The 72,089-nt window shown below is 36.7% G+C and overlaps 1 protein-coding gene across 3 annotated transcripts; it reads right to left on the bottom strand.

Moving 5' to 3' along the window:
- Positions 1–28,817: 28,817 nt before the first annotated feature.
- Positions 28,818–53,989, bottom strand: LOC149568640 (uncharacterized). Of its 3 annotated transcripts, none has more exons than XM_089821510.1 (6): positions 53,702–53,989; positions 51,726–53,661; positions 47,595–48,297; positions 30,511–32,221; positions 30,235–30,318; positions 28,818–30,006 (listed from the first exon to the last, which is right to left on the bottom strand). In XM_089821510.1, the coding sequence occupies exons 2-6, from the start codon at positions 52,657–52,659 to the stop codon at positions 28,849–28,851; spliced, it is 4,590 nt and encodes a 1,529-aa protein (XP_089677636.1). In that variant the 5' UTR covers positions 52,660–53,661; positions 53,702–53,989; the 3' UTR covers positions 28,818–28,848. The 3 variants fall into 3 exon arrangements, with proteins under 3 accessions (XP_089677636.1, XP_089677634.1, XP_089677637.1); XM_089821508.1 differs by having other exon boundaries at positions 51,726–53,455; XM_089821511.1 differs by having other exon boundaries at positions 51,726–53,445.
- Positions 53,990–72,089: the final 18,100 nt, after the last annotated feature.

Genomic DNA, 72,089 nt, shown 5'->3' with positions numbered 1-72,089 from the left:
CACAATTTTATATTTTTGAATAGAAGTTAAGGAAATTGCTAAGTAGATAGCAAAATTGTAAAACAAGGGAAGCAGCAGGGGTATCAAAGACTTAGTGAATTGAGTAGCAATTTCATATTCAATTTATCAGAACAAAACAAGGGTGACAATAAGATATTAGATCAAACAAGGATCATATCAGAATGAGCAAATCAAGTGCCTGAAATCAGCAATTGAAGATTGTAAGCAATCAGGTCAAAGATTTCTAATACTCTCTAGCAATTGTATTAGATTGTGAAAATCCTATGATGATAGGTTATCTTAACAACTATTTTGTAGATCCTTTGAAGAGGTGACTAAATCATTTAACAGGGTGACACTTTATGTAAAGTTTTTTTAAATCCTCTAACTAGGTCACTATTGACATAGTGTAAAGCCTTTAACAAGGCAGGCCTTTCATAGGGAAGACCATCATAAGTGGTCAAACAATTATTGTTGCAGTGATTTTGTGGGTATCATCCCCACCCTAGTTTTACCTTCTTATTCCTGAGGGTTTCTGGGTTACCAAATTCTAGTGTCATGTGTTTACTTGCATGTGTTTACTTTATGTTTATTTAATATGTTTTCATGTATGCAGTTTACTTTAAGTTATTTGTTTTAAAAGATTTGAAAAGGTTAAAGTGTGTTACTTTTGATTCACACCCCCCCCCCCTCTCAAAAGTACTCTTCCCATTTGAATATTCCAACATTAGATTGCCATATTCAAAGAAAGATTATACTCTGCTTCAACTTTGGAGCCATTGATTTAGTTAGCATTCATCCATCATATGAAAAATAGGAAGATAACTACAACTAATTGAACAACAAACTCTTATACAACTCTTGAGATTGACTCAATTGTCTTTGCAACAAGGAGAGAATTCACACCAAAGTTTGTCAATCCTTTTTCATTGATTTTCAAAACATTTCATATAGGCCCTTTAACTTCCATCCATTACATACATACAATCTTTGAGGAGAAAGAGGGGAAATCAAAAGGGATGATGACACTTGTTATCTTGTGAAATTGAATATTTTGTTTTGTTTTCTTTATAGACTCATGCACCTTCCTGGACTGTTTCTCATCTTTGACCCTATTTTTTTTCTTAAACTCAAGGGATTACATCCAATGCAATAGAGTTTCTTGGCCAGTCTTTAGAATCCCCAAGCTAATGGCATTTTTGACTTTGAATCTCATGACTTCATGAAGCAATGACATAGACTCTATATTTATTGACATTTGTTTTAAAAGATTCCAAATTAGTGAACATAACTTCATTCAATTTCAATCTCCTTGCAAAGGTCACACCCAATCTAGTTGAAATTCTTCTCTTCTTCCACTCTGGCAATCAAAGCTTTGTTCTCCTCTACAAATAGGTCGAAGGGCTTGATAGTAGAGAATTTTTCTGGGAGGATTACAAGTGGGGTGAGTAACTACCTCATGTATTCTAAGAGCCCTCTATTGGAAGCTTTCAAGTGAGTTGTGAATGTCTTCAATTGTTCAAGCTCCTCTTCTATATGCTCATGGGCGAACTTCCACATTCTCACTATGGTGTTATGTCAGATAGGGCCCATATCATGTGTCTAGACATTAAAATTTATGGGGGAGAGAGATGCTAAGTCTCCTTCTCCTTGAGCCTGAGCTATCTCCACAACAACATGACTAGAAATGGGACCCTTTCCTAGGATTGTCAATGTGTGAGGCTTCATGGACTTCTGGACAAAGGGAAGTGAATTAGATGCTTGAGTAACCAAATCCTTTGAGGGGATAGTGTCTTTACCCTGTTTCTTTTCTGATCTAGTGTGCCCTCCATCCATGATTGTGTGGCTAAGACGTTGAGTGAAGACTGGAGAGAGTCTACATTGAAAAGTGTCCTTGCTATGGGAGGAGTATGATTTTGCATGGAAGAGAAGGGGAACACAAAAGGGATAGTAGAAGTACTAATAGTAGGATTTTTACCTTGATCTCCTAGGGCTTGTGGGGTCTCTAGTGGTTGTGAGCATCCATCAAATCCATCATTTGGGCTCCCATCTGAGCCATCCAAGGTAATCACTTCCACATTAGCATTGTTTTCTATCTCGGTTCCATGTTCTTCATTCTTTTATTTCTCATTATCCTTTTGTGCTTCTTCCATTGATCCCATTTTTTGGGGCAGGACCACCTTTGCAAGTTTGTTGGATGGCAATGTGCTTATCTTGGGGTTGATCTCCTCTGCCAGTGGTTTCAAAAGGACCCAATGTGAGAGATGTAGCAATCATAGAGCTAGTGTCGCCCCACCATGTGACCCAAAAGAAGTTAACCTAAAGATTTACTAAGTTTGACAAACATTTTTTTTAAAGATAAAGATACAACAATAGTTATAGAATAGCAGAAGCAATTAACATACACTTATACATCAACAACACATAAATAGGTTACAAATCTTAAGGGTCCCATGACAATGAATCACATTTAATTTTAATTAACACTAAATCTAATATATAATAAATCCACATCAAATAATAATATACAAGTATAAATATATTTAAATAATGTACAATTACATAAGATACCACTTGGTAAAAAATAGAATGCACATTCATCCACTATACAAGTCACAGGGTATGAAAGGCTGAAATAATATACATCATAAAAATAGATTACATCATCTCATAAGATCTATGAAATTAATACGATACAATACAATAGGTATAATCATCCATAATAGAAATACAAGATGAGATAGAAAGGAACATCTGCACAAACACATCCAACAGCAACATTCGACGGTCTTATCTCAATGGTATAAGAAAAAACACTCCCACCCAACCTCGTGGAACCCAAAAAGAATCACTCCCATTGTGCTAAAGAGATAGTCTCAAGTCTCAAATAGGATAGCAAACTCAAAAGTCAAAAACCAACATCTAGTTCAAAGAAATACTTGAAAGCAAACTATCTCAAAGGGTACCAAGACACAAGTATCAACTAATCCTAGAGGCAACACAAACACATAGGAAATCTACTATGCATTTGGGCAAGTGTCATTGCAGGAACCAAATCTAGTTACCCGATGAGTCTTTTAATCCTCTGGCCCCCTAATGACTCTATACAACACTAGTATCCTTTCATATTGACAAGGCATACTAACGAGTCAGCTTTAAGGTTACCCAGCTAGTCTTTTAATCCTTCAGCCCCCTAGTGACTTTCTATAGTACCAATATCTTGTTAATTCATTTTAAACCCATTTAATAAAATTTTATCACTTATTAAATAACCTATAATGGGTTAGTCGTCAGCCTCTTTAGGGCCTCGGCCTCCATTGCAAGTCACTTCCCAACATGACATACAAATAACCTACCCTAAGCTCGATAAAATCAAAAGATCATAAAAGACCACATACCATACATTAGTTCTTAAACAAGCAACTAACAAGCATTGAAATATCACTAGTCAAAATACAAGCATCACTAAAATGATCATCCTAACAGGACTGATCCAAGAAAATACGCATAAACCACTCCACATCATAGCTTGACATCACCAAGAACAAATCATACAATCACCTCAATCCTATACAAGCAACTAGAAAGCAATCCAAATACAATTGATTGAAGACTCAAAGGTTATATCAAATAGGTCACACCACTCACCTCAATTTTACACAAGAACACTGGAACACAATAACAGTCAATAGATCAAAACACCTCATAGAGCGTACAAGATACATTACCATGGTTGAGTATAAAAGATCATATACAACACATCATTATGACATCACAAACAAAACTCCCAAGCCTCTAGTAAATATCCTGACTGGTCAAAGCTAAGTCAACCTGACACCCAACAGTAAAATCACACATCATAAAAAAAAGTGCATACAAAAGTGAATTTCATAATTCATTAGGTTTTGAAAACCCTAAAGTTCAATATTTACTAAAGGTTTTTAGATTAAATCACAAACAAGTCTATAATGGAAATCAATTTTCTCAAACAAGGGTTTCAAGCAAGAGAAATTCTGAAAATAGAAACACAACAGACATGGAGAAGATAGGAATTTGAAGAACAAGCAACTACTGCACAAACCCACAAGATCATACCTGGATCTGATGCTAACATAATGAATGCACAAACACACAAGAATCTTCCTTTTCCTTTGAAAACCCTCTTTTCAAAAATTGGCTCCTCCAAACTTGTGTGTCTAGAAATGAGCTATGATTTCTTTAATAGAGACTTTTTTCCCCAATTCAAAGCTTTGATCATGCAATCATGCGAAAAATCTTTGTCTTTAATTATTATATTTTAATTTTCATACACACACTTTATGTAATTTAATTAAAATAAACTTTATTAAATTAAAGCTTTCTCTCCCATATTAATTTTCAAAGTGTTTTTTAATAATATATTTATTATTTTAATTGATAATTTTATTTAGAGTTTATTATTAAAATAAAACTCCTAAATAATTATGTAGTGCATTTTTTAATTTTAAAATTTGAGAAAATGGTGAACTTCGACAGTAATGCAAAAGAGGCAGAGCAGTGACTCGAGCACACAAACAAAAACCCTTGGATATCACAGGGCGCAAGCCGAAATCCAAAGGTCAACTTCAAGAATCTCATCAAATCATGGCCTCCGCCCAATCCAAATTTGAGGAATTCCAACTATACAGTCAAAACGATGAATAGATTTTCTATACTAACGAATTTGGAAGGCAAAGATAGACAGAATTGGCATGACCAGCATGAGGCAAATTCCTAGCAGAAAGCATCAAATGGATGGTTAAAATTGCCAAAGATCACTCAGGTTGAATCTTCTTGCAAATTCTCATGAATGATAGGTAACCAACGACCTTACCCAACTTTCACCGTTGACAGTTTAGATAATCAGTTTAGGGTTTTCAAATAAACTAAGTAAGCTCATTCCAACTTGTATAAGCCTCCCCCATTTTCAATAGGGCATGATAGGTCAGCCCGATTTTCTCCCGTGCACTCCACTAGGTTAAGATACAATGCACCCCCTACTATTTCATATATGTGCGCATATATTTCTCCACACCAAAAATCCGTGACTGAGGTTCCTATGGAATCACCAAACTCCAAAGGTCATCTAGGCTCTCAAGTATCTCTAAAACCTAAATATATTTCTATCTTCATCTCCAATGAGGAAATCGAAGACTTATGGTGTGACTGCCAAAGAGTTGGAACCTTTGCGGTATGGAGTTGCCCTAAAAAAGATTTATTTCACCTTGCAAATTGGCTAGAAGACAATTGTAAGGAACAGGTGAGTATCTCTCACTTTTTAGATAAAATCCTATATCTACATTGTTTGGATGAATCTATTAAAAAAGAGTTTATTTTTGTGTCTGAATATTTTTTCAATGGTTATGTTGTTAATTGTATAGAATGGTGTCTGAGCTTTAGAATAGAAGGGTTAGATATTATGTACCCAACTTGGTTTAGTATCTAATCTTTACCACTAGAGTACCCAAATAGAGATCCTTAGGTTGCTAGGGTCTGCTTTAGGAGATCTCATAGGTATTGATGCCTCGTTTCAATCCTAAAACAATGTAAAATTGCTAATCAGAACCAAGTTTAATCAACCATTTCAAATGCATAGGAAAATGATAACAACCAGAGCATCTTATGATTTAAATCTTTAGATATTTGAGGGGAAAATATCAAAAATCATAAAGTTAGATGATATCAAGAAAATTAGATTCAAAACCTTGCCGCTCACTTCAAATTTTCTCAGCAAATTCACATGGATAAGAATTTAGAAAAATAAATTGAGACAAAGGACTTTAGATCAAAATACTCCTATACCGATCCATCAAAAGAATGAGACACAAACAGATCTTCGGCATATTGAAATGAAAGACATTGAAAAGAATAAGAATATTTCAAATGATAAAGTAAGGCTCAAATCGATCATAGTGGTTGATCATAAGAAGGGACTAGAAATGAAACAAATAAATAAATCCAAGGGAAAGCAAAAAGCTTCAAAGAGCATTTTAGGGAAGAGTAAGTCATCAAAAGAAGGTAGAGACATAGTAGCCAATGTTTTCAATCCACAATGTGATCAAGATTAGTTGGCACCCTATGAAAAGGAAGTCTATTTATCAAGCTCCATTGATAACAAATAGCAAGAATCAAATATTCCTAGTAGCAGAGTTTCTACAGATGGAAATGTATCAGGTGAAGAAGCCCCAGTCAAAATGATATCAACATCTCAGCAAACCAAGGCATCTTGGGATATTGGAAAAGAGAATATAGAAGATGTAGAGGATTCATTATTATTTGAAAATTGAAATAGAGGAGAAAAACATCAAATCTTGGAGGAAGTAATCAAAACGAAGCAATTTCTGTTGCAGGCTTCAAAGGACAGAAATATAACACCTATCAAAGAAGTTCCTAAAAAATTATCCAAGTTTTGGCAGACTTCGGTAGCTTCTAGTAGTTCACCATTTACTCCAATTGGTAATCAAAAAGATATGGACCGCAATGCAAAGAGAGAAGAAAGTTCCTTGGTTAAAGAGTTTCAAAACTTTGTAAATAGGGATATTGTTATGGATTCAAAATTGGTAAGTCAAAAATCAGAAGATGAGCGTCTTGATCAATTATATGATGAATTAATTCATGTATTCTACCCTAAAAATATTGATAATAGCACAAAAACTCAGAAGGAACTTTTGATTCAGCGAATTCTCAAATTAGGTGGTAATGGCTACACATGTGAAGACTTGAGACAAGATCTATAAAACATTGAGGCTGAGGATAATAACAAGGGTCAGGTTCAGATAAGTGAACATGCAATGGGCACAAAGAAAAAAGATAAAGGGGTTGGCAAGGATAACACAAAAGGTTTAGATTCAGAATATGAAGATTAGCCAAGCATAATAAATCAGATCATAAGAGAACTTGAGATGGATGATATGGAAGGAAAGGTTTGCAATAAGATTATTGGTACTTAGAATTATGGAAAAGACATAGAGCTTCTACAGATTAAGATGAATCAAGAAGGTCTAAGCTCACCCAAATACGGCAAAGTGAAAGGCAAGCGAGGTAGAAGATCTTTGAAGGAAATCAAGGAAGCAGATGGACTTAGCAAACAACAGAAAAAGATAGACCATTTACTCAACATTGGGAAGGGGAAGTGCCTTCCCAAGGAGGTATGAAGATTACCACTTGGCGCTAGGGGCCTAAATGCCCCTAGCAAAAAAGGTTATTAAAACATAACCTTAAATCATTTGAGTCAAAAATCATTTTAGTATAGGAAACAAAGTTGAATAAGGTAGAAGGAACGAAATTAGATAAGATGTTAGGATTATGGGGTTCCATCTTGCAGGAGTCAATAGGTGCCTTAGGGGGTCTAGGAATTTTTTGGAACCCTAGGAAAGTTTTCATAGATTGTCTTAAATGTAGTAGTAATTGGATCAATGTTAGTGTCCAGAGTCTGAAATCAAATCTTCAGTTCATGTTACTCAATGTATATGGTCTGAGTAGTTATTTGGGGAAAAAAATCGTTCGGGAAGAAATTAGCACTTTTATGAATAATCTTAAGGATAGGCCTTTCTTAGTAGGTGGTGATTTAAATACTATTTTAAACCTATTTGAAAAAATAGGTGGCATTTGAAATCTCTTGCAATCATCTTTAGAGTTTAAAGTTTGGTGTGATAACCATAACATGATTGACATTCCAACCAATAATGGGAACTTTACATGGAATAATAGGAGGAAAGATTTTGCATAAATTGCATAAAAATTAGATAGTTTTTTATTAAAGGTGATTTGGATACAAATAATTTTAATATTAATTCTTCCATTCAGCCAATCGATGGGTTTGATCACTACCCAGTTCGATTAGAATTTGTTGAGCCAACAAAACCTTTTAGGAATCCATTTAAATGTGAAAAAAATGTGGTTCCTAGACGCTAAATTTATCAAAAATATAAAAGAATGGTGGATGCAAGATAATTTTATAGGCTCCAAGATGTTTATTTTTATTTTAAAAATGAAGATGTTGAAGGAACGGATTCTCAGATGGAATAAAGAATAATTTAACAATATTTTTAAAGAAAAATAGATATAGAAGAGAAACTAAGGGACCTAAATCTAGAAGTAATTAAGAGAGGTATTAACAACAACCATTATCTAATATAAAAAGAACTACTCCCTAAACAAGAGGATATATTATCCAAAGAGGAAAATTTTTGGAGACAAAAATCGAGAGAGAAGTGGTTAGATGAAGGGGATCGAAATACAAAATTCTTCCACAATTCCACCCTATAAAATAGATCAAAGAGAAAAATAACCAGTATCAAAAAGAAATTGGGTATCATGATTGAGAATCGAAGCAATATTGTAGACACCTTCGTAGCACACTTTCAGGAAGTACTAAATAATTCTGAAGGGTATAATAGAGAGGTGAAATCTAAATTATTCAAATTTATTCCTAAATTAATAACATCTGAGGATAACAAGGTTTTAAACAAACCTATTACTTTGGAAGAAGTTAGAGCGGTAGTTTTTAATATGAATTCTGATAAATCCCCAGGTCCTGATGGTTTTTAGGCCTTCTTTTTTAGAAATGTTGGGATATTATCAGTGAAGACCTTTGGAAATCCATAGAAGCCTAGAGGAATGGAGGAGCTCTGTTATTGAAAATCAATCACACCTTTCTTACCTCGATCCCCAAAAAGGCTAAACTAGAGACCGTTGGGGGCTTCCGTCCTATCGCTCTCAGCAACACGATCTACAAGGTTTTTTCCAAGATTATAGCAAATAGACTTAAGGGTTTCCTCCCGAAGTTAATCTCTAAGGAACAAATAGGTTTTGTCCCAAGAAAATCCATACTCAATGGCATCATTACCATTCAAGAAACTATTCACTCTACTTGTAAGAGCAAAGAGCCATGGCATGGTTGATTGGTGATTCCTATGTAAGGTTCTTGAAGTTTTTGGATTCTCTCATCAATGGATTAACCTCATTTTTAAATTCATTTCTACTCCCAAAAATTCAGTACTTATCAATGGATATCAAGGGGTATCAGACAAAGAGATTTTTTATCTCGTTCCCTCTACATTATTATGGTGGAGGCCTTTGGGAGAGTCATGTTGTATGCTTACAATAATTAGAAAATCTCTGGTATAACAGTTACTAGAAACATGCCCAACATCACGCATCAACAATTCACTGATGATACTATTCTGCTTGGAAAAAGTATTGTTACAAAGATGTTGGGCCTCAAAGCCATCATTAAATCTTATATGATTGCTTCAGGTCAAAAAGTAAATGAGCTAAAATCTGAAATTTATTTTTTAAATACCAAAAAAGAAGTGGAAAATCATATTTGTAAGATCATGGGTTATAAAAGAGGTCATTTTTCGTGTAAATATTTGGGCATTCCCTTAGAGAAGGGTTTGAAATCCAGCAAGGTTTGGTACAACAACCTCGAAAAATTGGATGCAAAGATTGGGAGTTGGAAAGACAAATGGCTCTCAAAAGCTAGAAAGAGTACAAAAATAAGATCTATTTTATCAGTCATTCCTACTTTTTTGCTCTCTTGTCTTCCTCTCTCAAAGAGTTCTCTCCTTAATTTTGAAGCCAAACTTAGAAATTTTCTATGGAAGGAATGTGAAGAAGACAAAAAATTGGCGCTTTCAAATGGGAAAATATTTGTAGACCTAAGGACATGGGTGGGCTTGGGATTAAAATCTTCAATGGAAAAATGAAGCCTTAGGTGCAAAACTAATTTGGCGTCTCTTTAAAGAAAGGTACCACAAGTGGGCTAAGATATTATACAATAACTATCTCAATGCGGACGATCCTCTGTCAATTTTTAGAATGAAGAACCTTCCTAGAGGATCAGAAAGTTGGAATTTCATGATAAAGTGTCATCATTTAATCTGTACATTATTAACCTAGGATTTTGGTGTGGGGGATGAGGCCTTATTCTGGGAAGACTCTTGGGATGGACACCCTCCAATTGATTCTGGGTCCTTCCCCAAGGATCTCAAAGATAAATTAGTCTCTCTTTGGGGTGTCAAAGTTAGAAACTATAAGATTAAAATTTCTTCAGAAGGAACTACTAGATGGGTCTGGAAATCTTTAGATGAGTCAGATTTAAACCCTTTAGCTAGAAAGGCTTATGAAGAAATTTTGCTAGATAGACAAATTAAGCAAATTGAGAGGAAAGATGAACTTATCTGGGTAGCTTCGAATGATGGAAAGTACAGCATAAGAAATGGATACAACCCTTTATTACATTCACAAAGATGGGAAAAAGTAGAAATCCCAATCAATCTCTATTAGGATGTTGTGTGTCTACCCAAGGCAAGATTCTTTTTATGGCTAGCTTTCCAAAATAGAATTATGACGGTAGATAGGTTATACAAACTGGGCTTTCAAGGTCCTTCTAGGTGTGTGTTATGTAAACATAACAGCGAGGACTCAGATCACCTTTTATATAACTTTCCATTTTCCCAAGCTTGTTGGGAATGGCTTAGAAACAAGTTAGGGTGGTCGGCTCCTCTACCGAAATCCTATCTTGATCTCCTTAAAGGGTGGCCCACAAACTTGGATAAAGGTATTTACAATAAACTATGGAACATGTGTCCGTCAATTGTGTCATAGGAAATCTGGAAGGCGAGAAAGAAACGTATTTTTCAAGATTCTGAATTGAAAGTGGAAGTGTTATTACTAAAAATTGAGGCTAGCATAGTGGAAGTAACTAATTCCCACCTCAAAAATTCCAGGAAAGAAGAAGGATCTTTCTCCATTTGGGATGGACTCATGAAGAAGAATTGGATTAACTTGATTAATCCTCCTCTAGTATAATTTAAGAAAAGCAAGGAGGCCAGGGAAAGTTATAAACTCAATTTTGATGGCACAGCTAGAGGCAATCCAGGTACGGCAGGAATTGGATGCATCATAAATGATGATTCAAGTAAATGGTTAGCTAAGAAAGCCATGTCGATTTGGCCTACCTCCAACAATTTGGCCAAATTAGAAGCTTTGGAAAAAGGTCTGCTTCTATGTCATGAGTTAGGGTTGTCAAAAGTTATCATAGAAGGGGACTCCCAGATTATCTTAAATGCAATCAAGAAACGTGTTACCCCAAATTGGGTTCTCAATTCTAAGCTAGGTGAAGTCCACGATCTTCTTGATCAGTTCATTGATAGTTGAATATGTCATATATTCTGAGAAGGCAATTAGAAGGTAGATTTACTAGAAAACAAAGGAACAAATGGTGTTAATTTCTAGGTCTTCAATGATTTATAGTTATACATGTTTCTCAGACTTTATCATATTCCTAGGTTCTCTTCAACAATATTCCTCCTTAATATTCTATTTATCTTTTTTGCCTTCGAAGGTTATCTCTATATGTGTAGTTAAGTGCTATTTGGATCGTTCACTTCTTGGAGAGTCATCTATATTTATGCTGTTTCCTGCCAACTATTATGGTATTAATCACATAGGTTTGTGCATATGGCATGTATTAAGGGTCCTCCACTTCCACTTATCATTATGATAGGTGGTGCCATTTCCATTATTGTCTGTCTTTGGCCTTGTTATCGTGATTTTGTTTTGTGCTTTCTCATTATAACCTTTATGACATATCTATGTTTCGGCATGCTTTCATCATTAAATGAGGTCATGCTAGATTGGGCTTCTAGACTCTTTGATTGGATTTTTTTTATTCCGTTATATCGTTTTCTTTGAACACTGCCTGGTTTGTCACTTTCGGAAATGGATTCCAACATTTATCTCTTCCATACAATGGAATCTCTTACTATGGAATTTTGCGACAATGTCAACCCGGAATGTTGGAACAGAATTCTGAGACCGGTGGACGATATGACTAGGATTGCAATGAGAAAAGCGATTGAAGGAGTCTTCGATTATAGATATACTCAGAGGACAAATAGTGACATAATAGGATCCTTTATTGGTTGTATGGCAAGGGCTAAGGTGGAGTCTTGGGCCATCATCCAACTTTGCTGCAACATATTTGATCCAACTTGGAGAAAGGGTCTCGAGCAAGCAATCAAGAGTATCGATGACAAGCTACGTATCCCTTTGCTAGAGAAATACATGGATCTTCTGCCGAGATCCTTGGATCTGGAGGTTGCCTTTCGCCATCCCTCTTTAATCATTTGTGAAAACTTTGCATTCTATAGGGAATGGCCCAAGATGGAGATCAGCATCCATTTCCTTCTCAGATGGAGAGGTATCGTGGAGGAGGAGAATAAAACATGGCTAACAAATTATCTCAATGCTTTTAATGCATATGTTCAACCTGGGGTTACCTTTGACAATTTGGATGCCCTAAATTTTTGCACTCCAAATTCAGAGAAGACAAGTAGGGCTAAGTTTGATTTTGAGTTTCCTCAAAATTTTCATGTGGAAAACCCAAATGACATCTCGAAAGTCATTATGGTATATTGGAAAAAGGGGTTTCTCAGATGCTTAGCTGGATAAGCCACCCTAATTCTAGTAATTGGTTAGGTCAGTATGTATTAGGCTTTATTTTACAAATTAGTAACTAAGTAACCCCGTAATGGGTTTTTGTACTGGACTCAAGACTGTATAGTTGTCGTTCTCAATAGTAGTTAGACTGTGCTTTAGTTTGTTTGTAAACTTTTACTCTATCGTATGGAGAATTTTGATGACTCCTCCAATTTTTATATGGTAACAGACAAATATGATGATAATAATATATGGTATTACATTTATGTTTGGTGTTTTGGCTCTGATGGCCTTCATGGCTTGTGGTTATTATGTATGATTGATTTATTTGTAGAGATTTGCTTAAAGATTGGCATAATGGAAGACTGGTTTTGGTTTTAATTCATGATAATCCTGTTTGAGGATGTTATCAGATGCTTTGGGCATCCAGTTTTCCTTTATTAACAGTGCTCTATTTTAACCCCAGACTGTGTTTTATGGTTATCTGCTTTCCATTAATCTTTGGTGGGAGTTTGGTTGTTTGCTATTTTTTCAGCCCATCTCTCAGTCCGATGACTTAGATTTGGCATTTAATATCATTTATTAATTGGAATGCGATGGCAGGTTGTAAGTTGTTCTTTCGCTTATGTTCAGAGGTATACCCTATTTTGCATGACATTATTTACAGTTGGCCTGTGTTCTGGAACTTAATAGTGTGGGTAGCTACGAATATACCCTCCTTTTCTGACATTATTTATGATGCTAAGTTGGCTTTAGTTTGTGGAAATTGTCAGTATCATCCCCTTGTTTAGACTGGCGCTCAACAAAAAAAATTAATCCTCGCGGTATGGTTCTGCTCCTATTAGGCTCTATGGTATAATTTTCTCTTACTTTTCCTGAAAAGTCCTACATAAACTCTAAGCTTTTAATGTAGTATTTCAACGCATCTAGTAAGCCTCTTCTGTGTTGGATAGCTTTAAGATAGGTAGCCAGCTACTTTGTGATGGTTAGAGCATGGAAAGTTGCAAAAGAGTTGTTCCTATTGAAACTTAGATTTTGAGTTTAAATTTGTAATTAATTTAATATCATTTTTCATTTCTTTGTGGGGCTATTTAGGTAGATTTCATTCTCCCCTTTAATGTGGTGCTCTTTAGGCCTAATTTGCAATCCTTGCTAAGTTGAGAAGAGGGTTATTCATCTCTTGGATTCTTCTTGAGATGTTTTAATTATAAAGGTTCTACGATAAATTTTATGTAAGTTTGCCCTTATTTTTAGATTTTTTATTCTATTATTAACCATTTTGAGTGGAAGAAAGCTAGACAGGGATTCGTTGTGGGCTTCTATACATGAATGGAAAGAGTAATTGATTCCTCACCAAGAGGCCTTTGGTGGCAACAAAGAGCTTTGTACTGAAATATTTTTTATCAGATCATATCCTTATATTGTAATGGTTGAATTAAAGATATTTTGACTAGGGTATGCCCATTTTATGTTGTAATAATAAAGGACCATGGTCCTGGGCTAGACTGGGGGTTTTCTTTCCCCGTTCTTTCCTACCAGTGCCCGTTTGAATGATGGAACACTATTGTATCATTTATTTATTTTGTTAATCAATTATTATGGCCTTGGCCATTTACCGATCAAAAAAAAAAATCTTAAATAATTATCATTAAATTAAATAATATAACTACGCGACAATTAGAACCATAACTTTTATCTTTAAATTTTCATTCTTTTATTTAAATAAATTCACAAGACATTTTTTTTTACTAATATATTTATTAACTCAAATAATAACATTATTTAGATTTTATTATTAAAATAAAATTCCTAAATAATTATCATTAAATTAAATAAATATAAATACGTCAAAAATAGAACTTTAATATTGTATTTTAAATTTAATTCTTTCATGCACATTTAAAGAAATTTTTAATTAAAATATTCTTTTATATTTTCTTTTCCTCTACTTTATTAAGTAGGGCAAGCACTATTTTATTTTTTTTGATAGAGGCTTCAGACCTACAAGGCAGCCCAACGAGGCACGAAGCCTACGAGCTACCAACTAGCGAAGGCCACCACATAGACTTTTTAGGAACATGATATGGGTCCACTCATGCCCAAAACCTCTTCGGCTTAGAGCCAAGGACCAAGGGGCATCCACGCCATCAAAATCACCCGAGGTACAATCTTGGTCTCATCCCTTATGATGTCGGAGCGCAAGCACTATTTAAAGAATAGTTTATTATTTCAATTAATAAGAATATTAAAGCTCATTATTTAAATGCAACTCTAATCTAATAATTATTAATTAAATAATCATAATAAAACAATATTAAATCTTTAATCTTTTAATATTTTAATTCTATTTTTATCTAACTTCTTAAATTAAACTTTTTAAAATAATTTTTTTTAACTAAAGTACATATTTAATAATGTAATTAAATAACATCATATTGTAATTTCTCTTTAACCAATTTTCTAAATTTAGATTTCTAATTTTAGACTTTTTATTTAAAGCATAAATTTAATTAATTTTTAATTAATCAAATATTCACATATTTTAATATTTTCTTTTTAATCAAATAATGTTTATTACTCAACTAATAATATTATTTAGGGTTTATTATTAAAATAAAACTCCTAAATAATAATTATTAAATTAAATAAATATAAATACATCAAAATTAAAACTTTAACTAAATCATTTATATTTAATTATTTTATTTAATTAATTTATCAATTAACTATATATAATTAAATATTAAATTTTCTTTGTAAAATTTTCATTAAATTATCTATTAATTTGATTTGATTATAACAGAAAATCATTGTATGGCCACAAGACTGAATATGAAAATCCATCATACAGAACATAAAACTAAATCAAACACCAAAGTCAAAATCACAAATTCACATCACTTGACAAATTTGGAAAGGTGAAACTAACTCAGATACTTGTCTTATTTTCTAGGACAATTGACTTAGGTTAGGATTTAGACTCAAGAGTTATTTCCCCATTTATACCATTGAAATACTGCGATATGATACGCTCATCATGGTAATTCAGGGAAGTCGATACCTGGTACCTGTAATCTTTAGGTTTAACCATGGAGGAAACTTCGTAGTTAAGTGCACTCACGCTGGAGTAGTGATGCAAGAGCATCTTGAATGGAAAAAAAAAAAATTTAAAAAAAAAAAAAGGAGAGAGAAAGTGACAAAAATTAAAGAAAAAATAAATAAATAAAGGGAAAAAAGAAGAAAAGAAAAGAGGAATTTCTATTTTCAAGGTGCAAAGGTGGCATAAATAGAAAAATAAATTAAAATGGTTGTCATTTCATTTATCGAGGTGTGTAGGTGGAATTCTAGAAGGTTGTGAATATTTTATTAAATCATGTATTTAATATTTGTTGGGTCACGTGGTGGTGCTTAGTTGTATTCGGGTGGGAATTAAATATTTTGTGGACATTTTATTAAATCATGCATTTAATATTTGTTGGGTGCATAGTTGTATTTGGGTGGAAATTAAATATTTGTTGAAGTTAGTTGTATTTACGTTTTATCCCACATTGGTTGTGTTTATAACATCTTGGGTGGAAAGTGCCTATTTAAGCAAGGCATATGAGTAGAAGCTTGGAGAGAAGGAGGAAGTGAGGAGTGATTTTTCCTTAGTCTGTGTACAAAGCGCCGAATGTGAGGCAGTTTACAGCAAGATTGTGGTGGAGTTGCGAGCTTGTGGGAAGAGCTAGTGGTTGTGGTTTAGAAACAAGGAGGTTGCTTAGTGGCTTGCGAGCACAAGTTGAGATCTTAGAGGTTTCTACCAGAGTGCGGATCTAGACTAGCTTGGGTTTGGATTGGATCTTGAGGGATCTTGCAGAACTGTTATTGTAATTGCTATTGTATTTGGCCATAACCGGGAAGGCCTTACAACCTGGCACATTGCATGTAACAGTTATTTTATGAATAAGGAGTTGTAGTTTAGTATCAGATCTTGTGTTATTGCTTCTTCTTCTTGTGTTTCTGCTATGTGGTTATATTGTTGGGGGCTAGGACATCTCCTTTGGGGATTCTCCTGCATTGCACTACATCAAGTAGTACTGGGATGGGTGACCTCCTAGGAAGTCCCAGTGCTTCACCCCTCTAAGCATCACCTAGATCCAATGAGTGCTAAGTGTTCCATTTATTCTCATGAGAGATGGATTCATGTTGAATCACTACTAATGAAACATAGGTCAATGAGTTTGACTCAACATCACACAGTTAAATCTTGATAGCAAAATCACAATTTTACTTGCTGTGGAAATCATCTCCTACTTATCAATTGATGAGCTTAAGGGGCTTTCTAAAGAATGATTCATAAGGCACAACACTTGGTGAAGGTTTTGCAAATGGGGTTGTAAGCTTTGGGTTTAACCATGGAGGAAACTTCGTAGTTAAGCACGCTCAAGTTGTAGTACTGGGATGGGTGACCCCTGTGAGCATCACCTAGATCCAATGAGCGCTAAGTGTTCCATTTGTTCTCATGAGTGATGGATTCATGTTGAATCACTATTCGTGAAACATGGTTCAATGAGTTTGACTCAAAATCACACAGTTAAATCCTGATAGGAAAATCACAATTTGACTTGTTGTGGAAATCATCTCCTACTTATCAATAATTATGTAATTCATCACATATATCAACTGAGTATAAAATGACATATAATCAAACCTTGCAACCAAGTATCGATAATCATAAAACACAATAATAGAACAGGCCTAAAAGAATCCGGCACTACAATAGAAAAGTCAAGTAGGGGTAGGCATTACAACTAGTGGTGTTAGATGGAAGGGCAGGGGAGGCTATGTGGGGTTAGAGATCAAAGGTGATGCTCATGTTCTCTTCTTCCTTGCTTTAGACTACTCTACCCACATGTTTATTCTCCCAATGATGACGACCATCATCTCATCCAGGTTTTGAGTTGTAGGTTCCAAGGGTAGGGTAGAGTCAACTGGAGTGTCTTTGATCTCCTTCAAGTATGTGGATGATTGCATGTATCACCCATCATCCTTAATTCCTTCAACATCAATATTCACCTTATACATTTGTAATTGTTGAACTAACAACCTTAAGTAAAATCTTTCTATGTTCACCAATTCGGTGGCACAATTTACCCAATAATCTTCAAACTTAGGGACATGTCTAAGGCTCGAGCCCAACTGCAAATTATCTCTAATATAATTTACCGGGTCAAACTTAAGCCTTAACACCTCATAAAACTTCATCTTATACTTCTCCTTGAATGCCTTCACATGTTTTTGGCATTCGACCTTGATGCACATGAATAGGCTCCGACAGTAATAGGAAAAGGGATGCCTTCTTTCGTGCATCCGCACATAGAGTATTTACTAACAGAGCTCACCAGAATGATCCTGCAATCTCGATATCTCAACAGTTTCCACAAGAATTCGTCGAATCCATCTATCCTGATATAGGAGAAGGAAGGGAACTAGATAAAATAATTGCCAAACTGAGTGACAATGGATATAGCCTTAGGGTATAATCTCATTTTTAGGCAACCCTGCAGTTCTCAACATAGTCTCATAGTGAAGGCACTGTTCACCTTTGTCAATTTTGCATTACTCTTTTGTAGTTGGAGACCAAGGCAGAAATCGTACACCTCGATATCATCATCAGATTCTTCCACATATGGAAGATTGGGCCACAATTGAATGGTAACTAACTTGTAGATTAGAAATGTCAACATAAAGAACTACCTCTAAACTTTGGCAATCTACAACCACGAGGCCAATTGGTTGCTCATAATTTGAACCCAATCTACGTCCTTGTTATCCGCACACACCACTTGTACCAAATAGTAATAATGTTCAACAAAATTCAAGGCATCTTCGTTGCCCTTTAGTCGATGCAACAGTCCCAAGATGTCTATGATCTCCCGCTTCAAATTGGTATCATATAAAGTCTTTGGCAATTTGTGTTTGCTGCTCTTAGGCATCAGGAACCATATCGCTAATAGGCTCCCTTTGTTCACGGTCTTCTTTTCATTGTAACTCAACGCGGAATTCCAAAAACCCATTTCAATAAACACTTTGTGGATGGGCAGTTGGGAGCAATTATGCATGGTGTTTCTATCTATGGTTAGTAATACTTTGTTGTTAGATATTTTGATCTGGTGTGTGAATGGATCATACCGAGCGATGCACTCGAGTATCAGCTCTAGAGCCTGGATTGCCACTGGAAACCCTACGGCTTCCACAAGACCACTTTCTTTTAACTTCCGCATAATTGGGTACAAGGGTTCATAGTTCAACCTCCTATGCAGATCACCCAGGTCGTAGAACCTTAGTCGGGTATCACTTATGCTCTTCAATTCACAATCAATCTCATTCAAGCTATCATACCCTACGAACTTGGCTTCCATGGCTAAGAATTTATAGTCAACTATGATGGCTTTACTCCGCTACGATGATCAAAAATGTTCGTTCGAAGAATGATGATGGCAAGATTTCCCCAAAATCTTCTACTAAATTTTCTTTATGAGACCTTTGGCTTGAATTTCCACACCACAAGGGTGGAAGGTATTTGCATTAAATTGGAAGTGACTATTTTGTTTAACGATCAAATCTGAGTTCAATTCCCAATGGCTAATGGTTGGAAAGTGGCATTAGCATGTCACTTCATTCGTACTCTATATCTTGAGAAATCAAATTTTCTCTTCACTTTCCTTTTTCAACACGAGAGCAACAATTTTTTCACTTTTGCGAACCTTAATTCTAGCTTTTAAGTTGGTGGTTCCTCTTTAATTCACCTTTAATGAAGTCGTAGTCCTGTAGAAGCCGTTTGCCCAATTTCTCAAAGCCTTGTCTTCAAGCACTCTCCACTCATTTACAATGTCGTATGGGAAGGAACATTTTTCCTAGAATACACTTCTGAAGCCTAAAGACATGTTTGTCCTTCAACCTCCCGTAGGCTCCAATTTATTCTTTACACCCAAGGTCACACCTTTCTTTCCATTTTTTTGAACTGTGGGGTGCACCAAAGAAATTTCCGCAGAATATTCCCAAACTTTTGTGTTATAGATCTAGTAACCACTAAGGTGAGAAAACAAATTACACAAGATATTATAAGAAACCTTTCTAGAAAAACTACTAGCCTTCAAAGCACAATACTTTCTTCTACAACAAATATAGTTAAGGGTCAGCCTTCTTGTTAGACTATTGTTATTGTATATGAGCAATGTTAGTATGCTAATAGAAACCAAATTTAAATAAAGCTTCTACAAACAAAACAAAATTCATAAACTTCAAGATAGACTAAGATGAACTCTCAATTGAAAATATGAGTCATTAATGGACTCTTTCAATAAGAAGCTCTCTTGTTGAGTAGCTTTATCTAAATGGATAGGATGTATGCTCAATATGCTTCCAAAGGCTTCAATAGATGATTGTGGACTTTTAGTGTGGATAGATAGCTTTAGTATGGATTTGGCTCTCAAAATAGCATTATAACTTTACTTCATGGATTGTGTTATTTTGCAAAAGGGAAGGATCCAATTTATAGGCAAGAGGTTTGAGGGATTGAGGGCTAAGATGCAAGAATGGGAAAAAGCTCATGGAGGGCTCAGATTGCATGAGAAGAGAGCACATGGATTGTGCTTCCTTACAGCCAATCAAAGAGTGACACATGTCACATGGTGAGAGGATGGAAGAAAGGGGAAGGATGAGTCAACAAAAGAGGCTCAAGGGATAAAATCTTCATAAAGACCCTCATAATGACTTGTAAGAGCAATAAAAGGGCTTGTAAGAGTCATTTATGACCTAGTGGGCTTCATAAAATTTTATGGTTGAGATATTTTGAGAGTGATGAGAGCAATTTCGACTTGGACTTGATTAGGAAGGTTTTAAGCTTGCTTAGGCTTGTGCAAATGATTAGAGGATGGATTAGGATGGTTTAGGATTAGCTTATGGATAGGCAAGTGGATGGCATTTAATGAGGGTGGGTGAAGGAGGAGATATTTGTTAACTTTGGCTTGGGTTAGTAATTCTTAACCCATGTTTAGAGAATGTGACAAGGTTAGGAGGGGATTAGAATTAGGTTTAAAGACATCTTTTAGAAGAGTCTAGACTTTGGATGAGGATAAAGACTTTCTAGAATAGTCTAGAATTTCCTAGGATGAGGATGAAGACTTTCTAGAAGAGTCTAGAACTTCTTAGGATGAAGATAAATTAGATTTTTAGGAAATAAATAAAGTTTTATTTATTTCAAGGGTTTGGGTTGAGGAGATATTTATTAAAACTTTTTTAATAAACATGAAGATTAATATTTAATCTTAATTAAATATTTTGAGTTGGGATTAGGGGTAGGAAATGATGAGATTAGCCTTTAATTAAAATTAAAGAAGGATTAGAAGATTTTGGAAGAAGTTAGTGGTATTAAGAAAATTGGCCAAGTTTTGGGCAAAAAATAAATTTTTTATTTATTTTGAATTTTTTGGTCAATTTATTAATTAAATAAAGAAATAATGTTTAAATAAGATTTAAACATTTTTGGGAGGGATTCCTTAATTAAATATTTTTAATTAAGATAAAGGGATTTAATGGCATAAAAATTAATTAATTAATTAAATAAATAATTAATTAATAAATGATGATGTCATCAGAACTTTTTCAGAAAATAAAAATACTTTATTTTCTAAAGGTTTTTAGGTGTCTACAGTTATAATAAATAAATAAATAAATAGTTGAATTTTCATGTTATTATAATAAATAAAATAAAATAAATAGTTTTGAACTTTCATGCTCTTTTAAGAAAAAGGACATTTCTAACAACATAACCCCAACATAACTAGAGTATGATATAGCTTATCTTACCACCAAAACATGTATCTAATTCACATAGGCAAGTCCAAAACAAAAACCATAGATAGTTCTAAAACCATGCACTAAAACAAGGGCAAATTATCTTAGCCAAATCAAGCTATGAAATCTAATACTCCACTAAACATATGCATTACCATTTTTGACGTTCGTTCTGAGCCGGTGGTTGAGGTGGATGCTTTAGTGGAACATACCTTGGATGCTCCTGCGGTTTCTGTGGCCGAGGATAGCGTTCTTTCCGAGCCGGTGGTTGAGGTGGATGCTTTGGTCTCTTCCCCTGTTTCGGTTGTTCCTCCTAGGGGCCAAAAGTTGTCTGATTCTCACAGGGAGTTTGTTGCGGCTTCTACGTCCCCTAGGTTCCACGGGTCCTTGTTTTCTGAGGATTGGGTTGCTGAGGCAGCGAAGTTTGAGGATGGTTGGATTGCAGTTAAAAGGAAGAAGACTAAGTCTTCTGCTCCCCCTTTAGATATGATCCTTCGGTCACAAAAGGGAAACTTCAAATCAAAAGGAAAATCCTATGTTCCCTTATATTGACTGGTTTTTTTGTGATGGTGAACTGGATGCATTTCTAGTTTGCTGGATACTGGTTTGGGTGGTTTTTCAGACTGCTTTGCTCCAATCTATTGACTGTCCAAGTTCCAGTGTTTTTATGGTTGTTTTTTCTGGTCACATATGTTGGTCACAGGTCCCTATAAAATCCGATTTAGTTGTTTAGCTGATTTCAGGTCCTTTTAAAACCTGGTTGTGCTTAACGGTTTATCTTTCTCTTTGATGTAAAAGGTTTTGAGGCCCTTCAAAACCTGCTTTTACCTTAATCTAAAACTTATCCATCTTAGAGAAGGATGCTTTCGTGTGTTGTTTAAGTCCACAACTAACTCTATTTTTATGTCTTCTCCCTAAATACTAATCAAACCTTACAAATCTCATATAGCTACTTTAGCAAGTGCTACTTTTTACTTGTTAAAAAATAAATTACATTTTACATTATCATATGGGACCACCAATGTAATATCAAGTAAGATGTCACTGTTAGAAAGGCCAAAGTTGTCGTTGCACCCATAGTTTGCAAAGTCTCCAAGTACTCTCATAGTTGCCCAGTACTCTCAAGTTCTTTTGCTAGGCGAGTACTCTCAGAGTTAACTCTCGCGTATTTATAGATGTTAAAAAACGTTGGTAAACATGTTGATGCATGGAAAACATTGGAGTAAATGCATTTTTCACATCATTTTAGTACTATAAAACTATACAATTTCTCTATTGAAATGTCAATTACGAATTTAATACATTTTATAATTGTATTCTACAAAAATATATATATGTTTATTTAAGAGATTTTAAATTTTAGTACTTTCTGAGTTGCCGAGTTTTCCCCAAGTTTTTGTTAAGAATATGCTAAGTTTTTCCCGAGTTGAAAGTTTTGGGCTTGCCGAGTACTCTTTGAGTCTAAGTCTGCAAACTATGGTTGCACCAAAAGATCGACCTGTCAATGCCCAATACAACCAATAGTCTTATAGAACCATAGGAAGCAGTTAAGCCATGTCCCAAATCTTGCGAGGGACACTGGCCCACTACCAACAATCTTCCTCCCAGTATCACTCGTCGTGGCTTGCAAGATTAGAAACTTGTGACCAAGCTCTAATACCAATTGTTAGAAAGGCTAGAGTTGTCATTGCACCAAAATATCAACTTGTCAATGCCCAATACAACAAATAGTCTCATAGAATCACAGGAGTCGATTAAGCCATGTCCCGAATCCTACAAGGGACGTTGGCCCACTACCAACAGCCACCACATAATTTGCCCAGATTAAATTAATTTGATCTGATAAAATTGTAAGGTGGCACCTAAACACAACATTGAAAACCTCAAAGAATTAACTTCAATTTAAATTTCTTACACCGCGTAGGTGAATACCTGTAATTTAAAGTAACATAACAATCTTTGTAATACTTTTCTATTCAAGCATAGCTCCTCGTTTCGCCTATTATGGACATCAAATTCAATTGCTTGATTCTGAACATGCATTCCAAAGAAATCCTAAAGAAGCTCCCTAGCTTAGAGCTCATCAATTTCTTTGTTCTAATTCTAAATATAGTGGAAGACATAATACCTTCACACCCTAACTCCGTGCACCTTTAGATCGTAAACAATACGTCAAATTCAACAATTTATTTTTGTTGGCTCTATCTGCAATTTAACTATTAAAAGCTAAGTTTTCAGCTGCTAACAATTCATGGATCTCTCTGCAAAGATCACCTAAAACTGAATGGTCAAAAAGTGATCATTTCAAAGTGTCACCCAAAAATGGGCACCTAGTACGTTGATACTCGCTCACTCAAAATCACTAGTACTTCAAGACAAATGTCCAATAGTAGTACACAAATATCCTTGTAGTGGTCCACAAATCTCCAATAGTGGTGCACAAATGGGCCAATCATAAATCAAAAAACTCAAAAATGCTTAAAATGATCAACTACTAGTACATAAAGTGAGTAGCTATCAGTACATGTGAGACTAATTTTGTGGACAAAATATGAACAATTATAAGGGGTCACAGTGACAAAACAATAGTGGTTATTGTACCCCCTATTAGGAATTGGGTTTCTTCCCCTATTCTACCTTGATTTGAGTCTTTTGTATATGGTTCCTATGTTATAACTAATCCCTCGATTTCTTCGTCATTATGTAAGTTCCATCTAGATTTTATTCTATACACCTTCAATATCATTCAACAATCCCTCAAAACATGCTTTGTCTTTAATTGATCATAATGACCTCCAAATATCCACCTTCACATATTTTTAACACTAGATGTAATAGTCCCATCTTCAACTCAAGGAGTCAACTAACCAGACTAACCACAAAATGAGTTACCTCTCTTTTGGTGCATCTAAGTATGCATACACTCATTGAACATGGGTGCCTAAAATCCACTTGAGACTATTCCTTCACATCAACCAACTAGAGCACACATAAAGAGCCTATTTGCAGGGGCTCTATCTTCATGTCAAAGTTCTACCTTAAGCATTGTATCTGATGGTGTGATCTTCAGGTAACTCTATTTGTTAAGGCCCTATCTTCATGTCATGAGTTTCTAATTGCTTTCAGGCTGCTGCATGGCACAAATTATGTTGAATGACTTGGCATAATTTCCAAGGATCTAGTGAATGGACTTATTTGGGATGTGTATTTTTATGCACACACACAATTGCAATTAAAAAAGGCCTACGCTCTATCTTTGCCAGAAGAACCAAATAGCTTGTACTAGAAGAGCATCAGGAAGGGCATCAAACAGACTTTAAAAGGCGGGGCATATAGATTTTGCCAAATACACACATGCACTGTTCTCCCAGAACAAAATTCTTTAAAATATGCCCAGGATGAAGGCTTGAATTTGCATCAAATGTGCAAACCAAACGAAAACCATACAAGGATTTTTGAGGATAAGAAGAAAGCAAGACACCTTCCTCAAACATGAGTATTTAATTATTGATGTGGAAAGCCAAGATCAACACATAAAAGTGTAACATTAAGTACTTAAAAAGATACACAAAAAGCTGAATTCCTTGGCGTGGAAACAAAACAACCAAGATCTATTTCCAATAGCAAATATTGAATAAATTTATTTCAAATTATGTTTTATACACATTGAGTAACAAGATCAAGACACAGTAATTGAACCACCAAATAATACGCAATACAAATGTAGCCACAAAGCAGAGGGAAAGGTTCAAACAGCAACAGATGGCAAATAAAACTACCAACAGTAAGAACCAGAGGGAAAACTGACGCACCATCACAGGACAAAATGTAGCAAAAAGTATCAAATAAAACTAAGAACCAGAAGAGAAAACTGATGGCCCATCACAGGACATGTAGGAAAAGTATCAAATGAAATTCTGCTCATTTCCAGTAAACATTAAAACACACAAAAACTACATGGACGTCATCTTGACTAATTGCCTCCATCCACTCACGGCAAAAAATTTAGAAACAAAAAGAGATGAACATCAACCTAACATAACAAAGTTGAACATATATTCCTACAGCGGATAGATACAGAATGTCTTTAAGATTTTATCTTATATCTGTTCTTAATCAAATCAAGATATGTCAACAAATACAAACAAATAGAAGCTCCACAACAATGAATGCCAAAGATTAGAAAATCAAACATAAATGGGTGTCAACTTGAGATATACGAACTTTAAAGAACTCATCAACAAACAGGGGTAACTGGGAAGTGTTCAAGCTTTTATCTTGTCAACTACCTGTTTTTTAGCATATTGCTATTATAGCGGATACAATCAAATAAATGGTCAAATATCAACCATTGTCTAAGAAAGGAACAGTAGAAGACATATACACCAAAGTAGAAGAGGAACACCAAAACCGATAAGTTTTAAAATTACAATAACTTGCAACAAAGCTGTCAATCACAAATTGAAATAACTGAGTAAATTACCCAGATAAGATTCCAACTCAGAAGGAAAACACATCCTTGCCTGAAACACTTCTGCATTATAGAGATAGTTTATTAACTTAGGAAATGAATTGAAAATATAATTTATCATCTATTCTAGATATGCAAAATTATCTTGATTTATGAAAATTTGATTTTCATGAGCCTTTTCTATATTGCCACCTAGTTATGGGATTTATCTATGACTCTCTGAGTGCTTTGTGTTTTAAACTTCTACAAGGTCACTTGCATGTTATAGTTAACAAAAGAATTTAGTGCAAGGTGCTAGGTTACAGTGTACAGTCAAGAATGAACAGTGATCAGATATTGACTAGCCTGAGTTTCCAGCCCAAGCACAGTCATGCAAGTGAAGAAAACAAATACACAATCCCTACTAAAGGTGTAATACCCAGCATGAAACCACAGTCAAACCATCGCTTATTCAACAACTAACTACATAAGCAGCCTTATGTTCATTATTATACCACAAATCCCTCATTAATAGGAAGCACACTTGATTTATAGGAATACACATGATTGAACTCAAGGAACATGCTCAATGGTTGCATAAATTTCACAGGAAAAACAAACTGGTTACATCTCACCAGTCCCTCGCAGAGTTCAGAGAATGATCCTTGAGCACAATCCATTTGTTACAATGTCAGTTTGGACCCTCTGCTGGCATTATAGAAAGACACAAACTCCCAATACTACTCTATACTATACTGATAGAAATTCAACTACTTATGATTGATTGTATTCATAAAATGGATAAGATATTGACAGTGACCTGCTACTATGGTACATTCTTCCGAGTATGGTGCAAAGTTGAAACATATAAATTGGATGAATACTAGTCAAAGCCCGATAAGATATTGACAGTGACCTGCTACTATGGTATTTTCTTCCGAGTATGGTGCAAAGTTCAAACATATAAATTGGATGAATACTAATCAAAGCCAAAATAGCATATATGTTCAGAACTAAAAATTTATATAGAGGATATCAAGAAGAAATCCAAGCCTGCATATGGATTCACGTGAAAACAGGAAAAAATAATGATAGGGTAGTAGATGGCAGCACTCTTGCTGTCAATTCTAGTGATGTGCCTTGAAGCTTCCCAATAAGAAGAATTTACATGGATTGAACTCCAACAAAATCTTAGAAACCAATATAACCACTAAGATATGAAGAGCTGGCATATCCATTGCTGAGCAAAGTTATAAGCTGCAACATTATCATCTCATAAATGATAGATGGTTAGAGATTGATCCTTTGTAATGCCACTTAAAAATGAAATGTGAATAACATCCTTTGGGCTGCAGGCTTATATTGATTTGAAACAATAAGGGGTTGGCACACGACAAACATATCTCCAGAATTGATTTCAAAGAATCTGTGAATAAACAGATCAAAATGACAAATATAGGGCTTCTGACTGAATCCTACCTTTCGATCAGCACCATTAAAAAAGCAAACAAAATCATACTGAAGCTAATCTGTGTAAGGTGTTGCGATTTTCACCTCAAACATTGTATACTACTGATATTTAAAAGAATAAGAAAACTAATAATAATGACTGCAAGACAGCCAAATAGATGGCACCATAAGGAAATTACGTGATCTAGTATTTTAGATGGCAATGATTCTTTTGATGAATCAACTTTATTAAAGAACATGAAATTTGACTACCCTACGAGAATGAAAAATAAGCGAAAATGAACAGACTTGTCATACCATGGGAAAAATGCTTTAAGTTTGGACCCATAATATTCCAGACATATAACCCAACTTACTATAATACATCTCAATAAGACACAATTGCCAACTCCTAAACATTTAGTAGATTCAACTGAAAGTAGATTTCCCAGTGCTCAGGATTTCAAAATGTAATAGAACAATCACAACTATGGAACACAGAACTCTTTGTATCCCTGTGTACTAACATAAAAAAAAATGGCTAACAATCACAAGTTGAAACTATACGTAGGAATTTTAGGGACCATTGTTGAGTAGAGTCTTGAACACTTGGTACGTTCTAACTGAAGGTAGATTTCCCAGTGCTCAAGGTTTCTGAATGTAATCAAATGTTCACAACTACGGAACACATAAAACTCTTTGTATCCCTGTGTACTAACATAAAAAATAATAGCTAAAAATGGCATGTTGAAACCATACGTAGGAATTTTAGGGACTATTCTTGAGTAGTCTTGAACACTTGGTGGGTTCTAACTTCTAACTGAAGGTATGGGTGGATTCAACTAAAGACGGGTTTTCAAAAAGCTTGGGATTTCAGAATGTAATCAAAGTTTCACAGCCATGGAAATTTGGAACATATAAACCTTTTTGTATCCCTATATATCAACATAAAACAATGGCTCGATAAAATCACACAATGAAACTGTATGTAGTAGTTTCTGTTGGGTAGCATGTTTGAGAGAGCTTCATAATACTTTCCAGGTGCTCAACTCCACCTTGAGTCTGAACCTGAATGTGAACCTGCCCTATTCAAATGATATTAATAAAGAGATGGAGCCCACTGCAAATCCCAGTAACTTTGGTGGAACAGGTGCCAGTGAAGAATGGTCTGTGGTAGATGTTTCTTAATGTTGATGATCTTGCATCTAAAGGCAAAAGAATGTCTGTGTTGCTCAGTCCAACATTTGTTGACAGCAACCATTGATGACCAACAGCAAATAATAGAATATGAAACCTTGACATTAGGACTGATTTTGGAGGATGAAATAAGAAATCAATCAACATGTTTATATTTCAGATTTAATTGATGTATAACACAAATGGGTGAAGTTTGAATGGGTTAATTACAACTTGTTAAACCAACCAGAAAGACCTCTGTTCAGTTAAAACTTGTCAGCATGCAAAGGACACCCAAGGGAAGCAAAAGTTTAGTATCTGAAACCACAGACCAAAACCAGCACAGTAAAAACTATAAGATATGCTCTATGAAACAGAAATATTTCTATATTTTGGCCGATGATACAGAAACAAGGCAAGCAGAAATATGCTAAAGAGCAAAGAAAAGAGAAAATAATACTTAGATTGTCTTAATGTGTACTTCCAGGAAGATTATATGGACTGAAATTCTGTATGCCTATTTTAGTATCAACAGATTCTACTGCCTTTTCAAGCACTACATCTGGATTTTCTGACTTTTCATCCTCCTGAGTTCTAGCCTCAGCATACTTAATCTCCACTAGTTTATCTGGATCTGTGAATCTTAAACTGGCAGTGTTCGGATCCAAGTCATCGCATCTTTCAGAACATTCACTCACCTCAGCAGTTTCTATATTGTGCATCTTACAATCAGATTCTGCTTCTCCTTCACACATTCTCACTGAGTCTCTGTGTACACCCCCAGAAAAGTCAACAACTGCACTAGCCTTACCTGACTCAGAAACCATTGCACAGTTTTCAACTGCTGCAAAATATTCCTTAGGTGAATTTTCAATGTTTCTGAGATCAGTATTCCCCGAGTATTTAATTGAGAAATGCTTATTCTCTTCCATATCCTCTATTAGTCCACTCTCTTTTGCATCATATAAGACTTTATTAGATTCTTCCAGTACAATAGGGTCAACATAATCCACTTGTTCTTCTGCAAAATTCATTGCATTGTTAGAATTAATACCATAGGCAGGTTCTTCCAGGAAAATGGTAGCATCAACACCAGTAATTGATTCTTCTGACAAACCCAAAGGACCATGTCCACCTAACAATTCCAAGTTTGCAACATCATCTGCAGGTTCTAGTGGAAATCCTCTAGCATTGACAGCATCAACAGATTCAGAGCATCTCATGTTATCAGCATCATCTAGAAGAGGTAAACTGCCTGCACCATTCACATTCACAACTGGATCTTTACCAGTAGAACCTCCACCTAAAATATTCCCTTTTGCATCATCCTGAAGAACCGTATCAAGGTAATCTTGGCTTGTTTGTAACTGATTCTTCACATCATATTCTCCTTGGCTCCTTTGCAAATCCATAGCTGAAGCTAAACCTTTAAATGTGTTTTCAGGTGCTATTCCCACAATAACGGCATTTGCTTTTTCATACAAATTAGTACAAAGAGGATCTTCCTTATTGCTTTCAAATGCCACAGTTTCCTTCTGGACACCCCCCATGCTCAGGTTTGAATGGAAATTGGCAGCAGGCTCTACTTTTGTTTTCCCAGTAGCATTTTTGTAGATAGCAAATGCTCTCTACAAAAAAAAACCAACAAAGAATTTATTGAGCTTATTTATTCATTTAAATAAACCTACACAGTTGAATCTGAAAGCACTCTCAATATTTGCATGGACTAGAAAAAATCATAAGCAAGAGATAAAGAATCCATTAAGCTTTTTTATTCACTCAACCTAACCTGATTTATACACCAAGTCATTGACTAGAAACATATAACTACCAATCAGTAAATTGAAGAATTTTACCTCAAATACATCCTTTGACAAGCTAGAGAAAATCATCGAATGAATGTTCAAACTTTGCAGAAGGGCCTCTGCATCTGCATCAACCTGCCATTAGGACAAATTTTTTTAAAAACTATTATTACTCTGAAACAACAAACAAATTATTGTGCCCAAAAGGGAATTTAAAATGACTGCATTCAAACATGAACATGATTGTTTACGTCAAATGACCCTCATACAATTTATAAAGACACTTATCAACAGTTGCTAGCAAAAAATATTTACGAAATTCGTCACCTCTAATTGAGAGTTCTTAGTTGCATCCTCATTGAACCCATCCTTAAAGAGAGTATCATCATTACTAATTATATTCTCTCTTGAATCCAACATGTCAGCACACTCATTGTATAGCTCGGGACCTGCCAATTCTACAGATATGTCTAACTTGGACAGATACACAGACCTTCTGTCACACTTTTTCTTATTCTGTTTCCGTATATCAGAAGACACACTACTGCATTGATTTTCTTTCATAACCTTGGGTGGGCTTTCGTCAGATCTTTTGATCTCGATGCTTTCAGTTGGAGATCTCTCTCTTCTTATCTTCTCAAGACGACCTCGAGGAACTTGAGGCCCTCCCCAAGCTTCATCAGTCTCCCTTGGGTTGCCTTTCCACATATCCATTGCCCGATCCCAGCTCCGGCCACTGATTCCTTGCCCAATTTGATCTCGATCGGGTCGCCCATAAGCATGCGATTCTTCTCCATATGACCCTGGACCTTCCCATCCGTGTAGGGGAACCTGAATATGAGGACCACAGACATCATCAGCTTGTCTTTGCCACCCATGAGTACGATTGTGACCTGGAAAAGCATCTCCCCCATCTCGTACATGATAGCGAACATTTCCCATATCCGCAGATGGCCTTACTCCGAACAATGGCGGACCTGGAAATTGCTGCCCAATGTTGAGGAATGGTCCATGTGGATGACCTCCAATGTGATGCTGAAATGGAAGGAACATATTAGCTGGCCCCTGTCCCTGACCATGAGAATTCCAATTACCAACACCTTTCCAAACATCTAATTGTCCTGATCCTCCCATGACCTCTCCTCTTTTAAAATGACTTCCAATTTGACGATCCGCCCTTCGCTGATCTCTAGATGATGGTGCATCATCAAAGCCAGAGCTTGATGATCCAAGAACAGCCGGGTTGTCAATGCCGGGCCTAAATGGTGGAGGCGGAGGGAGCAGACCAGAAGCTCTTCCTGTCAAAGATGGCACTTGTGGTCTTATTGAACTATCCATTAGCCTATTCGCTGGAGTAGGATGAACTGTCCAGTCTGACCTACTAGAAGATCCCTCTTCTAACCTACGGCTTTTAGAATGCCTCTCATATGAAGCTGAATTGCCACTAGAAAGCATCCGCCTCGAATCTTGGGTACTGCCAACTCTACTATAAGGAACCCTGGAAGAATCATCAACAGACAAATTATTCATCTGTGAATCATTAACCCTTTCTGTACTTGGAGATCTTCTATAATCTTCAGTACTTTTATATGAAACCAGAGTCTCTCTTGATACTATTTCATCTGTGACAGACAGCTGCTTGTCTCTATCAGAAGCACTAGAATAATATGAGTTTCTGTTGCGCAGTCCACCTGCACCACTCTCATTGTTTGCAGTTTCAAACTTGTTTTTACGAACTGTTTTTACATATGGCAAAGAATGCCCATGATCTTGAACATACGAAATTGGAGATTTCCGTGCCAAATTAAAAGGAGAAAGCCTTCCATTGTTCTTGGGTGAACTCTCAATGTGACTTAAAACTGGAGATGTTCTACCCTCATAAGCAGAAGATTTAGCACTTTCAAGAGGAGATTCACCTCTATGGTTCTCCAGCTGCTTATCAATCCTATTCTTACCGTGCAAACTACCATGTTCTTTAGAAGGTATGGTAAGCTGCTCCACATTCTTTGAAGATTGTTCTGACTGCTTGAATTTCAATCTGCAACAAGAACAAACATATTAGACCTACAAAAATGTACAGAAGCAGACCAACCCTGCAAATTTACGGGAAAGTAGATTCAATAAAAATTCAAGAAGTCAAATGGCATCAAGATGAACCATTAATTCATGTAAGGATGTACAGTGGGCACGCTACCAGACTGCTTTCTCTTAGCTTCATGGCCCAATCTATACATAACTGTACTTGACTAAATAAGCAATTAGCTTGAAATATTATACCAAGATTGCATGTAGTAGCAATGAATCAGAATATAAGGAACAGGGGAATGTTTAAAGGACAAAAAGATGTCTACGATAGGACATTTGATACTTTAAAAAACAGGATATATGAACAAGCTTTAGACCACCACAATCAGTTAAGCTTGTCAAAATGTTTAACCTAAACCAAATATGCAAGGAACTGTTACTACCCAACGCCCAGCTGAAAGCGTATCAGAGCTAACCCAAATAAATTCATAACAAAACCTGTTGTTTGTTTAAAAAAGCTTCTAAGCAGCCTACCACAAAATATGTAGAAAGCAGTCTCTTGATGCTGTTAAACTATGTTCTATTTAGCGATCAAAATCCTTACATAACTGAGAAAACAAAACATAATGTTCACATATACACATTGTTTATTTTTAATGACTAAGCAGTGAAACCAATCTTCAAATTATGTCATAATGGCACATATTTCCAGAAAGTCCATTATAATAGGCAATGTCAACTAAGTTTTTTTTTAGTAATGAATTATGGTCACAAAGATAGAATGGTAGTCATTCATGAAAGACCAAGCCGTGCTATTTTGATCTCAGTTTTGTACACAATCCTACAAAAAAGTTCCAACTGAATAAGGTCTTCAAACGGTACATTGGCAAATAATGATAAATATGCGACCCATGGATGACCAAATGCAGGTCAGTAGGACTCAAGAGTACACTAATTTATAAATAGAGTTGGAGAATCCTAGAGGACCCACAAAGTGGAAGAACCAAAAATGAAATACAAAGCAGCAAGGGAACACCAAAAGACACAGATAAACCATGGACCATTTGGTGTTCACAAATGAAATATTTTAACAAGAACTGCAACTATTTACCTCCATCAAGTCAAACTACAAATGAAGAACAAGTTTTCTGTGTCAAGAAAATGTGTGAATTCAGCATTCCCATTAATCCAAGTCAACAGTTCATATTCTATCACCAGTACCAACCATTTTAGCCAAAACATTAAGAGGTAAGCAAAAGTCGTCAGGATGATTTTTTGATGTCATGAATATTTAGACTAAACACCATAACAGCAAAGCAAATGCAGCAAACAAGAACAAGTTACATCAACCTGACCTGCCTACTACAAATTTGGTATTAGGTTTCATGTTGTTCTCAATGAGCTATATGGTACAAATCAGTTCAAATTAAAATTAGAAAATGAATATTTGAGAGGTTACTAATTACTTTTTTAAGTGGTTTAAACACTCGCAAGCATTTCAGTGGACCAGTTACTATATAGCTTGTCTTGAACAGAAAACCTAAATATTTGAATTATTTTTATTTTGTGAACAGCACTCAACATGAAAACATATGTTGAACATAAAGCAAGAATGCATTCTCTCTTATTTTGGAGTGCAAATTAGCACAAAATCCCATGTTCAACCTTATCCTTGAATAGCAGCATCCATAAGAGGGATAGCTACAATAAAACTAACATATATAAACTAGGGTGCCTCAGACCCAAAGGACAAACTGCGCCTGCAAATGCAAAACAAGGAACCTTTCACCAAGTCAATTATTTCATATGAAAATGGAGAATACATGAACTAGACATGATAGCATATTTGTAATGAGAATGCCACTCCTCGTGCTATATAAGCCATGGGTCTTACTGCTGTTCCTTTACCTAGCATAGTGTGAACTTTCTACAAAGAAATATTATAAAATATAAACTTTATAGTAAAACAGCTCATCACACTATAATAAAATTATCTCCAGGCATTCAAAATGTCTTTCCCCTGGAAAAATTGTACCCAAGGAGGATTTCTCACTGAAGACTAAATACTCAAACTCATGAAATTCCAGCATTCAAGAATGCACAAAATTCAGTATGGGGAGTAAGTAGAAAGCTGATGGGGTCATGAAAACTCTAACACAAACAATACGAGCACCAAAATCCAGACTTATAAAATATGGTTACTACTGGAGAGATATAGACTTGAACCCCAATACTTGGCATGCAGCTAGAATGGGGACTACTTCCAATCTCCTGGCTAAATCATAAATGAATTGTAGTTGTGCCATATGGAGGAGATGGAGACGCAGACTCTTACCCTTTCCATTTATTGGTGAGCTTCATTCTAACGATGGTTAAAATTGAAATGCCAATACATCTCTTGAAATCAGAAAGTGATTGTTCAATTTAGGAGATGTGTCCATTCCACCTAATGTTTCAGTTTGGTTTCCCTTTTGTATACTAAGTTCCATAGTATCGAGAATCATAGCAATTCATGCGATTCGGCAATTCGATTCAAGCCAAATGATTTTTTGTGAACCGGTGAATTGAATCAGTGATAAAGGGTTTATGAAATAAGTTAGTTGCTAAATTTCAAGGGATTTTTTATTTGCCGATTCGTGGCCGATTCAATTCTAATTCATGGCCAATTTGCGATTCAATTCGGCCTTGCTGATTCTGATTCTCGTTACTTTGACACCAACACATCTTTCTCTTCTTTGCTTTCTAACTAAGATGTGGGTAATCCCCTAGAACAAATTTCATTTTGGCTGCTACATTACAGTCTACCTCCATACTTCAAGCTCAACATTCATCTTCCTCTTGTAGCTCCTTCATCAGCCTCTCAATCTCTTCCTCTTCATTTTAGTTTACTTCTTGCTACCCTTCTAATAGTGAAACTTGAAAGTGTCCAAACCAAAATTCTTCTACAATATCAGAATACTGCTTCCAAGATATTTATTTGAAATGTTTTTCCCTTTCATATTACCCTAAACTCATGAAATTTTCTCTATCATGGTCCATAATAACTGGACTCATATCATCTGTTCTAGCTAACGGACTCCTGCAACACCAGCTTCAACTCTTCAGCTGTTTCCACACTTTTTAGCTAAGGGTCTGTTTTGAGGCTTGTTTTCACTCGCTGTGAATGCCTGTTAAAGAATGTTAGTGCTCATTTATTTATTGTTTACTGTTACCGCTATTGGCATTTGACAGTTCAGTGTTACGTGTTTGTTTTGATTTGGTGGCAGCTTGCTGGTGCTGACACAGGGGCTTGCTTGCCGTTGCAGACAATTAGTCTGTTTTGAGGCTTATGTTTAATTGCTGTGAATGCCAAGTCAAAGAATGTTAGTGCTCATTTTGCTGAAGCTGATGAAGAATCAGTAGAATTTGTAGCCAATCACTTTGTATAGAAAAATGCTAAATAAATATAAAACATCATTCTACAACTTTGACTAGCTGAAGAGTTGAAGCTGGTGTTGCAGGAGTCCCTTAGTCAGAACAGATGAGTCCAGTTATTATGGACCATGATAGAGAAAATTTCATGAGTATAGGGTAATATGAAAGGGAAAAACATTATATATATATATATATCTTGGAAGTAGTATTCTCATATCATAGAAATCTTTTGGTTTGGACACTTTCAGGTTTCACTATTAGAAGGGTAGCTTATTATCGAGATAAGTAAGTGCATCTTTCTCCTGTGTGCACATATATGTGATGGGCAGCATAAAAAAAATTGTTATTGATTGGATTATGTTGTTAAAAAGTGTGGAAACAGCTGAAGAGTCAAAGCTGGTGTTACATGAGTCCCTTAGCGAGAACAGATGATAGAAGTCCAGTTATTATGGACCATGATAGAGAAAATTTCATGAGTTTAGGGCAATATGAAAGGGAAAAACATTTGGCATAAATATCTTCGAAGCAGTATTCTCATATTGTAGAAGAATTTTGGTTTGGACACTTTCAGATTTCACTATTAGAAGGGTATAGCAAGAAGCTTACTAAAATGAAGAGGAAGAGATTGAGAGACTGATGAAAGAGCTGCAAGAGGAAGGCGAATGTTGATGCATGTACGCTTCCGTTAATTCTATTGCTCCCATTAAGGCATTTGCAATTGCTTTAACGTGGGGGCATACACTACGCTCACTTTTGCACACGCACACTTTGAGGGGTTATTGCTTTGAGCTTCTTCAATCGTCCATTGAACTATTAACAGTTTGGGGGGCCTGATCACTATAGCTCTTTTTGGATCCCTCTATCAAAACTATCAACAGTTTGGAGGGGAGAGCGGGGGGGCGGCGCAGGTGCTTGACCCTCATTGTTTGGATCTTGTTCTGGATTACTAACAATCTGGAAGGCCTGATCCTTTCTTTTGATCCCTCTTTGAATTACTAACTGTCTGCAAGGCCTGATATTTATCCTTCTTTGTACTATTGACAGAGCAACCCTCAATGTCTGCACCAGCAAGCTGCTGCCAAGTCAAAACAAACACTTGACACTAGACTATCAAGTTCCTATTACGAGGTAATTGGTAAATACTTGCTTATTATTAACAGAGACCAAGAGGTCAATTTATACAAAAGAATAAAGCGGAAAGAATATAAATATTCTATTCTAACAAATAAAACTAAAAAAACGAAAGCTAACTAAAGCTAACTAAATATTTACAATAGATAACCATTAACTAATAATAGACGTCTTATCTATTATTGTAATACCCTCCCTTAATGGTTAATCTATCTAACGCACCAAGCTGTCCTCTAAATTTGACAAACTTATCAGGACCAAGAGGCTTGGTGAGTGTCTGAAGTCTGATCTGTGGTAGGAACATACTGCAGATCTCTAGTCCCATCTTCAACCAGCTGTCGTATGTAATGACAATGAACATCCACATGCTTGGTTCGTTCATGGAAGACTGGATTCCGTGCTAACTTGATAACGCCTTCGTTATCAACAAACAGAGTATTCGGTCCTGCTGGTGACATCTACATATCCCCAAGCATCCGACGAAGCCAGACACCTTCACATCCTACCTTAACAGTCTCTCTGTATTCAGCCTCTGTAGAAGAGAGAAACTGCCTGCTGCTTCTTGTTGGTCCATGTGATTGCACCGGATCCCAAACTGAACACATATCCAGATGTTGACTTTTTATCATCAATAGAGCCTGCCCAATCTGAATCTATGAACCCACTAAGTTTAGGATTAAAACTCCGAGAATACAGAAGTCCATAATCAGAAGTGCCCTTCACATAACGAAGCACATGCTTTGCTGCCATCCAATGATCAGCCTTAGGAGCTGTCATAAAGCGTGAAATATAGCTGACTGCGAAGCTGATATCGGGCCTAGTAGCAAAGAGGTAGATGAGGCTACCTACTAGTTGCCTATACGTAGTATCATCAACGGAAGGAGAATCAGACTTGACTGATAACTTGAGACCTTTCTCCATAGGTGTAGATGCAGGTTTGCAATCCTGCATTCGGAATTTGTCTAACAAGGCCCTGGCATATTTGGACTGAGAGATGAATACACCAGAAGACTGTTGCCAAACTTCAACACCTAAGCAATAATGCATGAGCCCAAGGTCAGTCATATCAAAAGACTAGCATAAGTGTTGTTTGATTCCCTGAATCAAAGATGCCGAACTGCCAGTGATGATCAGATCATCCACATAGATAACTAGAAGGATGATGTCACTGTCAGTAGTCTTGATATACAGATTTGAGTCTGAAGAACTCCTCTTGAAGCCTTGATCACTGAGGTACGTATCAATCTTGATGTACCATGCCCGAGGGGCCTGCTTCAAACCATAGAGAGCTTTTACCAATCTGAGAACCTGATGGTCTTTACCAACAACCGTGAAACCAGGAGGTTGCGTCATGTAGACCTCTTCATGGAGATCACCATTCAGGAAAGCACTCTTTACGTCCATCCGATGGACCTTCCAGCCAAATTGTGTTGCCATGGCTAGGACTAATCCGATGGTGCTCATCTTTGCAGTAGGAGCAAAGGTCTCCTCATAATCAATGCCCTGACGCTGAGAAAAGCCCTTTGCCACTAAACGAGCTTTGTACTTATCCAAAGTACCATCTGATTTGTATTTGATTTTGTAGACCCATTTGCAGCCAATGGGTTTCTTCCCTGGGGGAAGTTCAGAAATGACCCAAGTGTTGTTCTTCAGCAGGCTCTGGTGTTCAGATGTCATGGCCTGTTCCCACTCTGGAATTCCTTTAGCCTCGGAATATGTTTGAGGTTCAAACACACTATGAATGTTGGCCATAAGAGCAAAGTTAACAGAATCTGTAGTTTTGCTCTTTTTCCGAGCAGTTCTCCCATCAATAAGCTCATCATCATGAAGATCAGCAAGTGTCTTAGCCCACTTAGGTCGGAGAGGAGAATGACCAACAGTAGTACTAGGAGATGCTTGATCAGCAGGATCCTCATCAGAAGAATCTGGATCAAACTCAGGTGAAGCATCTTCAAAACGAGGTGATCCTGTAGGAGAAGCCGGAGGTATCTGTACAGGTATCACTGGCATGACTAGAGCTGCAGGAGCTACTGGAGCCCTCCCATCAGGTGGACCTAATGGAAGCCGAACTCCCAAATCATGAACCTGCATAGGCTGGTCTGCTAGATCAGGAACAAGAGAAACAGGCATGAATGGTCCTCGCTGCTCGTCAAAGACTACATCGCGGCTGTATATGAGACGACATGTCTCAACATCAATAAGGCGATAGGCTTTGTTAAGACTGCTATATATCCAACAAGCATCAGTTTCTGACTCTTGGCATCCAACTTGGTGCGTGAAGCATCAGGGATCCAAACAAAAGCAAGAGAGCCAAAAACCTTCAGGTGACTGATTCTGGGCTTGCGACCTGACCGGGCCTCTTCCGGAGTTTTACCTTTGACCGCCACTGTGGGTGACCGGTTCAACAGATAAACCGCAGTGTTAACTGCTTCTGCCCAAAAATGCTTCGGAACATGTCTGTGTTCGAGCATGGAACGAGCCATCTCGGTGATTGTCCTGTTCCGACGTTCAACTACACTGTTTTGTTGTGGCGTGTGGGGTGTGGTGAATTGGCGTTGGATGCCATGTGTATCCAAGAAGCTAGAGAAAACATTAGAACAAAATTCCCCCCCATTGTCTGATCTAAGAGTAATAATAGATTTCCCAGACTCTTTTTCAACTAAGGGTTTAAACTTCTGAAATACAGTAAATGCATCGGATTTCTTTTTAAGAAAATACACCCACATTTTTCTACTGAAATCATCTACAAACAACAGAAAATACCTGTACCCAAGAACAGAAGGAGTGGCCATAGGGCCGCAGATATCAGCATGAACAAGCTGAAGTACTTGAGAAGCTCACCAAGAATCGCCACTGGGGAAAGGTGTGCGATGTTGCTTCCCAGCCTGACATGCATCACAAACTCCAAGGTGTTGAGTTTGAATCTCTGGCAAACCAAGAACAAGCTCATCCTGAGCAAGTTGTGAAAGATAATGCACATTTAAGTGCCCATATCGCTGATGCCAAAGTGTGCTGATGGAAGATCGCCGAGCAGCCATAGCTAAGTCCTGAGAATCACCAGAATCAGTAAGTTTGAAAAGACCATGATCCTCAAGACCAACTGCAACAGTAGACTTAGTCGCCCGATCAGTGATGGTGTACTGATGTGAACTGAAAGTGACTGCCAAGTGTGGAGAATGTCGCAACAACTGACTGACTGAGAGTAGATTTAGTTCCATCCCTAGAACATAATACACATCAAGGAATATGAGATTCCTCCCAACAGACTGAATTTGAATGTTGCCTTTACCAACAACTGTGTACTCTTCTCCACCACCAAAAATAACAGAATCTGAATAAGGCTGGTAGTCAATAAACCAGTCTCTGCGGTGAGTGAAATGTCGAGAGGCACCTGAATCAATGTACCAGACAGATGACTTCACATGATCTGCGGGTCTTTTAGCCATGAAGGCGTAAAAGGCAGATTCTGCCTGCTCAATGTGCTCTGCACTGTTCGCTTTGGGTTGTGAACCTGATTGCTTAGACTGGGCAGCTAAGCGTTTCCGACATTCAACCTTCATATGACCAAACTTGTGACAGTAGTTGCATTGAATGTTCTTCTTTTTGGTACCATCGGATGCTGGAGCAGAAGACTTTTGCTGAGATGGTTGCTGAAACTTGCCCTTATCCTTCTGAAAGGATTTCGTAGCAAAGGCTTGCTCAATGGAGGTGGAACTAGAGCTGCTACCAAACTGTTCTTTCCACCGATCTTGCTGAAGCAGCAGGGTGCAGAGATCAGTGAACTTTAGATCAACACCAGTAGATGTGATGTTGAAAGTCTCGATAAAATGCTCATAAGATTTTGGTAAACTGCGAAGAGTGATTACCACAATATCCTCTTCCTCCATCTTGCGACCGATGGCAAGTAACTGATCACGAATTTCCTGAATCCGATTCAGGTGTGCCTGGAGCGAGGTGCGCTCATCCATGATAATAGAAAACAAAGTGTTTTTCAGAAAGAAGGCTCTGCTCTTGTCGGAAGTCTCATGAAGACCTTTTAGATGTGTCCAGATTTCGGCAGCTGTCTTGTCAAATGGAATCTGAGAAAGTTGGTCATCAGCTACAAATAGTTTGAGAAGCATTACTGCCTCTCGATTATTCAGATCCCATGTATCTTGATCAAGACCCGGAGAAGTCGGACGCTGCCTAACACCCGAAACAAGTTGATCAATGTTTCGATATTCGAAGATTGCGATGATGCGCTGCTTCCAGGTTCCATAATTGCGACCATTGAATTTGGAATTATGCTCGAGCAGAATATTTGTCAAAGATGCCATGGCACGTTTTTCAATGAAAACTATGAAAATCCGTGAATGCACGTTCTTCGAGGCAAAAATACGGAAGACCCAAAAGAATCAGAGAATGACCCAGAAGAGAGCTCAAAAAACCCAGAAGGAATTTGCTGTCGTTTTTTTGGATCCGCTGGCTCGAAAATTGAGGCACAAAAATCGAAGCACCCAAAAAAACGGACGACAACCTAGTTGAGCTCTTGAAAAACCCACCAAGAATCTACAAACAAAATATTTTTTTGACCCCAAAAATTAGGGTTTCGGAAAAAAAGGCCCTAGCTGAAAAATGCTTGAAAAAACTTCAGATTTCTTGATAAAAAATGGCAGATTTTTCTTCAAGGATCGATGTGCATGGACGAATGGGGCTAGAGTGTGCTGAACAAACACCAAAAAATGGCGTGAGTTTGCAGAGCCGAATGCAAAAAACCATCTGCAAAAAAACTATACATTTTTTTTTAATTATTGCTCCCGTATTTTACTGGCAGAGGGTCTCGGTTTTGCTTTTGCCCTTGAAAAACCGTGGACTTGAACACGCAAGCCATCTCTAACTGAGCCGAAATCAGAAAACCCATCATTTTTTTTTTTAGCACAAAAAAAAAACGTGAGTTCCTCAGCCACAAACGCGAGTTCAAAAAACACGAGTAGGAAAACGAAAATTGCAAGTTGCAGATGAAATCGTCCACGATTTCCCTCAATTTGCAGACCTTGCAAAAACAAAAAAAAATCTTCCCACGATTTCCAGAAAAGAGACCTAGCTGGATTTCGAAAAATTTGAGCAAATAATTTCGAATGAAATTATAAATTTTTCAAAAAGTTCAAGAACTAGGCTCTGATACCATATTACGAGGTAATTGGTAAATACTTGCTTATTATTAACAAAGACCAAGAGGTCAATTTATACAAAAGAATAAAGCGGAAAGAATAGAAATATTCTATTCTAACAAATAAAACTAAAAAAACGAAAGCTAACTAAAGCTAACTAAATATTTACAATAGATAACCATTAACTAATAATAGACGTCCTATCTATTATTGTAATAGTTCCAATGGCTCTAACAATAAACAATAAATACTTTTGAACCCTTACAACACAAGACTTGCATAGTGAAGACTCGTAGACCGATAAAATAGCTGTCAAGAAAACACATCGCAAGAACTGTTTTCATAGGGAAAAAAATTTAAAACCTAATAAAATGTCCTAAGCTATTTTCCATATAAATTTCGGGATAAACTGAATTGGCTTTTTACAGCTATTTAAAGTTTACCTTTGTGTCATGGATCAAAATCAGCAAACCTTATGACACAGGTGACAAAACAGCCTTGTACAAACTATTGCACAAAAGTAACCAGACAAGCTTTGGTGAATGCACAACCCATATATTCCTTCTCTATTGCTACTGTGTATACCAATATATACTATATTTACCGCAAAAAGTATGGTCATCAGAGACAAGAATACTTAGCAGAAAAATTATCACAAGAAAGAAAAAACAAACTTTAGAGAATCCATGTCCTGTATTCTTCCTCTCTGAAATACGCATCCCAATAAACACTATTTAATGGAAAAATTCAAGGCATCATCAGAGACAAGTATGCATTTACTCGGGAGACAGCAATCCCATCCATAGGAATAAATCCAGGGGGAGATAAAATGTTGTTAGAGAAATTTAAAAAAAGATAGGCTTTAAAGAGATTTTGTGGTTCAAACTTCAAATCATAATCGGTAATTACTCTAAAGAATTTGAACTTTCTAATTCATAAGTTGCATCTAATCAGAGAAGCTACTAGACGTAAATATTGCCTGAGCACAAGTAAAAAATTTGTAATCTTGCAGGGGCAAAACAGGTATTTCCTAACAGTTAACACACCTAGCAGCAAAATAACATAAACTCAAAAGAAGCAGCTTGAAAATGCAATCTGAAACCAAATGCCATATAGAAGCATGCAAATAAAATCTGCAATTCTGTTAAGTGGTAGTCCTAATTCTATGATCAGCAAACATCACAAAATAAGCATTCACACAGTACTTGTCCTTAGTATATGCTTAGTGATATCCACCACTCCCCTTCCCTGTGTGCCAGCATAAGTAAGAAAATTGGAGTAGAACACCACATTGGAATTAGGGCAAAAAAGGATAATTGTGAATCAAGTATTCAATATCATATGCAGTAAAAAGTCCATCAAAAGGTTAATAATGCATCTGAAAACAACTCACTTTTTGACAAAGTTTCAAAGAGTTGGTATCCATGTGGAGTAATATAAAAACAGAACAGAAACAGATTTTAGGATGATAAAGTAAGGCTTTGTTTTTAATACATCAAAGTATCATTAGATTTCACTCTAGTTCATTATACTATTTAGGTTCATGTAAAGCTTTCAAAGCATTTCTGATAAAGCAAAATATAACTGATTGATGTTATCATCTACTAATTCAGTAAATGTACTAATATCTAAGAGCATAGTTTGGAAAAACAGGAAACGAGGGATATTTGGTGCATCTTTGTTGAAAAAAATCCCTTTATGATTTTCTGTAAGACTCAAAACATTTGAAACAAAAATACTACACGTGTCTCCAGACAAATCAATCACCTTTACCTGTGAAAATCTCAAACCCTTAAAATCTTTTCTCTTAAATTTTGTTGTCATGTATTTACCAATATTCTTTCAGAAGGGTAGCAACGAACAAGATGGTGGAACTGCTTTACCATAGTTGCAACCCTAGGATGCTTAAATGAAGCATTATGCAGGAAAGAAACAAATAATATTAAGGAGATAATGAAACTAGAACAAACACTCATTCCACAAGATGAAAAAGCATTTTAAAAATATCTAATAAAAAGCCTGGGAAAAAATGGACTGCAAATCATAGATATGGCAGAAACTATGGAAAATGGAGGAAGAACCATTATGATATAATGTACACTGTTATTTTCAGAATCAATAAATACAAAATGCCAAGCCAGATCTGAATCAATGCCATAATTTAAAGTAGCAATATAACAGAGGTGGAAGATGGGAAGCAGAAGAGAATTTGATTTAAGAAATTCATAAGAGAAAATATGACAACACTCAAATCAGCGCATAGAGTCTACAATCTGAAAGATTCAATGAAATCCTTAACATTCCTATGCTGTCATGACACAGTCATCAACCATCCAGATGGAGACCACATTTTCTATTACTGTCAACTTATTCAGACAAAAGTTCCTCTGTTTTGTAATATAAAGTTTTGTATGACAGTACATTTAAAGACTTGAGCAATCAGATGATGGAATACAATGAGAAACGTAATAACAAGCACCTTGGCTTTTATTTGTCCCACCTCAGCCCAAGAAGGAGGCGAACCAAACAATCATGGAATCTCACAAGTAAAAATGAATAATATTAGAAAAGATTTGGCAAATTCTATCCCTGCAAAAAAACTTGGTTCATTTTATTTTAAAAGCCTCATTTAGTCATTTATTTCAAGCTTCAACCAATCGATTGTAATCTCTACAGCTTTTATCCAATGTACAAATTTTGCTCTTCTCCCAACAAAAACATACATTTTCCCGAACTCCCATGCATTGTGAAGCATGGTATTTTACAAATTGCAGAAGATCAACAGTGTCTGTAATTTGATCAACTAACATAATTTTTTTACTTTATCCTCCATGACTTTTATCATGACAATTCTTTTCTTGGACCTTGGTAGCCTTATTTCTCAGATATGTTAGATATGCTGAAGGTAATGTGTTTGCATTTAGATATCATTTTTTCTAAAATATAAACTTCATGGATGTACAAGACCTTTCTGTATCACAGCTCATTTGCCAAAAAACCAAGTACTTTCATTTAGAGCGAGTGGGCATCCAGGTGGTAAATTTTTAATATTGACAAATTTATTTGAACTTTCAGAGCATAATTACAAAATTCAAGCTCACTAAGGTAGGTGACATAGCATGACCAGAACACTTAGGCATACTTGGGAATATTAGACATTGGAGACAAAAAAGAAGCTTCGCAGTGCAAGAATAAGATACTCCAATGCATGCTACTTTATCCTCCATGACTTTCATTGTGACAATTCTTTCCTTGGACCTTGGAAGCCTTATTTCTGAGATATGTTAGATATGTTAAAGGTAATGTGTTTTCATTCAGCTATCATTTTTAATAAAATATAAACTTCATGGATGTACAAGACCTTTCTGTATCGCACTTCATTTGCCAAAACACCAATCACTTTCATGTAGGGTGAGTGGACTGCCAGGTGGTAAATTTTTAATATTGACAAATTTATCTGAACCTTTGGAGCATAGTTACAAAATTCAAGCTCACTAAGGTAGGTGACATAGCATGACCAGAACACTTATGCATACTTGGGAATACTAGACATTGGAGGCAAAAAAGAAGCTTCGCAGTGCAAGAATAAGATACTCCAATGCATGGTAGTGTAACCCACAATGTATGGCAAGTACCCCAACTATTGACTGATTTAAACTTGGGTTGAAGAAATAGAGTCAGTAACTGATCTAACTTTTGGCATACTTGAAAAACTCATGGATCATATTTACCAAGGCAAGTGATATAGCCTGATCAGAATACTCATGCATCTTGGGAAAACTAAAAATTGAAATGGAAGGGAAGGCTTTCTAATGTAGGAAAAAAACTCCAATGTATCGCAACAATACCCCACAATATTGCAGCAGCAGCTATGCAGCCACAAAATTGGCTACTTGTACCAAGGAGAAGACTTATTTTTTTTAAATAAAGTTACAAAAAGTGATATGTGGAAAAACGAAATTCATGTCTGGATAGCCACAGCCCAATATTGTTAGTACCCCAAGCATTGACTGATAAAAACATGGGCGCAAAAGGTGTAGTCAGTAATGGATCTAAACTTCGGCACACATGAAAAATCTTGGATCATATTTACAAGTACAAAACTATGTATTAGAAAAAAACTATAGCTTGTTACAGCACTACATTTACAAATATTTATTCAACTTCCCAAAAATACTAATGTTGATCTAGATTTTAGTATTTTACCTATATGCTGCACTTTTCAAGTTGTTTGTTATTACCCAATTTTGTTATAATTTCAAATAACTGTGTTGAAATTACCTTCTTGTCCATTCAAACAAATTCTTGATCTCAGATTCACTTTTAGTAAAAGTATTGCAGAATTTTAATGGTAATAAATTATATTTAGTTGACCCCATAAGAAAACCAGTAACAAAATCTAGGGCAAAAATTGTAAGAACAGTAGAACACAAATGCAGAAAAAGGGCAATCTATATATTGGATGGCTTAAGAACTAATTATAAAATATAAGCCGATAAATACAGCAAGGAAAGTAACACACAAATGCATTAGTTGTATATAAACAAAGTAAGCAGAAAGTAGCCTAAGATATATGTAACAATGATCTGTGAACGACAAAACAATGTTCTGCTGGTTACTGGTGCAACTTTGGTACCTATCATTAGCTAAATTGTCTCCAAGTTTACAAATTTCAAACAACTCTCAAAGTAACTAACTACTGAAGAATTTTCAACTACATAACTCAACTCCAAAAATTATATATAAGTTAGAAATGCCTTCAATAATATATGAACAAGGCAATCTATTCACTAAATCAGCAGCTTAACCTAAGATAACCGTGCAAGCTAAAATGTAATAGTAAAAAATAATGTATAAGGGTAGATTATTTTGAATTGATTAGATTGCATTATATCTCGAAGCCAAATATAAAGTAAAATGTTCCTCAAATTCTCCTCAAATTCATTTTCTTCAATAACAATCCTATGGCATGCTTCTCTCGTATATCAATTAACTGAACAAAGAATTGAAGGTTTTGTGAGTAAAACTATGGAGGTAAGAGGATGTAAATAATAAGTAAAAAGAAGTAAAAAACAAAAACAAAAAGATTTTATTAAGGCTTAAAAAATGAACATGTCAATAGTTCAATGCAAACAAATCCAACTGTCAAGTAGAAATGAAGTCAAACAGCTGACTCTAGGTGCAAATCAAAATGTTGATTTAAAACTGTCCATGAAAGCTTTAAAGTTAAAAGAATAAGCTAAAAATAAGCTGATGGGTGGATCATTCTAACAAAAAGATTCCCCTATATTTTCTGCATTGCATACAACCTCTGCTCATTCTTTGCACAAATATTTAACAAACTTGATATAAATTGCAATATCAAAAGAATCATTGTCATTTCTCGTAAATGGTTCTTAAAAACTATATTAATTGACCTTATCTGATGCATAACATATTTCTGCAATTCTATCTACATTGTCCAGAAGGAAAAGAAAGATTATAATCATCGTTTATTTTAAATCAGACAAAGGTAAAAAGGCACCAAACACACTCTGAGTAATCACAAGGTACGCGTAAATACTAATCACAAAAAAATGATGGAAAGTAACTTTAAAAACTCTAGAAAATACTTAATTGGATGTGCTTTCTGCAACTAAGAAGAAAAAATACAACCAGGACATTAGAAATGCATGACAAGAGAGTTGTTACCTGCGCTGGTCTCTGTGAACTTCTGAAACAAATTCATGGGCCCTTTTAACCTTTTTAGCAGTAAAAGAATCACCCGCCTCAGAACTTGGACGAACCAACAATGAATTTTCCTGGTCTCGATTAACATCTTGATGACCTGTGATTGAACCTTTACGGTCACCTTCTGCAGAAAGAACTTTGTTTGCATGAGTCTTGGCTTCTCTTGATTCCTCACGAGCATGGCCTAGTCGATTTTGGTTGTGATGATCTTTTGGTTGATTGTACTGATCATCGTAGTAAGAACTATAATCCCGGTCACTGTCACCATTCTTGTTTTCTTTATAGCGGCTTTCTGGCACCTTAGTTCCATCTCTTGAATGTTTACCATCATATTTTTCAGTGGTTCGTTCTCGAGATAATCGCCATTCCCTATTCTTATTTTCTTGATGCTTATCACCCCTTTGACGGTCCTCTAAGTATTTCTCCTCCCTATACTTGTCATCTCTGTGCCTATCATCCTTATGTCGATCATCTCTTTGCTTCTCATCTTTATACCTGTCATCCTTTTTCCGTTCATCCCTGTATAAACGTTTTCCTTCAAGATCCCTATCATCATCACGCCACCTGTCCTTCTCACCAGACTCTTCTCTTCGTCGTCGCTGGATGCGATTTTCGAGTTCCTTCTCAAGTTCAATATTACGTACCTCCTCTTGTAGCTGCCACTCTGCAGAACACCAATATTAGTCCATGAATCCTGTTTTAATACTATTTACCACTAAGAGGGCCAGTGTAAAAACAGATATTTCTCTTTTTTTCAACAAGTGTGCTTGTCAAGACCTCAACTAAGTATATAAAGATAAGGTATTTGCCCCTAAACCAGAAGCTAACAGCACCAATGTTAGCAGATCAAGGAAAAATGTACAAATCAAATAATCAATGGGGAGTACATCAAATGCCTAATTATTATGCAGAATAGTGTTTCAAGAATTTGCTCTCTCTACAATCTATTACTTGCATTCCCTGAGGCCTGATTTCAATTATGCAATCACATGCAATAGCAAAAATAAGGAAAGATATTTGAAAGGAAAATATGACATGAAAGAATAAGCAACATCAAAAATAAAAGATATCCGTAGTACATAACACCCCCAAATATCTTACTCCATAGATTTAGAACCACATAATGAACTTTAAACGAACGTGCAACAGAATTACAGACCAATAATTTGAATCAAAAAGCATACACCAAAACTGTATCCATATACATGTCTTAAAATGCTAATCTGTAAAAACTGCCAATCATTAATATATGCAATAGAAATATTCCATAAATGAGAGATCTATAACTTCTACAATGTAGCTAGGATATTCAGCATTCTACTCACCTCAACCTACACTCCATACCTACTGTAATAAAAACTACATGAGAGTCAAGGAAGATGGGATATGTACTCTGCACCATTCAGCATTTTCCCAAAGTAAGACATATCTCAATTTCTGAATTTTAATTTCCCTAAAGAAGCTGACAAATCTTCATGCAACTAAAATCCAACAGAACCTTAAAAAGATTACCTGCAAGTAATTTGTTTATCAGAGCTAACCATAAGAAATCCATATATTTCATATTTCCAGAAACATGTTTCAAAACGATTTAGTGGGAAAATAATGTGTTGTCACCAGCAAATGATGTAGTAGTTATGTGAGGCAGCAGTGACAGCCTTATCCTCTCCAAATAATCTCACTGCATTGGTGCATTTCAACGTGTGGAATACCCATTAATGATTGCCAAAGTGAAAACTATTATAATGCTACTGTTAGAAGCTAGAGTTGTCATTGCACCAAAAGATCGACCTGCTGATGCCTGATACAACCACTAGACTTATAGAACACAGGAGGTGGTTAAACCATGTCACAAATCCCGAAGGGGAACGTTGGCGGTTAGTCCAACAGCTACTCCATGGAAGAACTATTGAAACAAAACACTTGCTCAAAATAAGTATTTTCGAAAATGTATCAAAAAGCACCTGGTACAGCTCGAACAATTCTTTAAAAAATGTCTGCTTTCTAGTTGGAATTAACCAATAGTGATGATCTCGAGTTTTAACATCTTTCAGCCCATGCTGGTGTTTATGACCTATCAAAGTGCATATATTTAGATAGAATATTGTTCCAATGGTTGTTGAGACTAATAAATTCTCCCATCTTGGCTGTCTTGATTTGAGGTTTCATGTGCTAAATAATGATAGCAAATATCCATGTCAATGAGCTTAATACTGTTCTAAAGGAGGGAAATGAATATCCTAATACACTAACCATCGTTCCAAGACATTTTGCTTGCCTTTTCTTAGCCAAAGTTGAGTTGGGCATGATTGATAGGTGATGACAAAAAGTCCATCACCAATTGTTTTACAAAAGTTTGCCTCGGCTTTTATGAGGAGAATAGGGTTAGACGTACCAAATTTAACCCAAAATTGAATTGTGCCAAACAATTTGTGGATTAAATGTCTCTATGAACATTGTAATAAATCTATTTGTAAAAACATAGGCAATATTTGTAATCAATTATCAAACTGATTAGTTAATCAATCTCTCAAAGCATGGATCCACATTGAATAAAAAAGCCAAGACATGACGGGACACAGCAACATTGCACAGTCACATGATTCCAACTCAAAACATGAGAACTGAGAAATCAAAATCAAAAGACAAAACAGAGCTCCAAAAAAAACCTATAATTTATTGGTAAAATTAAAATAAATAAATAAAACATTCAAAGCATAAGTATTCTGCCCTGATCATTTCAGAGGTTCCCTGAGTCTTTCTAAAATATCGAGTTAAAGTTTAAATTGACTTACCAACTTCAATTTTCACTCAATCCTTTGTTTTTATCAGTTGCAACTACAATTCAGGTCATGTTTCTACAAGTAAAATCAAACATCTAAGAAAGGTACTTCCTAAAGAAGATGTAAATAAAACTGCTCAAAGATTGTAATAGGAACTAGATTCGAAAACGAAGAAAATTCATACTGACAAGTGACTGTGAGCAAGAGCAAATAGTTATACTTATGTAATCTCATCCGAACATGATAAGTGTCTCATTCTCTCTTAGAATGAGGAGGATGAAACAGTCATTCAACTGTATATAATTTTCCACAACGTGCAGTAGCCACAACCCCTTATCCCTACTAATGTTCTTAAAGCACTTTTCAAATCTATCACTAGAATAAAACTCAGAAAACGTGAGATACTTTTACTAAAGGTTGCCTGACATAGATGTGACTAATGCAAAACCAAGTCATATTAAGTCCAGGTAAGAAAATTACAGATAGAAAAACATGATGAGCACTGGACAAAAATCAGTCCATGAATCATGAAAACAACAGAGTTCGGAGAAAAATACGGTTTAAAAAATATAGACATGGAAGAGCCAAATGTTAAACACGTGGAAGAAAATAATATATACAAGTATCTAGGCATTGAAAGGGTAAGTGAAAACAGTCACCCCCACGTATAGGCAGCATATTGTATGAATGAAATAATCAAATTCTATCATGATTGTGAACATTATACCTCTAACCATATCAATCTATAGAGAACAGAAAATTATTCTCCCGATTCTATGGAGTCAATTACCCAAACCCCTCTATTTGAATTGAATCAAGCTGTATCGAGTTTTCATTGTTGATAGTTGTTGACACTAGAACCTAAGCTTGAAACAATATACTTGATTCCCACAATCAAAATGCATGAAGGGTTCCCTGAAAAAATAATATCAGTAATTTCAATGTTCAAACTAACCATTTTCTTATCATTAAAGCAAATATAACACAAACTTTAAAATATTTTTTTCCCTAAAGCTGCTTACCAAAAAAAATTCTTCAAATATATAGTATATACCCTAGAAAAAAAACAATGCCACAAAGGATTAAATGCAACATATTATTAAATATGATGGAATAAATTTCATCAGTTTAAATAATTTAGGCTACTCAAATGTTTCCTTTTGAAATTCACACACGTGTTCACATTAATGTATCATCATGCAAATATCAAGTGCACCAATAGGTGGCAGATTACTCAACCACTTTCTGTTATCCTTGTGGGCTCACACTTCGAGACACTCTGTTATCAAATAACAATACTCATCATTACCTGTATTTTTCTGTTCTTGACTGATCAATGAATCTTCCAGAAAGCCTTCATTTCTGTGGCTTTCATAAGCCTTTGCAGGACCAGCCAAGGGATCAGTTGCCTTGTCTGGCTTGAAGTTGCGGACTTTTTTCTCTCGCTCAGATCCCCTTAGTGCATCACGACTAGATGTCACTGTCCCTTCATCAGCCTCTTTGGATTCCTTTCTAGCTATGCCTTTGTCCCATCTCCCCTTTGTTCCAGACTTTGTCAGTTCCAATTTGCCAATGTTAATATCCTCTGAATCTATCTTTGCCAGCAATTCCTCAGCCAGTTTCAGAGAATTAACCTGATCAACAGCAGAATCCTGTGTTTCCTTCCTCTTGCTACCTTTACTCCTCCCACCTTTCAAATTGTGTATTGATTCAGACACATCAATCTTAGCACTTCCAGTTCCTGTATCGGGAACCCTCCCTTTTACTGACTTTTTCACCTTATCTTCAGTCCTAACATCATCTTTATCATCTGTAACCCCAGCATTTCTATCTGAGCTTTCAGAATCTGTCCTGGAATGATAGGGAAGCAACGAAAGTGCATCACCCTGTGTCTCCCCTCCATTCCACCGATCTACACTTACAGATATTGCAGATGCATCAGCTTCAACAACCTCCAAAGACTCTACAGCTCCTTTTTTCCTCTTAACAGGAAAATATGTTGCTGAAGAACTGCCCGGACCAAGCTCTCTCGGCTGCGGCTGTGATTTCCTCTTCTGGATTTCATGTTTTTCCCTAGAAGAATCAACCTTTCCCTCTTCTCTTCCTCTTTTGCCCTCCAGTTTAGGTTCTGGGAGCAATTCGGGCCCATATCTAGTATTCTCACCCTCATCTGAATCCTCCAAATCTTTTGGAGGTTGCTTGTGATGCTGCTTGTGAGATTTGTTTCGAGAGCCTCGAGGCATATTGAAAATGAGAAGGGACTGAAAAATCCTCCTAGGCCTGCGATGATACTTCCACGGAGATTTCTAAATTCCTTACAAAATTTGACATTCAAGCCCTTTCCAAAAAAGCTATGCCAAACTTCAAAGCCACCAGAAAACAGATAAGAATATGCTCTCCAGTATTAATATTCTCAAAATCTGTGCTCAACTATAAAATTGAAAAGTACGACCTCTGGAACTCTGTAAATCAAACCCTTGGCAACAGAAGTCAAACATTCAAGTGGCACCACAAGAAATAGCAAGGCCTTAACAACGTGTCAGAATCCGGCTTTGAATATCATGTTAATTTAATGATATGCGGTAGAGTCAATCCTTCACCGAAATAAAAAGAAATTGAACTTCGAAAAATGCAAAAATCTCAGTCACTGAATTACAAGATTTAATCCTTTACAGTACTTGCCAATGCAACCTTCGCCGACGCAATAAAGTCGAGACTTAAAGGTATCCCAGATATGCCCTAGATTTCTCTTGACAGATATGCAAAATTTCTCCAGAACTACTCTAACCTCTCAACTTGAGACTTTAACCTCGTAAGTCTTGCCAATCAAACCCTTGCCCGATGCAGAAGAGCAAACTCGCGCCTTCCAAAACGCCACAAAAAGAGCTAGGATTTATAATTCTTAAAGGCTACTGACCACTGCTTTAACAGTCCCCAGGCATTTAATCTTTGCGAATCGAGCCCTGGCCTCGCAGCAAATCCAGACTTTTAAAAACCCGCCGCAAAGAACTGCAAGTTTTTCGTTTGACCTGCTTCACCCTTGAAATTCAAAGTTCACATTCAAAACCCTTGGCTGACAACATAAAGTCGTGAACAAAATATTAATGAATTTTTCTGTTTATGGCCTCCCAATAACCCCGAATTCGGACACGACTTTGTTTCTTCGATCACGGCATGCAAAATCGCTTCCGGATTCGAACAATTTCAGCACTAAATTTAATCCCACTAGAACAAAAACCACTTAACTATTAAAATAAAAATAAAGCATCCAATACAAATTCCAACCTGAGTCTTGCGAACCCAAACGTTGTCAACTCTCGTCCTTTTCTAGAGATTGTGGATTCCTTCGAAAGCTCGTGGAGCGCTCGATCGATCTGCCCGCAAGGCCGCCACGTAGATCGATCCCTACAAAGCCCATTCTGCTTCGTATTATGTGAGAATTGCTCCGTTGCCAAGAGCGAAGCGACCCGTAGCTGGACCTGCAAATGATTTCTCTCTTCTCTATCTTTTTGTCTTCCGTGTGTTTTTTCCTTCTTTCTTCCCAGTTAATGATGTCTGTCACTCGACGGGACGTCTTCCGTTTGTTTTGTTCTTCTTAGTAAATAGAATTTTCTATCAGAAAAAGCGCGATTGACTGGATGTGGACGGCTTGGTCTCGTCAGCAAGAAGCAAGGCCAATTGAATGCGTTGATTTCATATTTTAATGATGGGAGATTCTGTCATTTGATGTTCGCTGTCTGTTGACGGAGAGAAATAATTAGGATAAGCGCATGGTCACATGAGAGTGGTTATTATTATTTAATTTATAGCTTTCAAAAAAAATTATAGTACTCTAATAATACTACACACTGTTAACAGATTGGTGATAGTTTAAATTGAACTATTTATTATTATTATCATTTTTAGTGTTGTTGATCAAATAATATATACTTCTGAAAATTTTGTCATTATCATAGTAGTTGAATTAAAATAATGGATAAAAATGCAAGAGATTACCAACAATTCACATTAGGAAGAAGATTATGTTTCCAATATTTGATGGTGTTGATAAATGGTTATTAATTTAAATTGGAATATTTATGATCTTGTTAATTATTTTTTCTTATATATTTTTAGTTTCATTAGTCCTATTTGTAGTAAATTTGTGTGAGAATTTTTTTATACTTTATATTACTTAAAAGAGTCATTATGAAAGTGATTCAAAATGTTAAATAAGGGGCTAAAGTTCATGCTTTCATGTTTTTATGGTTGACTGAAATAATTGCAGGAGAAATTAAATTAGTTACAATTTTTAGCAAAAACTTGTTGACAATAAACTTTTTCATCTACTTAAATCAAAATAAAAAATAAAAAAATTGTTAATTACTTAATTCAAAGTACCAAAATATGTAGTAAGTTTGACAGGTAGTATTAATGGTATTAAAAAAAATTGAGCAAAATTGTGAAATAGTAGCTAGTAAACCATAGTGTAAACTATAAAAAAAAATAGCATTTTACAATTGTCAAAAATAAACATTGATGTAAAACTAATAAGAAATATATAAAAAATAAAAAACCAAAAACAATTAACTCTATATTTGAACTTGGTAAGATACTCTATATTTGAACTTGGTAAGATAGCTAGTAAAATATAGAATATAGTGTAAACTTTAAGAAATAACATTTTACAATTTATAAAAATAAACATCAATGTAAAACTAATAATAAATATATTTAAAATAAGATATATAAAATATTTAACTCTATATTTGATTAAAATATCTAAATGATACAACTTAAAAAATATTTAACTCTATAAATTCATATGGCTTCTTCTTCATAAACTATCTTAAATAATAAATAAATGTATTTAAAGTAAGAAATATAAAACATTTAACTCTATATTTGATTAAAATATCTATATTTGAATAACATATTACAAATTACAAAAATAAACATCAATGTAAAATTAATAATTAAGCCGAGAGGCTTTCTACAATGGCAGCAATCTTCAATGTAAACATTTTTCATTTTGAAAAAAAATTGACGTTATTCACATGTTTAAAAAAAAAAAAGAAATAGAGTAAATATAATTAAAATCGTGAAAATTACAGAAAGGAAAATGAAGTAAAAATGAGGCAAATCAAGAGTCTCGAATCATTTCCTCACACATCTTAGACTCACATAAATATGCGATGATGAAAATTATAGGATTATAAAAATAGGCGCCTCGAGAAGGATATCTCTCAGCTTATTTTATTTATATAAAATATAAATAAGCTAGTAAATATATTTAAAATAAGAAATACAAAACATTTAACTCTATATTTGAACTTGGTAAGGAAAATAGATAGGGATAATTAATATTGATTAGGCATTCATGTAAGAATTTGCCTAAGGGCAAAATTCACCCAAGAACTAAGAACTCAAACACAAGCACATAGTAGACCAAAAAGAGAGAGAGTATGATCAGAATAACAATGTATTAAATAACTGGTTCATTAAGAGTACACTAGGAGTGCCTGAATATAAAGGCCTCTGAGATACATCTAGAATACTTCGTAATCAGCACCATGATGTGTCATACAACCAAGTACATGTCCACCAGATATGGGTTATCCTCTATTAAGCACAGAAGTAAGTGTGGTGATGTGAGGATAAGCCTACAAGGGTGTGACACACAAAACAGTGTTGTAGACACCACGTGCTTAAATAGAGTTGCGTACTCCTGTGTTGTCTACATAACAACTCAAAAGGTGTGCAAACTCCTAAGTGTCTCACAAATAAAAATAATAAAATAATAAAAAATAATAAACTAATGCATTAACCTAAGTAAACTTAAGTAAGTGTAAATAGTAAATACTTATTTACACCGACACCCCCCCTTAAGTGCAACTTAGGGGAATGCCCTTAAGCTTACGAACTAGGATGAAGATGCATAATGGGTCCCGGCTACTAGGCCATATTAGGTACCCATGTACATAATGAAAATGCAATCTCTCATAAAGCGGGGAAAGAGGGAAAACCTCATGGGAAAAACCCTCCCCAAAAAGAGAGATAAATAAGGATGCATCGATGGATGGAGTAATCAAGACCCCTCCATTACGACATACATCCAGTATATACACAAGAGAATGAAAGAAGGAAGAGAGATAGAATAGGCTCCCCCCCCCCAAAAAAAAAAGAAGAATGCCAGCAAGTGAAAATTGCTCCGATGAAGAAGCTAGTCCAAGAATGCAAAATAGTGTTCCTCCCCTCAGGAAGAAACAATGCCAAAGGTACAACCCTGAAGATGTATGGTGGCCCTGAAACTTGCTCAAGTATCCCTGTACTGATGCTGAAGTTCACCCCGTCCAACTATGCTGAAAAGAATGAATGCAGATCTGGCAAGGATGTCTATTGAACCTGTTCCACTGAACCATCTATCTCCTCAACTGACAAAGAGCCCTCCACTAATTGTTGTTCGTAAGGATCCACAATCATGCCAACCTGAGTAGATTGATCATGTAGAGAATGGACATGAGGGTCAGAGTGAGCCCTCGCAACAATTGTAGAAGAATCGTCATCAATGAGAAGATGTAAGTCCTCAAGTCTGTCTCCCAAGTCAAGTGAAGTTGGAGCTGGAAGACGAGATGTACCATGCTGTGATGGACCTTTCACTGTGGCAATATAAGCATGTGGGCTGGACTGATGTGACCGCTCACTGCAACTGTCGATAGAACCCCACGTGTCTGAACCTATTGAAGCATTATCGCTGGTGTCACTATCAGTTTCCACTGTGTATGAAGTGTGCAGAGGAGTAGAGGACAAGCTAGGAGAACTTTCCTCAAAGTGAACATCCTTCTCCACAAAGATCTTGTGAGTCTATTGATCCATCAGTTTGTAAGCCTTCACATTGTCTTCATAATCGATAAAGGTACAAGGCTTAGGTGTCGGTGCCTTGCAACTCCTCGAAGAAAGGTTTGCCCATGCTGGACAACCAAATACTCTAAGGTGACTCACAACTAGTTTTCTACCACACCATGCCTCAAAAGGAGTCTTGCCATCTAAGGCTGGATGAGGAGACCTATTAAGTATGTGAGTAGCATTGCTAATGGCTTCAACTTCAAGTGTAGGATTGAGAGACTTGGCCTTTATCATGCAACTTGCCATGGTCTTGAGAGTCGTAATCCTCATAGCTGCAACATCTGTCTTGTGCGGACTGAATGCTAGTAAGTTCTGAAGATCAATCCCCTCAATTCTGCAAAAGTTCTTAAGTATCTTGTCTATATATCTGTTCTCATTGTCCACCCTTAATACCTTGATGGCTTTTCTTGACTTGTGTTCAACATGAGTCTTGAAGTCTTGAAGCTTATGAACTACTTCATTCTTATGATGAAGGAAAAAGACCCAAGTGAATCTTGAAAAGTCATCAACAAATGTGAGTATGTAGCGGCCTTGGCTGACTGAAGTCACTACAAAGGGTCCTGCTAATACCATGTGAACTAGCTGAAGAACAACTAGAGCTCGAGAAGACTTCCCTTTATCATACTTCTCCTTGAGATTCATATCCACTGAACAAGATGAACACTCTCCCTTAGAAAAGTTGATATTAGGTAGACCTTTGACCATGTGTTTTGAGCAAAGTTGTTGAAAAGAGCAGAAGTCAAGATGACCAAACTGCTCATGCCATAAGTTGATGTTTGAAGTAGAGTGAGTGAACAAGGCTTGGGAAGGACTCTTAGGCATAAAGTGAGAGAAGGAATAAAGCCTCTTGTCATCATTGACTTTCCCCACTGCTACCAATCAATCATCTTTTAGACTTTGCACCATCACTGAATCGGGAAGGAACTCAACCTTATGACCATCTCCAAGGTGAGTGATTTGGTAAACTAATAGGAGATTGGAGCTTAGATTTGGAACGTAGAAAACATCTTTGAATTCCCCATCTTCCATTTCAACATATCCTTTTCCTTCAACTTCCATCTTAGTATCGTCTCCCACGAAGATGTGTAGTACCTTTGACTACTTCAATGAAGAAAAGTCTTGCCTTGAAGAACCCATGTGGTAAGAGGCACCTGGGTCAAGTAGCCATTCCGAAGAAGAAGTTGTGTTTGCCATAAGTACTTGACCTTTACCTTTTGAAGAGGTTGGAGTAGAATCCTTGGAAGTACCTGGCACTTGAATCTTGTTCTTCTTGAGTAGATTTTTTAACTCATCGATTCTTTTTGTCTTGCAATGATGCTCGTAATGATTTGGCTTTTCGCAATATGCACAAAAGAGTTTGTCCTTCTTTTCATTACTTCCCTTCTTGTTTGAAGAAGAACCACCTTGTTGAGAGGAGTCATGTTGTGTCTCAGATTGTGTTTTTTGCTTCCACTGCTTCTTCTTCTTGTTCCTTTTTCCCCCTTGACTAGATTTGGGATCATCACTACCCACCAAGGCTTTGGTCTTAGATGACTTGAGAAGTCCAAAATCCACCAAGTGAGATTGTTCAACAATCAACATGTCAGCAAATCCATTAAAGTAAGGCTTCTGGTAAGCAGATCCCATGGTCAACCTATGAGTATTAAAACTCGAAACAAAGTTAGCATACTCAGAAGGTAGCTTCTTTAGAATGTGATGAATTAACTTGTCATCCTTCATGGGATTTTCACAATTTTTTAGAAGTGCCCTATACTCATTGACTTTAATGATGTAATCCTGAATTGTGTCATAATTCTTAGGATCCAAGAGAAGTAGATCATCCTCAATCTGAAATCCCTTTTCTTCATCCACTTTACCATACAACTGTTCAAGTTTATCCCAAGCTTCCTTAGATTTTGAACAATTTTTAATGTGGAAGAGAAGATCACTATGTACACAACTCTTGATAACACCTAAAGCCTGTCAGTCTTGTCTTTGCCAATCAATGAGTTCTTTAGCATCAGTAGGTTTGGTAATTGTACCATCAACATATAGACTATATCATTTTTCCATTAATCTACTCCATGTAATATCTTTCCATGTAGAATAGTTGCATGAAGTTAAAGGAGGACATTTAAAACCCATGATGCAGAAATGAAAAGAGCACAATAGAGACACAAGAAACACAGTACACACCCGCCCTTTTTCACTCAATCAAAAGACCCCGCCAAATAAGATGCTTTGGCACTTTATAAGTAGTGCATTTACAATGGGCCACTTGTCAAAATGAACAAAGTGGACTTTCTGATTTTGCTTTTACAATTGCCTTATGAGGCTAAAATCTAACACTTAAGCACTGTAGCTCAGTTTTACAACAAATTTGAAAAAAACCAAAGCTTTACAATGCCAAAGAAGGCCTAATTCTAAAAGTGAGAAAATTGTCCACACAACCCTAGAATGTAACTTCAGATCTGGAAAGTAGACGAAAAAATACGCACTTTCAAAAAAAATGGAACCTGAAAAAGTGACCAGATGTGCCCGTACGGAGCTTCTGAAGTTGCAAAATGTAGGATTATGCAGGCACCAAAAAATGCAATTTCTGCAAAATCTATGCACCAAAACCAGAAAACAACACCACCACTAGAAAATTCAGGAAATTTTACCTGATTTTAAAAAAATTGCACCTAAATCAGAGTCCGGATGTCCGAGATATGGGCTCGCAAAGTCAAGCTACCAAACTGAAATACAATATGGAGAGGGGTCTGGAGGAGAAACTGCAAGTCTAAATTTGATGGTCAAATGACCGTTGTTGCAGTTGTAAAACACTTTGTTACGATGGTCAAATAGTCATCAACTTTAACCTCATAAAAGATGATGTTAGCAGAAATTCACGCCCTCGGATGACATGTCAAGCTGAGTCACCGTTCGTATTGTACAAAAAAGCACATGTGGTAGTCTGTACAATTACTTGGCAAAAGTGTTCGATTTCCACTTAGTGAGGTGGCAGTACCTGATGGGGACACAACCCAACTACCAGAATAGACACAATAGAAAGGGGAAATTATATTAACTGAGAAAATAAGCTGGTACAAATAGTGCAGAGAAAATAAACTCAAAACATGCCCTGCGGGCTTACAATAGCATAAATCTGGAGAATATTTCTCCTTTTAGCACCTCCTCTCAAGCTCCTATCCGAACTGCCTTTTACAATGCCAGAAATCTCCTTAAATAGACCCCAGAGGGTTAAGGACTAGGAGTACATTCTAGAAAGTTCTAGTAGGCATCCACCGACAAAATAGAAGGTTCCGAAAGCTGCGTTAGAAGTCGGTGCAATTCTAGAAGAATCCAGAAACGGTAGTCGAACTTCCGGGAGGCATAACTTTTGAACCGTAACTCCGATTGACGAACCGTTTACATTTTCGGAAAGCTCTTGAAGCGCTCTATAGCCCTATGGACAAGCTTCGCTCGTCCCCCAATTTTCGACCCTTTTCGAGGTCATTTAATGCCCCAAACCTGACTCTGAAGCATTCTTAGGGGGTCTCCAAAACCCGAAAAATTGCAATAACTTTCAAACCGTGGGGCCTTTTGACCTGATTCTTTTTCTGGAATGCTCTAAATCTCGATTACATTCATCTGGCCAAGCCACACCTTGTAGGTCACCAAAATGATGGTCAAATTGCATGCTCCTATTTTTTCGGGATTTTTAAATGCACTGATAGTTGAACTATGAGAGTTGGAACCTTTATTTGAGCCAAATGGGTATCCAAAAATGCAAAGACATAAAATAGAAACTAAGTCTAAGTACATTTTTTTGGGTGACACAGGATTGCCCTTATACCTCTGGATGCTCCTGCATCAGACACCCAGGGTAGATTGAGAAGTGACCCTGTCACTTTATGGATGGTAGAGGAAATCCCAAATGGGAAACCTCAGCTGCTGAAATCCAAGTTGAGTCTTTGATCGGTCGTCCTTTCCATTTGACCAAATACTCTTCATACTGCCTGTTTCTAGTACTCCTACCCACATGATGATCTAGAATGTCTTCTATCTCCTCCTTCTTAGAAGCAGGAATTGGACACGGCTCTAAAACTAGCTCCTCATCTGCACCATCATCATGATACTCTGTCAAATCTACAATGTTGAAAATGGGAGAAATGTGAATACCATCTGGCAGCTCCACCTCATATGCATTTCCTGAGTTATGTTTCTTCAAAATTTTGCAGGGGCCAAATTTCTTCATTTTCAGCTTGTTGTAGGTACCAACTGGAAATCTTTCTTTTCGTAAGTGCACCATGACAAGATCCCCTACTTGGAATTCCTTATGTCTTCTCCTTGCATCAGCCCTAGCTTTATACTCTTGATTCATCTTGATAATGTGTGCTTGGACCTCCTCATGTAGACGCTTGATGTGTTCAGCAAATTCCTCAGCTTCAGCACTTGTTCTCTCCCCTTGTTCTATCTTCCTCAATTCTGGTGCAGTCCTTGGGCTATTTCCATATACAATTTGAAATGGTGATTTTCCAGTACTCCTATTTACAGAGTTATTATAAGCAAACTCTGCCTGTGGTAGAATCAAATCCCATCCCTTAGGCTTATCTCCAACTAAACATCTCAGCAAATTGCCCAGACTTCTATTTACCACTTCTGTTTGGCCATCAGTCTGTGGGTGATGCGTGGAACTGAATTTCAAGTCTGTTCTCAACTTCTTCCACAATGTCCTCCAGAAATACCCCACAAATTTAGTATCTCGGTCAGAAACTATACTTCTTGGAAGACCATGTAGTCTTACCACCTCTTTGAAAAACAAGTCTGCAATATGGACAGCATCATGAGTTTTGTGGCATGGAATGAAATGTGCCATTTTGGAGAACCTATCAACCACCACGAATATTGAGTCATTACCCCTTTGTGTCCTTGGCAATCCAAGAACAAAATCCATACTTATGTCCTCCCATGGCCTTGATGGAACAGGCAATGGCTGATATAGGCCAGTATTTTGACTAAACCCCTTGGCCACTTGACAAACCTGGCAACTCTGTACAAACTTCTTCACATCCTGTGTAATTTGAGGCCAAAAATAATGTTCTCTAAGAATGGCAATGGTCTTATCCCGACCAAAATGTCCTGCCATCCCTCCACTGTGTTTCTCCTTAATCAAATTTTCCCTCATGGAACTCCTTGGAATGCACAATTGACTACCTTTGAACAACATGCCATCCTGAATCAAATAGTCTAACCACTTGGTTCTATCTACAGCAACAGGTTCTTTACAAGCTTTCCATGCTTCAGCAAAATCAGGATCCTCAGGGTACAAATTCTTGAGTTCATCAAACCCAACTACTTCAACCTGCATTGTTGTAAGCAATAGCTGTCTCCTACTTAATGCATCTGCAACCCTGTTAGATTTTCCACTTCTATGCTTCAACACAAATGTATAACTCTGCAAGAATTCTACCCACTTCATATGCCTCTGATTCAATTTACCTTGGCTATTTAGGTACTGTAATGCCTGATGATCAGTATACAAAACAAATTCCTTTGGCAACAAATAATGCCTCCATTTCTTTAAGGCCTGAACTATCGCATAGAACTCTTGATCATAAACAGAATACTTCTTCTTTGCATCATTCAAATTTTCACTAAAATATGCAATAGGCTTACCTTCTTGGCTTAATACAGCCCCAATAGCGCTACCACTAGCATCACAGTCCACCTGGAATACTTTTCTAAAATCTGGAAGTGCCAACACAGGCTGTTCAGTCACCTTCTTCTTCAGCAATTCAAAACTTCTCGCAGCTGCTACAGTCCATTTGAACTCTTTTCTATCCCCTCTTATTGTATCAGTTAGGGGTGCACATATGCCACTGAAATTCTTAATAAACTTCCTGTAAAAACTAACTAGACCATGAAATGATCTTACCTCAGTAGCAGACCTTGGAGTAGGCCATTCCAAGATGGCTTTTACCTTCTCTGGATCCATTTTGAGACCTTCAGGTGATATAACAAATCCCAAATAGACTAACTCCCTTTTTGCAAAGACACACTTCTTTAGATTAATTAACAATTTCTCTTCCCTTAGCCTTTCAAAGACACTACGAATATGCAGTAAATGTTCTTCCAAAGTCTTGCTGAAAATTAAAATATCATCCAAATAGACAATAACAAATTTTCCCAAGAACTTCTTAAGTACCTCATTCATGAGCCGCATGAAGGTGCTTGGGGCATTCGTCAATCCAAAGGGCATGACTAACCACTCATAAAGACCTTCCTTGGTCTTGAAGGCTGTTTTCCACTCATCTCCTTCTCGAATCCGTATCTGATGATAGCCACTCTTCAGATCTATCTTTGTGAAGTATTGAGCTCCACTCAAGTAGTCCATAAGATCATCCATCCTTGGTAAAGGAAACCGGTACTTGATGGTTATCCTATTTATAGCTCGAGAATCTGTACACATCCTCCACTCTCCATCCTTCTTTGGTGCAAGTACTGCAGGTACTGCACATGGACTCAGGCTCTCTCGAATCAAGCCCTTCCTCAATAGCTCCTGAACCTGTCTATTCAACTCCTCTGTTTCAGTAGGAGTCATCCTGTGAGCAGCCTTGTTAGGCAAACTAGCTCCTGGAATCAGATCTATTTGATGACTGATTTGCCTTACTGGTGGCAATCCATCTGGAACATTATCAGAGATAATATCTCCAAATTCTCCTAGTAAATCTGAAACTTCAAATGGTATTTCACTACTACCTTCTTTATCTTTTCTAGGAATCAAAGCATAGCACATGCGCTGATGTTTCATGCCATCTAAAAACTTCCTTCCATCAACAAGACAAATCCTAGCACTGCTACATACCTTTTCACCTTCCTTTTTCATGGGCTTCAATTTGTGGCGAACTCCATCCTTTGTTAGAGAGTATGTGTTTGCATGTCCATCATGTATTGCATGTCTATCAAACTGCCATGGTCTACCCAACAATAGATGGCAAACATCCATCGAAATAACATCACAAAGAACTTCATCATGGTAACTCCCAATTTTGAATTTTACTAAACATTGTTCACTTACCAGGACCTTATGATCATCTTTTACCCAAGAAATCCGATAGGGCTGGGGATGTTTCTCCCTCTTGAGCTTCAGCTTAGAGACCATCTCTTCGGATACCAAGTTATCAGTGCTACCACCATCAATGATCACATCACAACATTTATCTTCACACTTGCATCTGGTACGGAACAAGCTCCTCCGTTGTCCTAGTTCATTTTCACCACTTAGTAGGACTCTTTCATTTACCAAGGTCTCTCCTCTTTCTGCATCCTCTGAATGTGATGATTGTGCATCCTCATCCACATGAGCAACCCTAGCTTGGCCCTCAGTTCTCCTATCTGTCCTTCCTTGTCGCTGCGGGCATTCAAAGGCACGATGACCTTCTTCATTGCAATGGAAACAGGTACCACGGAAGCCTCCTCTTCCTTGCCCACGTCCTCTACCTCTTCCTCTTTGATTTCCAAAGTCTTGATCACGGGAGCGGTTGCAACCCTCATTCCTCTGGTTCCTGCTAGTACCCTCATCTTCATTTTTCTTTTGAGTTTCATTGCGGCCTCCAGATGATCTACCGCTTCCCCTTCCTCCTTGACTGCGCCCTCTTTGTCTTCCTTCAAACCTTTTACTCAGCTTCTCTTCAACTCGTAGGGCAAACTGGTATGCTTCTTCAACGCTGGTCATTCTTACCAGACTTAGTTCTTCCTGGATGCTAGGTCGTAACCCACTGATATAACGAGCAACCTTCTCCTTATTTGCTTTTGCATGCCCCGCTCTAATTAGGAGTCAGTAAAACTCCTCTGTATATTCTTGGACTGATCTTCCCGCTTGCTTTAACCCATGCATCTTCTTAAACAGATCAAGCTCGTAGTCCACAGGAATGAACTGCTTCTTTAATTTGTCCACCATGCGATCCCATCTTGTGATCTTCTCCTTTCCTCTTCTAAGTCTTTCCAGTTGAATCTCTTGCCACCAGATTTTGGCATGGCCTTTTAGTTTGGCCTTTGCAAACTTAACCCTATCTGGGTCCCTTATATCCTCATATTCAAAGTATTCGTCCAGTTCATTGATCCAATCGATCAACTCATCTGGTTTCAAATTTCCCGAAAATATACCCACTTCAATTGTAGGTCTTTTCCCAAACCTAGAAATGGCCCTAAAAAGCCTTTCCTCTACAGGATTCAGAACTTCCCCGTCAACTTCCATTACTTCCTCTTCATTGTCATCCTCACTATTGTCATCTGCAGCAATATTTGCTCCTCTACGAAGCTCCTCTTGCAATGCTTGTACCTGTCTCTGGAGGGCTCTAACCTCCTCAGGATCAACAGCTCTGGCCCTTCCACCACGCTCTCTTCGTGGAGGCATCTTCTAACTCGAACCCACAACCACACAGTCCTGGTGCAAACTGCCTCACAGTCGGCGCTCTGTCTACACACTCAGGAAAACCCGCTCTGATACCACTTGATGGGGACACAACCCAACTACCAGAATAGACACAATAGAAAGGGGAAATTATATTAACTGAGAAAATAAGCTGGTACAAATAGTGCAGAGAAAATAAACTCAAAACATGCCCTGCGGGCTTACAATAGCATAAATCTGGAGAATATTTCTCCTTTTAGCACCTCCTCTCAAGCTCCTATCCGAACTGCCTTTTACAATGCCAGAAATCTCCTTAAATAGACCCCAGAGGGTTAAGGACTAGGAGTACATTCTAGAAAGTTCTAGTAGGCATCCACCGACAAAATAGAAGGTTCCGGAAGCTGCGTTAGAAGTCGGTGCAATTCTAGAAGAATCCAGAAACGGTAGCCGAACTTCCGGGAGGCATAACTTTTGAACCGTAACTCCGATTGACGAACCGTTTACATTTTCGGAAAGCTCTTGAAGCGCTCTATAGCCCTATGGACCAGCTTCGCTCGTCCCCCAATTTTCGACCCTTTTCGAGGTCATTTAATGCCCCAAACCTGACTCTGAAGCATTCTTAGGGGGTCTCCAAAACTTGAAAAATTGCAATAACTTTCAAACCGTGGGGCCTTTTGACCTGATTCTTTTTCTGGAATGCTCTAAATCTCGATTACATTCATCTGGCCAAGCCACACCTTGTAGGTCACCAAAATGATGGTCAAATTGCATGCTCCTATTTTTTCAGGATTTTTAAATGCACTGATAGTTGAACTATGAGAGTTGGAACCTTTATTTGAGCCAAATGGGTATCCAAAAATGCAAAGACATAAAATAGAAACTAAATCTAAGTACATTTTTTTGGGTGACACAGGATTGCCCTTATACCTCTGGATGCTCCTGCATCAGTACCGGAGGAGTCTGACATGTACAGCTAAGTGTCACTATTCACTATTACAGTGTGCCTACGTAGATAGCTAGTAGGTGTCCAGTCGAGGTTCCACGTGGCGAGTGTGCAGTCTGTGTGGAACCTTTTGTGTGTTGAGGTGTACACCCGCAGGCGAGAAGACCGGTCTCTACGCGGGTCGAAAAAATATTTTCCGTTTGGTGGGAAACCACCAACAGCAGCTGGAAAACCTAAAAATGACCCAAAAAACATGCAGCGAGGGCAGAGTTTCACGTGGGTGAGAAAACGCTTCGCTGCCAAATCTTTGAAAAAAATGTCGAAAAACCTCACAGCGCGGGCTATCGAAAACTGAAATAACCCCTCTACTATATGGGTCAAAGAAGAGCAATACTGAATTGGATTGATTGACGAATGCTTACCAAGAAACCTTCAGATTGTATTATGAAAGTGCCAACATGATGTAAATAAATCTACTAGCAATATTTATGGAAGAATCTGATCCAAGTCTGAACAACAGAGCCCTGATGGAACAATATCTAAATGACACCGGTAATACTCAAGGACAATCGACTTTTACAGCTTTGATAATAATTCAAAACACGTACTAAAGTTAAACCTGAATTTGATGTCTTTAGTGTAAGGTTGCCGCCCTGCCATTGACCAAGCTCCTGTATGGGTCTAACCGGGTTGCCCTCATCTCCTTCCGCTCATAGCTCGTTCAGGATCACAAACTCTATGGACCCCAATTGTTCGCAATCGAATTAGATCACCTCCTGGGTCATCCGCCAATCTTGTGATCTCGTGTAGTTTACTGTCTGCAATAGAGATCGCGTGGCAGAGTATTTTCTTAAAATTGCTGTTACAGATCACGTCTTGAGAGGGCACGCATGATCTCACAACCTTCTGAATGATTGGCGCTTACTGTTGTCACTCTGCGTCTTCCATTTTGGCAGCAAGTGAGAGATTCTCGCAAGCGCTGAATAGACTTCGTACCACTTAAGGGTTTCTTTGAGTCCGTCTGCTGCGGCCTGTGCCTTAACAGCGTCTCCAAGCAATGGCGCTGCTGGAAGGTAGGGCGAAATTAAACTACTTCTTCTTCCATCCGATCCGCCTTCCTGCGTGTTGGAAATCTGCACCGGAGATTGCCCAAATTTGTGCAAACGGTCTGGATGATTGATTTTCGGCTCTGTCTGAAGAATGATGGATCCAAGTTACGCTCTTGCTAATTCCTCCAAAACTTCAACAGCTGATACCTTAATGATCACGAATTGGTCTTAGACCGCAGAACTTTGCCCAGATGAAATGACTGAGATATCACTTCCAAATTCGCGATGATTCGGATGATATTTCACACCCTCAAAATCGCTTATCCATGGGAGTTAACGTTCCCAAAGATAGTCTGAGAATTTGCAGACCAATGGCTACAAATCGCTCCAATGGAATAGAAATCGAATCCACAAAATTGCCTGCCTCCAAAGGGAGCCCTATGTCCTCTATTTATCTCCTTGCCAAGAAGTTTCTGGAAATTATCCGGAATCATCTTGCACTACAAATATTAACTTTATAAAATTAAATAATTAACTATATAAAGTTAGAATACAACCTTTATTTAATATTGGAATGAGTAGGCCCCGCTTACTTAATTGGAAGACAAAATCGACCCTCTTCCCATAATTATTTGCCTACGAGAGTCAATGATAGGCAAATCCCCTGTTACAATTATGTTGCTAAGAGAGGGACATGACAAAAACTGTGAATGCAACAACCAAAATCTTCTATTTTTCTCATCGTTGAATACAGTGTAGGTCGTTGGGATTGATAAATCGTGCCGAGAAATGGCTGGGAAACACAGATCACTGTTGAAAACCTGCAAACGCTGTGCAGGCCAGAAAAATAGTCAGTCGGGATATCTAATGTCGATGCCAGAAATTGAAGGGTCGAGAAGGAAGTTTGCGGGCATGGAAAATCTGTCAACGTCGGGAAGAATTAAACTTGCGCGCTAAAAACCCACAGATCACTGCCGGAATCAAATCAAGATTGTTAGGTTTTCAATTAAAATCCCAAATCGATGCCATACGGGTAGTCTGCAGACTTTATAAAGTAAGGGCAGCAAACTTTGAAACAAATAAGTAAGTTGAGCCGCAAGTTGGAAAGCTCACGACCAGTGAGTGGGGTCTTGGACGCTGTCGGTGGGTTCATGGCTCGCTGGGTTTATGTGCCGATTGGATATATTAAACCAGCATTTGCCGGAATAGACAGTGCGATGCCGAATATGATAGGCCAAAAATGCAAGGCCAAACCAAATAATAGAGTTCACCGAATAATTTGTGCGAACCTGTAGGGCCGGGATCTGATAGCCCGGTACCTGCAAAAAAATTTCTCTGTTGGGAGCCCTAGAGGTGGAAAAAAAATTGAACAATAATGACGAAAAATGCAGAAAATTAAAAAATTACAGATCCGAAAATAATCAATTAGATTTGCCGAAAAAAAAAAACCCATACTGCAATTCGGACCTCCGGGTTTCGATTTGCAAAAAAAATTTGCCTCACGATCGACTATGGGCCAAGGTAGCCGAGTTTATAGTTGATTTTCACTGGTTCAACATTTTGGACGCAATGGCGAGGTTAGATTTGGCTTTGGATGCTCCCAATTTCTACAGCACTCTGAATTTGGGCTGAGGTGATGAAGCAAGCGAGGTCTCGAACGACTATGTAATGAGAAAATCTTTAAGTTGCTCTGATACCATGTAAGAATTTGCCTAAGGGCAAAATTCACCCAGGAACTAAGAACTCAAACACATGCACACAGTAGACCAAAAAGAGAGAGAGTATGATCAGAATAACAATGTATTCAATAACTAGTTCATTAAAAGTACACTAGGAGTGTATGAATATAAAGGCCTCTGAGATACATTTGGAATGCCTCGTAATCAGCACCATGATGTGTCATACAACCAAGCACATGTCCATCAGATATGGGTTATCCTCCATTAAGCACAGAAGTAAGTGCGATGATGTGAGAATAAGCCTATAAGGGTGTGACATGCAAAACAATGTTGTAGACACCATGTGCTTAAATAGAGTTGCGTACTCCTGTGTTGTCTACATGACAACTCAAAAGGTGTGCAAACTCCTAAGTGTCTCAAAAATAAAAATAATAAAATAATGAAAAATAATAAACTAATGCATTAACCTAAGTAAACTTAAGTAAGTGTAAATAGTAAATACTTATTTACACCAACAATTCCTTTGTCAGGTGGAACATAAAGATGATTGTTCTTTAAAAAAGTTAATCCACTTGTCACAAATGTGGAAAAAATAAAGTTTGTCAGAAAATATTTGTATTTTTGTTTGAAAAAACTGAATTTTTTCATTACTTTTTTTTATCATTGACCAATATTTTTCAATTTCAAAAAAAATGCAAATTAATATATAGCTTTTGAAAACATTAATATATCTTCAAATTCTTAGATTTATGTAACTAATATGGAATCTCATGATTCCATAGTTTCCTTCAAAGGCAGAACTAATAACTAGCATATTTATATTATAAAAAAATTAGTTAAATAAGTTAAAAGATATCATTTTAAAAAAGAGTAAATATCAAAATTTTGGAGACTGAGATTGAAAATATGAGTACATGGAACATGCAAACATATATTATTAGATATAACTCGATGTAGCATATACTTCATTTTTGATGTTGATAAGTGTCATATAGTGCTGGTATTTATCGATTAACTAATTATTGTAATAATAATTAATATAATTATATTATAATTTATAATATAACTAGCTATATATACCTCTATATATATTACGCCGAGAGTAATCGTTCTCGAGGCGCCTATTTTTATTTAATCCCAAAGTTATTTTAATCAAAGTTGGGATTAATGAAAATAAAAATAGGCGCCTCGAGAACGATTACTCTCGGCGTAATATATATAGAGGTATATATAGCTAGTGGCAGTCGCGACGCAATAGGAAAAATATTTACTTTTTATTTTTTATTTTGATAAGGTTACTATAAAATTGTTAATTAATTTTTAATTAGAGTTGTATGAAGTTAGTATAAAATTATGCTTCAAAATATTTTTAAAAATTTAATATAAGGAGTTTAATATAGATTAAAAATAAATTTTTTATTTTTGGGATATTGTAATGTAAAATGTTATAGTCATACATAGATATATGGTTAGGGACAAAGTTACCATTATAGTTAATGTTAACCTTAGGGATAGAATTAGGGTTAGGGTTAGCATTAGAGTTAGGGTTGGAGTTAGGGTGAGGGTTTGAGCTATGGTTAGGGTTAGGGATAGAGTTATGGTTATGGTTATTGTTAGAGTTATGGTTATGGTTTAGATTAGAGTTATGTTTATGGTTAAGGTTAGGGTTAATGTTATGGTCATGGTTAAGGTTAGGGTTAGAGTTATGGTTATGGTTATGATTAGGGTTAGTGTTAGGGTTATAGTAAGGCTAACATTAGAGTTATGCTCATGGTTAAGGCTAGGGTTACAGTTATGCTTATAGTTAGGGTTAGGGATAGGATTAGAGTCCAATTATGGTAGAGTTAGAATTAGGGTTAGAGTTAGGTGTAGAGTTATGTTTATGGTTAAGGTAAGGGTTAGAGTAATGCTCATGGTTAAGGTTAGGGTTACGGTTAAGGTTTGAGTCAAATATTATTTTAAATTTAATATAAGGAGTTTAATTTAGATAAAAATATATATTTTATTTTTGGGATATTGTAATGTAAAATGTTATAGTCATATGTAGATATATGGTTAGGGACAAAGTTAGGGTAAGGGTTTGAGCTAGGGTTAAGGTTAGGGTTAGGGTTAGATTCTAATTATGGTAGAGTTAGATTTATGGTTAGAGTTAGGGTTAGGATTAGGGTTATAGATAGGATTAGAATTAGGGTTAAGATTAGGATTAGAGTTAGGGTTAGGATTAGGGTTATAGATAGGGTTAGGGTTAGGGTTAGGGTAAGGTTCTAGGTTAGGGTTAGGGCTAGGGTCAGGTTTAGGGTTAGAGTATGAGTTAGGGTTAGAGTTTGAGTTAGGGTTAGGGTTATAGTTTGAGTTAGGGGTAGACAAAGCATTATAATTTGGGTTAGGATTAGGGTTAGGTTTATGGTTTGAGTTTGAGTTATGGTTAGAGTTAGGGTTAGAGCTAGAGCTAGAGTTAGAGTTAGGGTTAGAATTAGGGTTATTTTTAGGGTTTGAGTTACCAATAGAGTTAATTTTACAGTTGGGTTAATGTTAGAGTTAGGGTTAGGGTTAGAGTTTTGAGTCAAGGTTAGGGTTAGAGTTAGGGTTAGGGTTAAAATTAAAATCCAATTATGGTAGAGTTAGATTTACAGTTAGAGTTATGGGTAGGGGTAGGGTTACGCTTACAGTTAGGGTTAGAATTAGATTTAGGGTTAGGGTTAGGGTTAGGGTTAGAGATAGGGGTAGACAAAGGGTTAGG

This window comes from Cupressus sempervirens, chromosome 3 (assembly GCF_028749045.1).
Source record: "Cupressus sempervirens isolate cs-2001-9-10 chromosome 3, ASM2874904v1, whole genome shotgun sequence".
In the NCBI taxonomy this organism is placed as follows: domain Eukaryota; kingdom Viridiplantae; phylum Streptophyta; class Pinopsida; order Cupressales; family Cupressaceae; genus Cupressus; species Cupressus sempervirens.
The sequence above is the reverse complement of the archived record's forward strand: the minus strand, read 5'-3'. Positions and strand labels throughout refer to the sequence as shown.

What these genes read in the sequence shown, in the direction of transcription:
- LOC149568640 (XM_089821510.1), bottom strand. Translation starts at nt 52,659, where the DNA reads ATGCCTCGAGGCTCTCGAAACAAATCTCACAAGCAGCATCACAAGCAA. An exon ending in CTAAGAACTCTCAATTAGAG is followed by an intron (nt 30,319 to 30,510) that starts GTGACGAATTTC and finishes TCCTAATGGCAG; the next exon opens with GTTGATGCAGATGCAGAGGC. An exon ending in TGTCAAAGGATGTATTTGAG is followed by an intron (nt 30,007 to 30,234) that starts GTAAAATTCTTC and finishes TTTTTTTTGTAG; the next exon opens with AGAGCATTTGCTATCTACAA.